Genomic DNA, 72,089 nt, shown 5'->3' on the forward strand with positions numbered 1-72,089 from the left:
TCCCTAGGCCGTATGTGGCCCACGATGCGAAATGAGTTTGACACCCCTGCTCTAGAGCATCCCCGAAGGCAAAAGTTGCCTCCAAAACAGTTTCCCAAACGATGGTGGAAGGTTAATCCTTGATCGTGGCAGTAGATTGGGTCGGGACTACAGATATTGGCATTCTTGATTCGGTCGGTGGCAGGAAGATTCCAGAAGCTTTTGATGGGTCAGAGCACAAAGCATTTTGCGAACCACGGTGTGACAAATGTCACCACAATAAAAATAGACAGGGCCACCATCATGGATGGAATGACAAACTCGCAACAGAGGAAGTCAAACCCCGTGTGTGGATATACTTGACAAAAAAAAGGGGCGAAGCATAACAGGGATGGCACAAAACTGGGAGATAGATATGCTGAAGAAAGACAAGTCTGAAAGACTGTAGACTGATACAGGCAGACACAGTACCGTCTCTTATAAGCAAGAATCACACCCCATAGTAGGGAGACCTACTTCACACAGGAGACAGACAGACAGTTAGACACACACTATCAATACCCTGATAACACCCTTACACAAGACAAATCTCCAGGCATTGTTTTCCAAGTACAGCTAGTGTTTCTTCCCCATTAGCTCAGGGAGCCATGGTTCATCTCAAGGTTTTGCCCAACAACACGCCGCTGCTCGCTCCAATGGAGCTCCACATTGACGGATGGGTGTCTTCCTGAGGAAGGTCGTCTTATGTCTTCACGAAGCGTGTCCCTGAGCGCATAAAATACATACTTTTTTTAGAGCAGGAGAGACAGGAGAGTGTGATTTTGATATCCTTGTAAAAATACCAAGTTGATGATTTTTTCCCCCACTACAGAATCGGAAGACTGCTTTGGTGTTTTTTTTGTGGTACTTTCTACTGTACCTTTTTATTGACATTCTAGTACATGATCCTGACTGGCGCAGTGGTCTAAGGCACTGCCTCTCAGTGCTAGAGGCATCACTACCGACCCTGGTTCAATCCCGGGCTCTATCACAACCGGCTGTGATCATGAGTCCTATAGGGTGGCGCACAATTGGCTCAGCGCTGTTAGGGGTGGGATTGCCCGGGGTAGGCCGTCATTGTAAAATAAGAATTTATTCTGAATAAAGGTTACATTTTAAAAAATAATGTATTTGTTATTTCATGGTATTGCATCTTTCAGATACCCTGAAAGGGCTTATAAATGGGCTTATAAGACACTAGATATTCAAAACGTACAGTATAGTTCTAGCTCTATTATACAGTGAGAACACTATCTCCTGGTGTCTCTGTCACTCCCCATGGTGAGTGTTATGCAACATTGTCATGGAGGCAGGGGAGGCTTTCAAGAGAGTGGAAGATAATGGAGAGGGGGGGTATGGATCGAGGAGAGAGGGAGTGGCAGGGGGAGACCATAGCTGTTAGCTGTCACACTTTCCAGCTGCATCCCACTTGTCCTTTCTTATCTATATTTATCTCTCTCTCCTTCCTAATCTCTCTCTCTCTTTCTAACTCCATCATTCATCACTGGCTCCCTGGTCTCTCTCATTCTCACACATCCTGCCTTTCTCCTCTCCATCAAGGTAGTTGGCAAGGATGACCCTCATCACAGGAGACCCTCGGCGATTGGCTGATGCTGCCAACTGGGCCTTAAAGAGACAGTGATGCTCTTTTATTAGATGGCAGACATTTTTAAATCAACTAAAGCAGGCAGGACAGGCAGACTGTGGAATTGTGTTGGGATCCTCAGATTCAGGGTTCTCAATGGCTACAAGGTTGGGGGGCAGCTCCTCACTGTCAGAACCTGATTCCTGACTTTCATACTCAGACTCATAGTCAGAATTTTAAAAAATCTCTTGAATTTCCACATCTGTGAGTTGTCTCCTTTTGAAAGACATTGCTAATGCTACAGCTTAGCTCACTAGCTACATACATGAACAACAACACTGAATGGCTCAGAGTGGGAGTGAGAGGTTACGTGATTGACTGCCGGCACTCACCACTTGTATCAATAAATCACTGTCAGAAAGTGTTTTGTGTGGTAATTATTTATATATTTACTGTTTTATTCACGTTTTCAATTAGGATGACAAATCATGCGTTCCGATTCTTGCATAGATTGTAATGGGCACATATTATGTGTTTAAAATACTTTTTTGAAGGTTGTACTGATTATGAGCTAAGCTAATTCCAGCTGTGGAATTGTTTGTTGCCATACAATGCATTTGGGGTTTCACGTAATCATCTGTTGGACCAAAGATGCTATAACAAAATGAGGTGAGTAAGGGTTCACTCATTTTTTAGGTCTTGCGGAAATGAATGGTGGGATGTGAACGATGGTAGATGACACCCTACTTTGAACATGCTATAAACAGATCAAGCTCATCTTGTCTCCTCTTATTATCTTTGGTTTCTGTGAGAGAAGAAATCCTGGCAGCGCGAAGAAACTACCCATCATTGGATTACTTTTGATTTCTAGAGAGTGTTTTACTCAATTATTTCGATCAATGGTGAGCACACCCGTGATATTATAAATAGTAATTTCTATTAGCTAATTCATATTGTAGTTGGCAGCGATACCTCAATCTTTCCTCAGTTAGCACTAGGACAAATGTAGGCTACATTTTTCCGGTTTGGATGATTGTGTTATGCTGTAGATACTTCTGTCTAGAATGGTCATGGACAGCTAAAAGGGTCAAGAGCAGTTCAGAGTCCAAAAGGTACCGAAGGGCAGGCAGAATCAAGGTCAGGGCAGGCGGGATGATAGGGATGATAAGGCAGGTGGGAAAGTAGTCCAGAGTCAGGCAGGGGTCAAAACCGGGATGACTACCAAAAGGAGTATGGGAGAAACATGCTGGTTGACTTGACTAACATACAAGATGAACTGGCACAGAGAGACAGGAAACACAGGGATAAATACACTGGGGAAAATATACGACACCTGAAGAGGGTGGAGACAATCACAGGAACAGGTGAAACAGATCAGGGTGTGACAACCAGAGCTGTTGACAGAGAATGTAATGTTGTTTTCACAAACAGTGTAGCTATTCCCTCCGCAAGGCAATCAAACAAGCTTAGCGTCAGTATAGAGACAAAGTAAAGTCGCAATTCAACGGCTCAGACACAAGAGGTATGTGGCAGGGTCTACAGTCAATCACGGATTACAAAAAGAAAACCAGCCCTGTCGCGGACCAGGATGTCTTGCTCCCAGACAGACTGCACAACTTCTTTGCTCTCTTTGAGGACAATTCAATGTCACTGACACGGCCCGCTACCAAAACCTGCTGCAGGCCCAGACGGCATCCCCAGCCGTGTCCTCAGAGCATGCGCAGACCAGCTGGCTGGTGTTTTTACGGACATATTCAATCAATCCTTATCCCAGTCTGCTGTTCCCACATGCTTCAAGAGGGCCACCATTGTTCCTGTTCCCAAGAAAGCTAAGGTAACTGAGCTAAACGACTACCGCCCCGTAGTGCACTGAACGACAGACACCATTTCACATCAACATTGTAGACCTCGAAAAAGCTTTCGATAATCTAGACAGAAATAGTCTATGGAACTATGACACTATGGCGTCCCTCAAAAATATGTGAATCTGTGAATCTGATCAGGAGTATGTATGAAGGGCTCACTGGCCAGGTCATCTCCAACAGAAAACGTTTAGACTCACTTCACATCAAAACTAGAGTACGCCAAAGCTGCTTACTATCCCTTCTGCTTTTATTTTTAACCCCTTTTTTCTCCCCCAGTTTCGATCTTGTCTCATCACTGCAACTCCCCAACTGTCATGGTTTCGCCTGGCACCAGAGGGCGGCAGAGACCGTCCTAGAGACTATTATTGGACTCGGGTGTGTCTTATTATTTCACGATTGTGTCCCTGTTAATTAAAAGAGGTGTGTTTTCTGTCGCTCTTTGCAGAAGCTGGAGTTGTTTACGGCGTGCATTCCGTTCCTGGCTGAGTTTTCGAGACTTTTTTTTTTTTTAAGTGTACTGTGATCCTGCGGCTACCGTATCTCAGTAAAGTATTATGTTTATCCTTAACCACTGATTCCTCGTCTGGTCTCTTCTCTGCACCTGAGTCCAACCTTACCACGTCACACCAACTGGCTTTGGAGAGGCGAAGGTCGAGTTATGTGCCCTCGGAAACATGACCTGCCAAACCACGCTTATTAACCCGTGTGTTGGAGGAAACACTGTTCAACTGACGACCGAAGTCAGCCTGCAGGCATCCAGCCCGTCAAAAGCAGTGCGATAAGCCAAGTAAAGCCCCCCCAGCCAATCCCACCCCTAACCCAGACGATGCTGAGTCAATTGTGTGCCGCCCTATGGAACTCCCGGTCAGAGCTGGATGGAACCCCAGGCTGTAGTGACACCACAACACTGCGATGCAGTGCCTTAGATAGCTGAGCCCCTCGGGAGGCCTCCCTTCTGCTGTTTCTAATAGCCATCAACTGGACCATGGAGAGAACCACAGCCCACCAAAAAAAAGGGATCCATTGGAGCCCATTCACTCAACTGGAGGACCTGGTTTTGCAGAAGACCAGAAGTTGTGGCACTCGTCTCCAAAACTGAGCATCATTCTACTGCACTGTCAGTCTCATGTGGGTGAGCTGGCCAGAGCATATTTCTCTTCCTCCTCATCCCCTCATCTTCTGTGTGATCTTCCCATACTGATCAGCCACTTCACCCTGAACAGTACCATATGCAGCCCTTATTCTCACATTTCAAAGCGCGTATGCAACACAACACGTGTGTGTGTGTCTGCGTTCTCCCTTGCCTTCCCTGGAGGATATGTCAGTACTCTGTGGACAAACGATAATGATATTCAGAGGATGCATGATGTCTCTCCTAACCTTAACCTTAACCCCAAACCCCTAACCCTAACCCTACTGTAACTCCTAGCCCTAAACCTCTAATCTTAATTGTAACCCTAATTGTAACCCTAACCCCTAATCCTAAAATATCTTATTTCGTTGTGGGGATCAGCTAAATGTCCTTTTGGTCCCCACAAGGATAGTAAAAACACACACACCTTATCCTCAGTCAGACACCTGCAATTGCCTGCAAAAATAAATGCATTCCCTGTCTTCCTCCAAATCCCTCGCTTCTCATCCTCTCCTCCCTCATTCCTATCACCTTCTGTCACAGTTTTCACATTCACTCCAATCCCCCCTCGTTCCCACTTGTCTTTTTTCTCCCTATCTCTCTGTTCTCCGAGTCATCCTTAATGTGGCTTTCCTGCTCCATTCACAGCCTCCCTTCTCCCTGTCCTCCCTTGTTTTTCTCTCTTCCGTCCCCGTTTTTTGTTTGATGACAGCATATGTGATCTCATCTGAGATTGTGTCAGGCATGCAGCACCCTGGACTACAGTGTTCATATTAAAGCCCCCACCCCCCAGAGCCACATACAATTAAAGATAACCCACAGCTATGTCCTAGTAGAGTTACATGTATCGACACAGTCACGTACATTGTCTTAGACATAACATGTCAATCCCCACTGACAAGTCATGAAACATGTGTGCACATACTTTGCTTACTCAAAAATGTCTGTGGTTATGCTTACTATACTGTACTATATTCTACTGTCCTACTATTGTTTGACACTCTCGTGCTATGTACAATGCATGGTATGGTTGTCTACTAGAGGTCGACCGATTATGATTTTTCAATGCCGATACCGATACCGATTATTGGAGGACCCAAAAAAAACTGCTGCTACCGATTAATCGGGCCATTTTTATTTATTTATTTGTAATAATGACAATTACAACAATACTGAATGAACACTTATTTTAACTTAATATAATACATCAATAAAAATCTATTTAGCCTCAAATAAATAATGAAACATGTTCAATTTGGTTTAGATAATGCAAAAACAAAGTGTTGGAGAAGTAAAAGTGCTATGTGCCATGTAAAAAAGCTAACGTTTCAGTTCCTTGCTCAGAACATGAGAACATATGTAAGTTGGTGGTTCCTTTTAACATGAGACTTCAATATTCCAAGGTATGAGGTTTCATTTTGTTGTTAATCTAGTATTTAGAGGAATATTTCTCTCTATACCATTTGTATTTCATATACCTTTGACTATTGGATGTTCTTATAGGTACTATAGTATTGCCACTGTAACAGTATAGCTTCCGTCCCTCTCCTCGCCCCTACCTGGGCTCGAACCAGGAACACAACGACAACAGCCACCCTCGAAGCAGCGTTACCCATGCAGAGCAAGGGGAACAACTACTCCAAGTCTCAGAGCGAGTGACGTTTGAAACGCTATTAGCGCGCACCCCGCTAACTAGCTAGCCATTTCACATAGGCTTGAAGTCATAAACAGCGCTGTGCTTGCGAAGAGCTGCTGGCAAAACGCACTAAAGTGCTGTTTGAATGAATGCTTACGAGCCTGCTGCTGCCTACCATCGCTCAGTCAGACTTAATTATAACATAACACACAGAAATACGAGCCTTTGGTCATTAATATGGTCGAAAACAAAACTTTTATTATTTCTGTGAAATACGGAACCTTTCGGTATTTTATCTAACAGGTGGCATCCCTAAGTCTAAATATTCTTGTTACATTGCACAACCTTCAATGGTATGTCATAATTACGTAAAATTCTGGCAAATTAGTTCGCAATGAGCCAGGCTGCCCAAACTGTTGCATATACCCTGACTCTGCGTGCAATGAACCCAAGAGAAGTGACATAATTTCACCTGGTTAATAGTGCCTGCAAACCTGGATTTCTTTTAGCTAAATATGCAGGTTTAAAAATATATACTTCTGTGTATTGATTTTAAGAAAGGCATTGGTGTTTATGGTTAGGTACAGTCGTCCAACGATTGTGCTTTTTTCGCAAATGCGCTTTTGTTAAATCATCCCCCAGTGTTGCATCGATTATATGCAACGCAGGACACGCTAGATAAACTAGTAACCATGTGTAGTTTTAACTAGTGATTATGATTGATTGATTGTTTTTGAAAAGATAAGTTTAATGCTAGCTAGCAACTTACCTTGGCATTCGTGTATCAGGCAGGCTCCTCGTGGAGTGCAATGAGAGGCAGGTGGTTAGAGCGTTGGACTAGTTAACTGAAAGGTTGCAAGATTGGATCCCCCGAGCTGACAAGGTGAAAATCTGTCGTTCTGCCCCTGAAGAAGGCAGTCAACCCACCGTTCCTAGGCCGTCATTGAAAATAAGAATGTGTTCTTAACTGACATGCCTAGTTAAATAAAGGTATAAAATTATTATGATTTGTTTTTAAATGTTAATAAAATATCGGCAAAATCGGCACCCAAAAATACCAATTTCCGATTGTTATGAAAACTTGAAATCGGCCGCAATTAATCGGCCATTCCGATGAATCGGTCGACGTCTATTGTCTACCATCATGTATGTGAATGGTTAGGGTTGTGGTTGAGGATCTGGACATGAAGCTAGGGTTAGGGGGGTTAGGGTTGAACCAGGATCTGGACATAAAGCTAGGGTTAGGGTTACGGGTTAGGGTTGAACCAGGATCTGGACATGATGCTAGGGTTAGGGTTAAGGGTTAGGGTTGAACCAGGATGGAGACATGCAGCTAGGGTTAGGGTTAATGTTTAGGGTTAAACCAGGATGTAGACATGAAGCTAGGGTTAGGGTTAGGGTTGAACCAGGATCTGGACATGAAGCTAGGGTTAGGGTTAAGGGTTAGGGTTGAACTAGGATCTGGACATGATGCTAGGGTTAGGGTTAAACTAGGATGTAGACATGAAGCTAGGGTTAGGGTTAAGGGTTAGGGTTGAACCAGGATCTAGACATGAAGCTAGGGTTAGGGTTAAGGATTGAACCAGGATGTAGACATGAAGCTAGGGTTAGTGTTAAGGGTTAAACCAGGATGTAGACATGAAGCTAGGGTTAGGGTTAAGGGTTAGGGTTGATCCAGGATCTGGACATGAAGCTAGGGTTAGGGTTAAGGTTTAAGGTTGAACCAGGATCTGGACATGAAGCTAGGGTTAGGGTTAAGGGTTAGGGTTGAACCAGGATGTGGACATGAAGCTAGGGTTAGGGTTAAGGGTTACGGTTGAACCAGGATATAGACATGAAGCTAGGGTTAGGGTTAAGGGTTGAACCAGGGTGTAGACATGAAGCTAGGGTTAGGGTTAAGGCTTGAACCAGGATCTAGACATGAAGCTAGGGGTAGGGTTAAGGATTGAACCAGGGTGTGGACATCAATCTAGGGTTAGGGTTAAGGGTTAGGGTTGAACCAGGATCTGGACATGAAGCTAGGGTCAGGGTTAAGGGTTAGGGTTGAACCAGGATCTGGACATGAAGCTAGGGTTAGGGTTAAGGGTTAGGGTTGAACCAGGATCTGGACATGAAGCTAGGGTTTGGGTTAAGTGTTAGGGTTGAACCAGGATCTGGACATGAAGCTAGGGTTAGGGTTAAGGGTTAGGGTTGAACCAGAATGTAGACATGAAATTAGGGTTAGGGTTGAACCAGGATGTGGACATGAAGTTAGGGTTAGGGTTGATCCAGGATGTAGACATGAAGCTAGGGTTAGGGTTAAGGGTTAGGGTTGAACCAGGATCTGGACATGATGCTAGGGTTAGGGTTAAGGGTTAGGGTTGAACCAGGATGGAGACATGAAGCTAGGGTTAGGGTTAATGGTTAGGGTTAAACCAGGATGTAGACATGAAGCTAGGGTTAGTGTTAGGGTTAAACCAGGATCTGGACATGAAGCTAGGGTTAGGGTTAAGGGTTAGGGTTGAACCAGGATCTGGACATGAAGCTAGGGTTAGGGTTAAGGGTTAGGGTTGAACCAGGATCTGGACATGAAGCTAGGGTTAGGGTTAAGGGTTAGGGTTGAACCAGGATCTAGACATGAAGCTAGGGTTAGGGTTAAGGGTTGAACCAGGATGTAGACATGAAGCTAGGGTTTGGGTTAAGTGTTAGGGTTGAACCAGGATCTGGACATGAAGCTAGGGTTAGGGTTAAGGGTTGAACCAGGATGTAGACATGAAGCTAGGGTTAGGGTTAAGGGTTAGGGTTGAACCAGGATCTAGACATGAAGCTAGGGTTAGGGTTAAGGGTTGAACCAGGATCTGGACATGAAGCTAGGGTTTGGGTTAAGTGTTAGGGTTGAACCAGGATCTGGACATGAAGCTAGGGTTAGGGTTAAGGGTTAGGGTTGAACCAGGATCTGGACATGAAGCTAGGGTTAGGGTTAAGGTTAAGGTTTAAGGTTGAACCAGGATCTGGACATGAAGCTAGAGTTAGGGTTAAGGGTAACAGTTGAACCAGGATGTGGTCCTGAAGCTAGGGTTAGGGTTAAGGTTAAGGGTTAGGGTTGAACCATGATGTAGACATGAAGCTAGGGTTAGGGTTAGGGTTAAGGGTTAGGGTTGAACCAGGATCTGGACATGAAGCTAGGGTTAGGGTTAAGGGTTAGGGTTGAACCAGGATGGAGACATGATGCTAGGGTTAAGGTTAAGTGTTAGGGTTGAACCAGGATGTGGACATGAAGCTAGGGTTAGGGTTAAGGGTTACGGTTGAACCAGGATATAGACATGAAGCTAGGGTTAGGGTTAAGGGTTGAACCAGGGTGTAGACATGAAGCTAGGGTTAGGGTTAAGGGTTAGGTTTGAACCAGGATGTAGACATGAAGCTCGGGTTAGGGTTAAGGGTTGAACCAGGATGTGGACATGAATCTAGGGTTAGGGTTAAGGGTTAGGGTTGAACCAGGATCTGGACATGATGCTAGGGTTAGGGTTGAACCGTGATGTAGATATGAAGCTAGGGTTAGGGTTAAGGGTTAGGGTTGAACCAGGATGTAGAAATGAAGTTAGGGTTAGGGTTCAACCAGGATGTAGACATGAAGCTAGGGTTAGGGTTAGGGTTCAACCAGGATGTAGACATGAAGCTAGGGTTAGGGTTAGGGTTGAACCAGGATGTAGACATGAAGCTAGGGTTAGGGTTAGGGTTGAACCAGGATGTAGACATGAAGCGTCATGTAGATCCTTTGAGATGGGGATCATGACTGAACATGTTTTCCACCAGATGAGTTCTATTCATATCTCCCTGTCTTCCTACTGGGACTGATTATAAAACATAATCTTGTGGATGGAGGTTTAATTGCCTTTGTTGCATAAAGAAGACGCCTTTCAAAAAACAGTGCAGCGGAGGATAGGAGATAATTACACTTTCAATGAATCTCTCCTTCACTCTCGGGCTCACTCACTCCATTTCATTCTCTCCCTCCCAACACCTCTCAAGACCCCTCCTTTTCCCCTCCTTCCACTGTCTCATCTGTTCCATTTCCTTTCATTTAGTCAGCAGTCTGATTAGGAGGCAAAGTCACCTGACAGTCATTGCCATAGCGACCAGGTTCAGTTTTTCCTCTCCTCTCATACTTTCACTACAGATCAAGTCAAATGAGGAGATGAAGAGAGATGATAAGGATCATGTGGTCTGGGATTTGTTTTGCTTCTACACAATCTAATATGACTCCTGGAACCTCTAGCATGGTATTTCACAATTTCCCTAGTGGAAATTACGCACATGGAAATGTCAATAAATGTAAGAAATGTGGGGGCCTTGTGTGTTGGGAAGATGGCCGTTATAGCAGCCCTCTATCACTCTACTACCTTTTGAATCCGTATTTACGTGGGTTATTGCTTTGTAGTTACCATAGTGTCTCTGAGGGTTCAGGAGAAGGTAGGGTCAATTAATCAGAGGTCGTTGACCCTCTCACATGGTGCAACGACAAAAGATGTCTCAACCTAGGACTCAACCTGACGATTTCACTGGTCTTGAAAACTGGCGGACGACCAGCAAATCCTATCAAAATCATTACACCAGCTTAGCCAACACGGTATGCCCATTATAAGACATTAGTTCATGTTAGTTCTCCACAAATGTCTGAGACGTTTTCCTATTTTCACCATCATAAAACGAAGAACTGTCCAGTCTGATTCATACTGTCCTCTCTGTTATATAAGGTAGAGTTCTCCCTCCCTTTCCTTACCTCCCCTCTCATACTTTCACTATAAATCAAGTCAAAGAAAGAGATGAAGAGAGATGCAGAGGAGCATGAGGTCTCGGATTTGTTTTGCTTTACACAATCTAACATGACTCGTGGAACCTCTCGCATGGTATTTCACAATTTCCCTAGTGGAACTTCCGCACATGCTGAAAGCCTTGTGTCCACCAGGAACATAGAAACAGTCTGAACCATACTGTCCTCTCTGTTATATAAGGTAGAGTTCTATGTGGTCTGTCTGATCATGTTGACCCCTTGACTTTTCCCACATTTTCTTACGTTACAGCCTTATTCTAAAATGCATTACATTGTTTTTCCCCCTCATCAATCTACACACAATACCCCATAGTGTCAAAGCAAAAACCAGGATTTTAGAATGTTTGCAATTGTATTGAAAATGAAAAACCGAAATATCACATTTATCCAGACCTTTTGCTCAGTACTTTGTTGAAGCACCTTTAGCAGCGATTACAGCCTTGAGTCTTCTTGGGTATGATGCTATAAGCTTAGCACACCTGTATTTGGGGAGTTTCTCTTTTGAGAATTCTTCTCTGCAGATCCTCTCAAGCTCTGTCAGGTTGGATGGGGAGCGTCGCTGCACAGCTATTTTCATGTCTCTCCAGAGATGTTCGATCTGGTTCAAGTCCGGACTCTGGCTGGGCCACTCAAGGACATTCAGAGACTTGTCCTGAAGCCACTCCTGCGTTGCCTTGGCTGTGTGCTTCCTGTTGGAAGGTGAACATTTGCCCCATGCTGAGGTCCTGAGCACTCTGGAGCAGGTTTTCATCAAGGATCTCTCTATACTTTGCTCTGTTCACCTTTCCCTCGATGCTGACTAGTCTCTAAGTTCCTGCCGCTGAAAAACATTCACACAGCATGATGCTGCCACCACCATGCTTCGCCGTAGGTATAGTGCCAGGTTTCCTCCAGACGTGACACTTGGCATTCAGGCCAAATAGTTCAATCTTGGCTTCATCAGAACCGAGGATCTTATTACTCATGGTCTGAGAGTCCTTTAGGTGCCTTTTGGTAAACTCCAAGCGGGCTGTCATGTGCTTTTTACTGAGGAGTGTCTTCCGTCTGGCCACTCTGCCATAAAGGCTTGATTGCTGGAGTGCTGCAGATGGTTGTCCTTCTGGAAGGTTCTCGCATATCCACAGAGGAACTCTGGAGCTCTGTCAGACTGACCCTCTGGTTCTTGGTCACCTCCCGGACTAAGGCCCTTCTCCCCTGATTGCCAGCTATAGGAAGAGTCTTGGTGGTTCCAAGCATCTTCCATTTAGGAATGATGGAGGCCACTGTGTTCTTGAGGACTGCCCCTCTGATTCTTGTTCACCTCCTTGATCAAGGCCCTTTTCACCATATTGCACAGTTTGGCCGGACGGCCAGCTCTGCCATTTTTTGGTACCCTTCCCCAGATCTGTGCCTCGACACAATCCTGTCTCCGAGCTCCACAGACAATTCTTTTGACCTTGTGACTTGGTTTTTACTCTGACATGCACTGACCTTATATAGACAGGTGTGTACATTTCCAAATCATGTCCAATCAGTTGAATTTACCACAAGTGGACTCCAATCAAGTTGTAGAAACATCCCAAGGGTGATCAATGGAACCAGGATGCACCTTAGCTCAATGTCAAGCCTCATAGTAAAGGGTCTGAATACTTATGTAAATAAGGTATTTATGTTTTCATTTTTAATTGCATTTGCAAACATTTCTAAAAACCTGTTTTCGCTTTGTCATTATGGGGTATTGTGTGTAGATTGATGAGAGAAAATCGAATTTAATCAATTTTAGAATAAGGCTGTAACGTGACAATGTGGAAAAAGGGAAAGGGTCTGAATACTTTCTGAATGCACTGTAGAAACAAACAGAGACAGAGAGATATAGAGAGAGGGTCAGTGAAAATCCAGACCTAGTCTGTTCAGTCTGTGTGTGTGGACCTGCTTAACTATACTTGTGGGGACCAGTGGTCCCCACAAGAATAGTAAACAAACAAAAATGTGACCAACTGGTGACCCCAAGGTTTGTGTGTGTGTGTGTGTGTGTGTGTGTGTGTGTGTGTGTGTGTGTGTGTGTGTGTGTGTGTGTGTGTGTGTGTGTGTGTGTGTGTGTGTGTGTGTGTGTGTGTGTGTGTGTGTGTCCTCCTCTCACCTCCCGTAGCTCTGATGGAATTCACTGATTGTGAGTTGCTCTGGAAAAGAGCATCTAAATGACTAAAATGTCAAATGTAACTGTCAACTTGCAAGGTATGGTTCTGGGTGGTGAGATAAGATTGCATAAAATAAATTTGAGCCAAATAAATAGGAATGTTCTAAAAGAACCCCCCCAAAAAAAAAAAAACCATTGAATTTGGTGCCCAGGCTACTCAACAGCAGGTGTTGGATTCAAAATTACACGTGTAAAGCCAGAGACGTATGCATTCAAGTGCGTTGAACAATACAATGATATCAGATGATTGAGTGTGTGTTCTCTCTGGAATGCTCGCATGGCATTTACATGCAAGGCGCAACCACTAACTTTGGTGTGGAGTGATAAGAGATGCTTATCAAATCTCCATGGAGACCACACTTGACAGTGTGAGTTTTGGGCCGAGGGGACTCAGAGGAACACTACAGTGTTGAGACAGATTGGTCATTGGGGAGGAACATTGAATAGCCTATTCATATGTTCCAGAAATACGGATGACAGACTTGAGCGGAGCCTTTGTATTTATAGCTGCAGAAGAGATTCACAACATCATTGATGCATTGTTAAATCCGTCATCTCTCAAGAGATTGCAGTTTCATGCGCGAGGGAGGCGAACTGTCAAGCAAACTACAACTTGAGAACGTTTTCATGGTTGTTAGACAGCTTTCTTTTAAGCGTGTCAAGTCTTCTCTCACCTCTATTGGCCCTTTGTCCGAACATCCTGAAACAGAATTGGACTGGTGATCTCTCAATTGTCTGTTTGTAATGCGACCTATTGGGGCAAAGCATGGTCTGTGGGTGGATTATAGTTACGAGTGAGAATGATTACATAGCACACTTGCAATAGGTCTATCCTGTTTTGTGGGTCCAGGGCAGTGCATATTGAGGAGTATTGGGGAGCGTGGAAAGGGTGTGGCACGGCAGCTGAGCAGCGGAGGGAGACAGAATCGAATACCGTAAACAAGCGGCTCGGCTCTTCAATTTTACTGGGTATAATTTTCGCATGATACAGAGCAACGCTTATTGCTAAACTGCCTTTAATTTGATAATTTTACACCTAAAACGGCCCCTTTTAAAAAAAGGTATTCAATGAAACGTTGCCTTCTCATGTATTTCTGTGCCGTTCCTCTTATGAATGAGATCTGATCATGTATTATTAGAACAGCGTCTGGAAGAAGAGCATTTTTTCTTCTTAAATTGTACAGTTACAGTTCTCGCTTCTGTTTCTACACTATACTATCAGCTACTCTGGTGGAATCCAGCCTCAACCCTTTTCATCTGCTGTGGATACCCGACTGACTGCGCCGAGATGGGGGTAAGAGTTATTTCTATTGTGTGTAAAAATGCGTTTATGAATGGATAGCTGTAGTAGCATATGAGACATGTGTAACTCACCTCAAAGGGTTCAAATGTGGAGGAAACATCATATTGGAATGACATGAACCACTATTGGATTTCGATGGCTTGTGAAACTATTGCAAATTGCTGTGACTTTACTTGCATGACAGTTAAACGCATGAAGGGTATCTATTTCTATGTTGATTCAATGCAATTGGACGAATTACAGTTCAATACATTTCATCGCTGTCTATTATTCTGTTAAATCACATTTTCCATGTCTGTGTTAAATAGAAACATTACTGACATTGTTCTAATCTGCTATCTGCACCGTTTTCCGATTCGCTGCGCACATCCACTCTTCTCCTCTCCAGCGGTCAGCGGGTGCGTCATAATTGAGTTATCCGGAGAGGAGAATCTGGTCCCAAATTTTGATTATAAACTGAGTGGTTCGAGCTGATTGGCTGACAGCCGTGGTATTCCACGGGTATGACAAAACACGTATTTTTACTACTCTAATTATGTTGGTAACCGATTTATATTAGCTACGCGGAGTGCCTGGACACAGCCATTAGCAGTGGTATATTGGCCTTATTGCTTAATTATATCACTAAACATATGTAGGCTACCGAGGGATGAACTCTGTTGGGCGATTAAGGAATGTGTCGCCGGTGTGGCAAAGGCGCGCAATCTGTTCCTTGTGACAAATTGAAAACAAGCTGTTCGCCAAACCTAAATCCCACATTACATGTTTTTTTGGCCATTCTATATTTAGGAATATTTAGGTTAGGCTACAGAAGAAAGACAATGTGCAGGAAGGATGCCTTATCCATCCTCTAACTCGGATGATCTATTAATAGGCCTAATTTCATTACATTATTAGCCTAGTTGCCATAATATTGTTTCACGTTTTGACCCCTTGCTTTTATGTCACAGTGATGGCCTCCATGACTGACATTTGTAATTGATAAGGAGGCCACAGGGACACGTTCAGAGGGTGGGATACCAGATGTCGGAATTGGAATATTGGAATTGTTGTCCACCACTTGTTTTATACCCATCCTACAGAGTCATATATTAAGTCACTGAAACTGTGAGAGTCATTGGTTATGGATATACAGACAGGGAATTATTGGAGAGGTTCGGTTGGGGTGCCAATCACTGCAGACAGTTGCGCCAAAATGGATGCCCAGTTCAGTTCCCCCATGTTGATATGGGTTAGGGAGGTTGTCATAGCCTAATAATCAAGCATGCCAGTGACGGGTTGTAACAGAAAATCTTGCTTATTTCTATCTTCCATTTTGACTCGGTGTAGTGATGACCCTGTTGATTAGTCATGGCAAAAAGGATCAAATGTTCCTATTCATCGTTGTATATCTTCTGTAGCCTGTCAACTATGTGTCTGTCTATCCCTGTTATCTCCTCTCTGCACAGACCATACAAACGCTCCACACCACGTGGCCGCGGCCACCCTAATCTGGTGGTCCCAGCGCGCACGACCCACGTGGAGTTCCAGGTCTCCGGTAGCCTCTGGAACTGCCGATCTGCGGCCAACAAGGCAGAGTTCATCTCAGCCTATGCCTCCCTCCAGTCCCTCGACTTCTTGGCACTGACGGAAACATGGATCACCACAGATAACACTGCTACTCCTACTGCTCTCTCTTCGTCCGCCCACGTGTTCTCGCACACCCCGAGAGCTTCTGGTCAGCGGGGTGGTGGCACCGGGATCCTCATCTCTCCCAAGTGGTCATTCTCTCTTTCTCCCCTTACCCATCTGTCTATCGCCTCCTTTGAATTTCATGCTGTCACAGTTACCAGCCCTTTCAAGCTTAACATCCTTATCATTTATCGCCCTCCAGGTCCCCTCGGAGAGTTCATCAATGAACTTGATGTCTTGATAAGCTCCTTTCCTGAGGACGGCTCACCTCTCACAGTTCTGGGCGACTTTAACCTCCCCACGTCTACCTTTGACTCATTCCTCTCTGCCTCCTTCTTTCCACTCCTTTCCTCTTTTGACCTCACCCTCTCACCTTCCCCCTACTCACAAGGCAGGCAATACGCTCGACCTCATCTTTACTAGATGCTGTTCTTCCACTAACCTCATTGCAACTCCCTCCAAGTCTCCGACCACTACCTTGTATCCTTTTCCCTCTCGCTCTCATCCAACACTTCCCACACTGCCCCTACTCGGATGGTATCGCGCCGTCCCAACCTTTGCTCTCTCTCCCCCGCTACTCTCTCCTCTTCCATCCTATCATCTCTTCCCTCTGCTCAAACCTTCTCCAACCTATCTCCTGATTCTGCCTCCCCAACCCTCCTCTCCTCCCTTTCTGCATCCTTTGACTCTCTATGTCCCCTATCTTCCAGGCCGGCTCGGTCCTCCCCTCCCGCTCCGTGGCTCGACGACTCATTGCGAGCTCACAGAACAGGGCTCCGGGCAGCCGAGCGGAAATGGAGGAAAACTCGCCTCCCTGCGGACCTGGCATCCTTTCGCTCCCTCCTCTCTACATTTTCCTCCTCTGTCTCTGCTGCTAAAGCCACTTTCTACCACTCTAAATTCCAAGCATCTGCCTCTAACCCTAGGAAGCTCTTTGCCACCTTCTCCTCCCTCCTGAATCCTCCTCCCCCTCCCCCCTCCTCCCTCTCTGCAGATGACTTCGTCAACCATTTTGAAAAGAAGGTCGACGACATCCGATCCTCGTTTGCTAAGTCAAACGACACCGCTGGTTCTGCTCACACTGCCCTACCCTGTGCTCTGACCTCTTTCTCCCCTCTCTCCAGATGAAATCTCGCGTCTTGTGACGGCCGGCCGCCCAACAACCTGCCCGCTCGACCCTATCCCCTCCTCTCTTCTCCAGACCATTTCCGGAGACCTTCTCCCTTACCTCACCTCGCTCATCAACTCATCCCTGACCGCTGGCTACGTCCCTTCCGTCTTCAAGAGAGCGAGAGTTGCACCCCTTCTGAAAAAACCTACACTCGATCCCTCCGATGTCAACAACTACAGACCAGTATCCCTTCTTTCTTTTCTCTCCAAAACTCTTGAACGTGCCGTCCTTGGCCAGCTCTCCCGCTATCTCTCTCAGAATGACCTTCTTGATCCAAATCAGTCAGGTTTCAAGACTAGTCATTCAACTGAGACTGCTCTTCTCTGTATCACGGAGGCGCTCCGCACTGCTAAAGCTAACTCTCTCTCCTCTGCTCTCATCCTTCTAGACCTATCGGCTGCCTTCGATACTGTGAACCATCAGATCCTCCTCTCCACCCTCTCCGAGTTGGGCATCTCCGGCGCGGCCCACGCTTGATTGCGTCCTACCTGACAGGTCGCTCCTACCAGGTGGCGTGGCGAGAATCTGTCTCCTCACCATGCGCTCTCACCACTGGTGTCCCCCAGGGCTCTGTTCTAGGCCCTCTCCTATTCTCGCTATACACCAAGTCACTTGGCTCTGTCATAACCTCACATGGTCTCTCCTATCATTGCTATGCAGACGACACACAATTAATCTTCTCCTTTCCCCCTTCTGATGACCAGGTGGCGAATCGCATCTCTGCATGTCTGGCAGACATATCAGTGTGGATGACGGATCACCACCTCAAGCTGAACCTCGGCAAGACGGAGCTGCTCTTCCTCCCGGGAAGGACTGCCCGTTCCATGATCTCGCCATCACGGTTGACAATTCCATTGTGTCCTCCTCCCAGAGCGCTAAGAACCTTGGCGTGATCCTGGACAACACCCTGTCGTTCTCAACTAACATCAAGGCGGTGGCCCGTTCCTGTAGGTTCATGCTCTACAACATCCGCAGAGTACGACCCTGCCTCACACAGGAAGCGGCGCAGGTCCTAATCCAGGCACTTGTCATCTCCCGTCTGGATTACTGCAACTCGCTGTTGGCTGGGCTCCCTGCCTGTGCCATTAAACCCCTACAACTCATCCAGAACGCCGCAGCCCGTCTGGTGTTCAACCTTCCCAAGTTCTCTCACGTCACCCCGCTCCTCCGCTCTCTCCACTGGCTTCCAGTTGAAGCTCGCATCCGCTACAAGACCATGGTGCTTGCCTACGGAGCTGTGAGGGGAACGGCACCTCAGTACCTCCAGGCTCTGATCAGGCCCTACACCAAAATAAGGGCACTGCGTTCATCCACCTCTGGCCTGCTCGCCTCCCTACCACTGAGGAAGTACAGTTCCCGCTCAGCCCAGTTAAAACTGTTCGCTGCTCTGGCTCCCCAATGGTGGAACACACTCCCTCACGACGCCAGGACAGCGGAGTCAATCACCACCTTCCGGAGACACCTGAAACCCCACCTCTTTAAGGAATACCTAGGATAGGATAAAGTAATCCTTCTCACCCCCCTTAAAAGATTTAGATGCACTATTGTAAAGTGGCTGTTCCACTGGATGTCATAAGGTGAATGCACCAATTTGTAAGTCGCTCTGGATAAGAGCGTCTGCTAAATGACTTAAATGTAAATGTATACAGTGCGTTCGGAAAGTATCCAGACCCCTTGATTTTTCACTATTTTGTTCCATTTTAGAATAAGGCTGTAATGTATTTAAAAAACAAACAAAAAAAAGTTAGCAATCTACACACAATACCCCATAATGACTAAGCAAAAACCGATTTTTAGACCATTTTGGAAAAGAAACTGAAAGTTAACAAGTATTCAGACCCTTTACTGTACTTTATTGAAGCACCTTTGGCTGCGATTACAGCCTCAAGTCTTCCTGGGTATGACGTTACATGCGTGGCACACCTGTATTTTGGTAGTATCTCACATTCTTCTCTGCAGATCCTCTCAAGCCATGTCAGGTTGGATGGGGAGTGTCGCTGCACAGCTTATTTCAGGTCTCTCCAAAGATGTTCGATCTGGTTCAAATCCAGGCTCTGGCTGGGCCACTCAAGGACATCCAGAGATTTGTCCCGAAGCCATTCCTGCGTTGTCTTAGCTGTGTGCTTAGGGTCGTTGTCCTGTTGGAAAGTGAACCTTTGCCCCAGTCTGAGGTCCTGAGCGCTCTGGAGCAGGCTTTCCCTCAATCTCCCTCATCTTTCCCTCAATCCTGACTAGTCTCCTAGTCCTGCCGCTGAAAAATATCCCCTAAGCATGATGTTGCCACCATCTTGCTTCACCTTATGGATGGTGCCAGGTTTTCTCCAGAAGTGACTCTTGGCATTCAGGCCAAAGAGTTCAGTCTTGGTTTCATCAAACCAGAGAATCATATTTCTCATAATCTGTGAGACTTTAGGTGCCTTTTGGCCAACTCTAAGCATGCTGAGGAGCCCCCCCCTGCCTTCACTACTCCGAGAATAACAAACTCAGTCGCCAGTGTATTTGTCTATCAGGAAGTGTATATGGGTTGGTGTACCCACTGTGACTATTAAAACCTACCCTAACCATAGAGCGGCGCACGATCGGCCCAGTGTTGTACGGCTCTGGCCGGGGTAGGCCGTCATTGTAAATAATAATTTGTTCTTAACTGTCTTGCCTAGTTAAATAAAGGTTACATTTAAACTTTTTATTAAAATGAACCAGAAACTGTAGATAGATGGCAGCATTTGCGCAAAACTGAAAGCTCGCACCACCGCATTTAACCATGGCAAGTTGACTGGGAATATGGCCGATTACCAACAGTGTAGTTATCAAAAAGGCACAACGTCAGTATAGAGACAAAGTGGAGTCGCAATTCAACGGCTCAGACACAAGACGTATGTGTCAGGGTCTACAGACAATCATGGACTACAAAGGGACTATTTCTATTACAGTGTATTGGATTACTGTCATTCATATTCCAGGTGAATAAACCTTTCCAAACCAAACCTTCGTATCATAACCTCTAACCGCTACACACAGCCTACATCAGTGTCACCATATTAGCTTACGCCATAGCTAGTCAACATAGATACGGGAACTAAAGCGTTTGTAAACCTACTACAATATGCAGTACAGTGTACAGTCAGCAAGCAGTTTAGCAGCGGGCCCCGGTGGCAAGAAATGTATAAAACCCAAATCTTACCTTGACTTGGAAGAGTTCCAGTGTTAATATAGCATCCCTCTCTGTTTGAGCAAATATAGATAGTGCTCTCTTCCTCTTGCTTCTCCTTAATTTTTTAAAGGAATGACTTTGTTCAAAATTGTTCAACTATTGTCTTTCTCTTTGAGTCAACTACTCACCATATTTTATGCACTACAGTGCTAAATAGCTGTAGCTTATGCTTTCAGTATTATATTCATTATCTGATCCTTTGATTGGGTGGACCACATGTCTGTTCATGCTGCAAGAGTTCTGATAGGTTGGAGGACGTCCTCCGGAAGTAGTCATAATTACTGTGTAAGTCTATGTAAGGAGGTAAGAACCATGAGCCTCCTAGGTTTTGTATTGAAATCAATGTACCCAGAGGAGGTTGGAAACTAGCTGTCCTCCAGCTACACCAGGCCTGGGAAATTCCTCAGGGGCCTGATTGCTAGGGATGGGGGAAAAGTGTGACACCAAACAAATCTGATTTAAACTAATTGCATTTTTAACTGAAGATCGTGATTAGTTGATTATTGGAGTCAGGTGTGTTAGCTGGGGCTGGGGCAAAAGTGTGACACCAATCAGGCCCCTGAGGACTGGAGTTGCCCAGGCCTGGGCTACACTATGGTGCTACCCTGCAGAGTGCTGTTGAGGCTGCTGTATTTCAAAACAGTGTGTTTTAATCAATTATTTGGTGACTTGAATATATTTAGTATTGTTTTATCCAAAAAGGATAAATATATTTAATGTTTTACTATGGTCCTCCCCTTCCTCCTCTGAGGAGCCTCCCCTGGTCTACAGTAATACCAGGTAAGAGCACCCCCAAATGTCCCCTCCCGACCGCCTTCCCTATGGCTTTTTTGTAATTAATTTGAGAGCAAGTGGACTTAAGGGGATTATTATCATAGCCAACCAGTGGTGGGCTAGGCGACTTCGGTGTTTAGTGGACGACATTTTGGCTCTCCTGTGGATGACTCAGAGGTACTTCCTGGTTTGTGTGTGTTACATGATGGGAAACAGAAGGAGATGCAGTAGGAAAATGAACCACCAAAGGCTCCTGTGATGCATATCTTGTAAAGTCTCCGCTAAAGCTCTGATACAATGATTTGGAGTTGTCTGATAGGACAGGTTCTATATCTCTATCTTTTGAATCTCTCCCAATATCTCGTAGAGTCTCTCCCAATGTATCTTTGAATCTCTTTTATTGTCTCTTTGAATCTCTCCCAGTGTCTCTTTGAATCTCTCCCAGTGTATCTTTGAATCTCTCTCAATGTATCTTTGAATCTCTCTCAATGTATCTTTGAATCTCTCCCAGTGTCTCTTTGAATCTCTCCCAGTGTATCTTTGAATCTCTCTCAATGTATCTTTGAATCTCTCTCAATGTATCTTTGAATCTCTCTCAATGTATCTTTGAATCCCTCCCAGTGTGTCTTTGAATCTCTCTCAATGTATCTTTGAATTTCTCTCAATGTATCTTTGAATCCCTCCCAGTGTCTCTTTGAATCTCTCCCAGTGTATCTTTGAATCTCTCTCAATGTATCTTTGAATCTCTCTCAATGTATCTTTGAATCTCTCTCAATGTATCTTTGAATCTCTCCCAGTGTATCTTTGAATCTCTCTCAATGTATCTTTGAATCTTCCCCAGTGTTCCTTTGAATCTCCCCCAGTGGCAATAAACACAGGCACATACAAAACATGAAGAACACCTTCCTAATATTGAGTTGCACTCCCACTTTTGCCCTCAGAACAGCTTCAATTCGTCGGGTCATGGACTCTACAAGGTGTCGAAAGGATTCCACAAGGATGCGGCCAATGTTGACTCCAATGCTTCCCACAGTTGTGTCAAATTGGCTGGATGTCCTTTGGGCGGTGGACCATTCTTGATACACATGGGAAACGGTTGAGCGTGAAAAACCCAGCAGCGTTGCTGTTCTTGACACAAACCGGTGCGCCTGGCACCTACTACCATACCCAGTTCAAAGGCACTCAAATTTGCCCATTGACCCTCTGAATGGCACACATACCAGTGGAGGCTGCTGAGGGGAGGACGGTTCATAATAATGCCTGGAACGGAGCGAATGGAATGGCATTGATGTATTTGATACCATTCCACTTATTACGCTCCAGCTATTAACACGAGCCCGTTCGCCACAATTTAGGTGACCCATACACAATCCATGTCTCTATTGTCTCAAGGCTTAAAAAATCCTTCTTGCCTTCATCTACACTGATTGTTGTTGTTTAAAAAAAAATGTTCTCCCCAATTTTGTGGTATCCAACTGTTTTAGTAGCTACTATCTTGTCTCATCGCTACAACTCCCGTACGGGCTCGGGAGAGACGAAGGTTAAAAGTCATGCATCCTCCGATACACAACCCAACCAAGCCGCACTGCTTCTTAACACAGTGCGCATCCAACCCGGAAGCCAGCCGCACCAATGTGTCGGAGGAAACACCGTGCACCTGGCAACCTTGGTTAGCTTGCACTGCGCCCGGCCCGCCACAGGAGTCGCTGGTGCGCGATGAGACAAGGACATCCCTACCGGCCAAGCCCTCCCTAACCCGGACGATGCTAGGCCAATTGTGCATTGCCCCACGGACCTCCCGGTCGCGGCCGGTTACGACAGAGCCTGGGCGCAAACCCAGAGTCTCTGGGTACCCAGAGTCTCTGGGTACCCAGAGTCTCTTAACCACTGCGCCACCCGGGAGGCCCCATCTACACTGATTGAAGTAGATTTAACAGCTTTCATCTAGATTCCCCTGGTTAGTCTGTCATGGAAAGAGCAGGTGTTCTTAATGTTTTGTATACTCATTGTACAGTATTTAGACATACATTACAAGAGGCATATAAACACATACAGGCGCATATAAGGCACATAGTATAACACATTTAGTATCATGGACCATTTCTCCTCTAAGGACGTTTTCAGGACTTGCTGTGGTCTGTGGTCTCTCTGACCATCACGGCACCTGGGGCCACAGGGCCACCGTCATGTGCTTTTCCTAGAAACGACCATGTGAGGTCCCTCTCACTGTGGCACTGTACTCTCACAAGGCTTGTATTGTCCATAACGAGAGAAAGAGGGAGACATTTAAAGAGAGTGTGGGAGAGAGAGAGATGAAAGGAGAGACAGAAAGAGTGAAAGAGAGGTTGGGTGTGGAAGGAGTAATTGAGAGAGGGAAGGGTAGAGGAAGGAACCATGTTTGGGTAGTTTTTGCATTATGTAGGCAATCACTGACATACCGCTGACTGTAAAATAGGGACCTTGTAGGAGTCTTAAGGGTAAGCAGCAGGAGGCAGGCGGGTAGAGGGGGTTCGATTTATTTACAAAATTGAGCTAATGTTCCAAAGCGATGTTTATCACTGTACATATTTACAAAGTTCAGACTTCAACCTTCAATATTTAAAATAAAAAGCCTTCAATCAGGTCCAAATAAACTGTCTATACCACAAAAGACAGGTGGGATATACCTGACTCGAATGCAGACTTCCTGTTGCGATACCAAAACCGATCTGACAAGAAAATCCCCAAATGGGCGTTTACTGTCAATACTGTACACTTGGTCACTCCTTGGACCATACCGTGTCAAAATGAAACACATTTGAATGTTGGGAGACATTAAATTGGGGAAATAAAACACTTTCAAATTGTGGGAATTTGGAGAGCTCACTACCTATAGGAGACACCTAGTGAAGTAAAGTAGCCTAGTTATAAACCATAACCAATAGATCTTGATTAGAAAAACCTTCCATTCTGGACCATGTTAAACATTTCCTGGCTGCTATAATTTTCAGCATTTTCATGTGGAATATACAAAGCTAGAGTGGCAAATATTTAGGGAGCTTTTCCCAACCATATAGTTACGGCAGCCGTGCACTTAATTCTCTGTTTGCTTGTTTGATGTGGCCTCCACTCAAGTAGCTAACATTGATATTATCTGAGTGCATGAATTCCTATCTAGTTGTGGCTTAGTAAAACACAAAGTTACTAGGGAAGCATTGACATGTTCAAAGCCTAAAATTGTGGATTTAGGATTAGCTGACCCACAGCTAATTAACCCAACCTTTTTCTATGTAAAATATGTAAAATATGGACTGGTCAGGGATCTGTTTTCTCTCTGTGTTTGTCTTTCAGTATGGACGGTCAGACAGCTACCGTGTGGCCACCACGACGGAGAAGGAAGAGAAGGAGTCCCCCAAAAAGGCGGACTCCAAGGCGGACAAGAAGACCAAGGACATGGATGAACTGAAGAAGGAGGTTCCCTTGGTATGTAGTGCATAATTCCTACTTCCTGTTTCCTGTCCATGCACAGTGCCCCAGAGCAGTGTGTCCTGGAATGTTGCTAATTGGAGACCAATTTTAGTCCAAAGTGCTAATCTAAGGAGGAAGGACCCTGGTATAATAAAAGGTTGAGAAACAATATTCTAAAGAGCACCCACTGGGCGGTGGGTAGCCTAGTGGTTAGAGTGTTGGGCCAGTAACCGAAAGGTTGCGAGATTGAATCCCCGAGATTGAATCCCCGAGCTGCTAAGGTAAAAAAAAAAAATCTGTCATTCTGCCCCTGAACAAGGCAGTTAACCCACTGTTCCTAGGCTGTCATTGTAAATAAGAATTTGTTCTTAACTGACTTGCCTCGTTAAATTATTATTTTTTTTAATTATTCAACCAGTGTTCCCAGTGGGCAGTCTTTGTGTATTCTGTTAGCGACAACAAAAAGATAACTTCTCAAATGATTGGACTAAGGATTTTGGTAGCATGTATTCCTGAAAATCTTTTTTATTGGTGGCAGTAAGTGATTCTCATGGGTGTCAAACAAAGGATTTTTTTTTGTGTGAATAGTTTGTGGTTAGAGGCAATGCCAATGTAAACTAATCGTGTTTGAAGAGAATTTACTCTGTTATGAGGTATAACGTGTACGCTGGAAGTCGGGAAGCAAGTACAGGGAGTGCAAATGTAATAATATATCGAACATAGCACAAAACAAGAAACACGAAATGCGTACAGACATGAAACAGAGTCAATAATGCCTGAGGAAAGAACCAAGGGGAGTGACAGATATAGGGGAGGGAATCAGGAAGGTGATGGAGTCCAGGTGAGTGTCATGAGGCGCATGTCACGGTCGTGAGGAGAAACGGACCAAGGCGTGATTGGAGTTCCACATCTTTATTTTAGTGAAACTTAAACAAACCAAGAAACAAACAATGAGCGTGAGGTACCGTAGTGCTACATGCACTCACTCAAAACAATATCCCACAAAGCAGGTGGGAGAAAGGGCTTCCTAAATATGATCCCCAATTAGAGGCAACGATTACCAGCTGCCTCTAATTGGGAACCATGCCAATCAGCAACATAGAAAATAACTGACGGGACTGGACGCCGTGCCTGGACTGGGCATCGGCACAGAGGAAGGCTCCTGCCCTGGAGCGGGACTGGACGCCGTGCCTGGACTGGGCACCGGCACAGAGGAAGGTTCCTGCCCTGGAGCGGGACTGGACGCTGTGCCTGGACTGGGCACCGGCGCCGAGGAAGGCTATGGCCTAGGAGCGGGACTGGTGAGGCACACTGGACACCTGGTGCGTGGAGCTGGCACAGGACATACCGGGTTGGGGAGACGCACTGGCAGCCTGGTGCGTGGAGCCAGCACAGGTGGCACCGGACTGGTGACACGCACTTCAGGGACACGCACTTCAGGGGTCGAGTGCGGGGAGCTGGCACACGACGTACCGGACTGGGAAGGCGCACTGGAGGCCAGATGCATGAAGCCGGCACAGACTTCACCAGACTGCTGACAGGCTCTTCAGGTCGAATGTTGAGCAGAACACACTTGATCAACATCTCTCTCTCTCCCAACTTCTCCATCGTCTCCCTGATGGTCTCTGGCTCTTCAGGGGGAGTACGGGGAGCTGGCACAGATGGCACCGGACTGATGACCCGCTCTTCCACTCTCCACTGCTCTGCCGACCACCCCTTGTGGCCCCCCCAAAAATACATTCCAATCAGCAACATAGAAAATTACTGACTAGAACACCCCCCCCTTACTGACACTACCCCCTCCTCCTTACTGACGCCCGTCTCTAGCCGCCAGACGACGCCGACCAGGAGCCGGCCGGTCGTTTCTACTGAGGCACGGGAGCCTGACGAGCTGGCTGAGGCATGGGGAGCCTGCCGAACCAACTGAGGCTTGAGAACCTGTCGAGCCAGCTGAGGCATGGAAGCCTGATGATCCAGCTGAGGCATCTCCGGTTGCTTCGGCAGCGGCACTTGGATCCGACATCACCAGTTAAACCAAAAATCCCTGTTGCTTTCTCTTAGTTAAGTGTTATTCTATAACGTGTACGTTGGGAGTTGGGAAGCACGTATAACGTGTACGTTGGGAGTTGGGAAGCACGTATAACGTGTACGCTGGGAGTTGGGAAGCACGTATAACGTGTACGCTGGGAGTTGGGAAGCACGTATAACGTGTACGCTGGGAGTTGGGAAGCACGTATAACGTGTACGCTGGGAGTTGGGAAGCACGTATAACGTGTACGCTGGGAGTTGGGAAGCACGTACAGGGAGTGCAACTTTAATAATAAATCGAACATAGTACAAAACAAGAAACACAAGAAGTGTACAGACATGAAACAGAAACAGAGTCAATAACACCTGAGGAAAGAACCAAGGGGAGTGACAGATATAGGGGAGGTAATCAGGAAGGTGATGGAGTCCAGGTGAGTGTCATGAGGTGCAGGTGCACGTAACCATGGTGGCAGGTGTGCGTAATGATGAGACAACTGGCGACGTCGAGCGCCGGAGAGGGGGAGCGGGAGTAAACGTGACATGAGGCATATGGCCGAACCATGAGAATATGAATATCCCTCTGAAAAACAGCCGTAAAATGTCCCCAAGCTCCATTCACTATGTATTTGCAAATATTTCGTTAAAACTAGAGTTTTATTCAATGTTTTTAACTTTTTGCTTTTAGACGGAACACAAGATGTCCATCGAGGAGGTATGCCAGAAGTACGCTACTGATATAGTCCAGGTAAGTTCATCACCTCAAGAGTTTTCTCAAAACCTGTGTTGGGGCTTTTAAAATGAAATATATTGTAACCTCAATGGTAATATCAGTTATCACACAAAATATTTAGCTAGCCAACAACCACATCATAAGGTAGTAAGTACCCTTTTAACAGCAATCCCTCTCCTTCCTCTCTCCCTCTCCCTCCTTTCTCGCCCCCCTCCTCAGGGTCTGACCAACGCTAAGGCCGCTGAGTACCTGGCTCGAGACGGTCCCAACGCCCTCACACCTCCCCCCACCACCCCCGAGTGGGTCAAGTTCTGTCGTCAGCTGTTCGGTGGCTTCTCCATCCTGCTGTGGACTGGCGCTATCCTCTGTTTCTTGGCCTACGCCATCCAAGCCGCCACCGAGGATGAGCCCGCCGGAGACAATGTGAGTGACAGACACACACAAAATGGCCACCATCATCACTTGGCAGGGGATAAAGGGATGCAAGGGTATACATGACCTTTTTGGTTCAGCTTAATGTAGTGTTTCCCAAATGTAGCATTAAGATTCAACTTGTGGGGTTGTGGCTCATTCCTACTTGACACTAAAATATTTGCCAAACTCAATTAAGTGTCTAGTGGTCTACTGTTGATATGAGTCAATGTCCAATGTGTTTCTTAGATCCAGCTATATGCCTCAACCAACCCCAAATGAATGGGAAATATAGGCACTGTCTGAAATGATAAATGGTTAAACAATATTTATGTCTCTCTCTCCTTGCTCTCTCTCTCCAGTTGTACCTGGGTAATACTAAATGAGGCATTTGAATTTCAATGAATTTCAATGAATGTATCAATGATTTATTTCCTATCCTATATATTTCCCTTAATTCAAATAATCCTGCATCCCGTTTACTATTTCAATTCAAGAACTGAATTGGAGTTCATCAGCCATTCTCAATTCAATTCTGAATTGACCTCAACCCTGCATGGCATGTGGTATTTTAGATCCAGCTATATGCTTCAACCAATCCTAAATGAATTTTAAAAAACAATTAAGTTCGATTTTTTTTCCCCCCAGCAAAAAGCAGTGAGAGTTCCTACAATGTTAAATAATGTTCCAATTGAGCCCCAATTTGGTTTTCAGATAACATAGCATGACAACACCTCATGAATGCTGGTCAAATGTTATTTGATAAACATTAGTAGAAGGACATAATGGTTGTAAGAATGTTTGTTAAAATGTTCCAATACTGTTTGTTTTTTACATTGTTTGCTGGGTTCTCTCTCTTCAGTTGTACCTGGGTATCGTTCTCTCGGCTGTGGTCATCATCACCGGCTGTTTCTCCTACTTCCAGGAGGCCAAGAGCTCCAAAATCATGGAGTCCTTCAAGAACATGGTTCCCCAGGTAAACAAACCTCTTCTTTAGTGCATGGCTTGGACTGAAATAAAATACAGTTCTCATTTTGGTTGCTGGTACTGATTATAATTATGTATAGGAGCTCCACAATACTTTTGAGCTAATATTCTATAAAGGGAACAGGCTCTCAAGCAGTAGAACATTTGAGGTGCCAGTACTCAGCTCCGGTGAGCTCCTGCCCAAGTCAAGCACTGCTCTTCGTACGTCCGCGAGCGTTTCAAAATAAATGTACACATACATGTTATTCAATCATTGCACCCACAATGCTCGCACGCCTCAGCGAGCGTCTGCGTGGCCAGGTGCTAAATTAGAAATAGGTTCTATTTGTGACGCTCAACGAGCTGCAAGTCCGGCCTCTCCCATCTCTTCGTTGGTGTTTAGGAGCATATACCCACGTGAGTGATTTGAAAGATAAACTGACATCCACGCTCCAGTCGGTTGTAGTAATGCACCGTAAAGTTGGTTGCCAACCTCCATATAAAGTTCAAAGAAGTAAATAAGAAGCCTGAGGAAGGAGGAGAGATGACAAAACGGTAAACCAAATTCCTTTCTCATCTGTGGATTAATTGTCGGAGGACCTTGTGCATTTCAGGTAAAATAACAACCCAATGATTATATCCCAGGACAAATGAGCTAGCAGCAGCAAGGCTAAATCACTCTAAATGTTTAACGCTTTTCAACCTGTCCCCAAATGAATATAATTGGTTCAGAGTTTGTTTTGATATTTCAACCTGCGTGTCCTGATCGTGTTTGGTGTAGGTGGTACAAAATCAACATGCGGGCGATGACGACACACAGGTGACCTGTTTGGTCAACATGTTAGATCTCCTTACCACCACATATCCTACAATACCACCACCAATACCAATTTGGCCCTCTGGTGATTTGCCGAGTTTTCTGAATCAAAAACAAATAAATCATTTTTTGTTTGTTTTTTGTTGAACATAAAAGAGTGTAAAAACACCAGCAAATCAGCTCTAAGTGATTTAGATGATGGAAATCTGTTCCAAAGTATTCCCACACGTAATATAGAGATATATATGTTATCGTATATACAAATGTAAGCAAGGTTTGACATTTTTACGTTTTAGTCATCTCTTTGGGCTTCTTGCGGTCTACAAATGATTTGTAATTATGCTCCTGACCCTCTGCTCAAGAAGAAAATTGGCCCGCGGCCCTGACCATAGGGCTCAGTGTCTACAATCCTAATTCCAATCCTATTAGTCCCATCATAAGTGTTTTACAAATCTTAACCCCAACTTGTTTTTCCTAGATGACTATGGGTGGGGTAGTTGTGGCAGTGACTCAAAATAACCTGTGACCCTAATCCAGATGTTCCCCCCCCCTCTCAAAACACACATAGCCAACATTGTTGTGGCCATTGTATCCACGGTCAGTTAGGGATTAGTCTGTTCTACATCTTCGCGAGTGAATAGGATGCATGTTGTCATTCAGTGGTGAGTTAGTAGCCACACAGACATTGTCTCATATGATCAGTCTGTATGCAGTTCATTCGTCTTGTCTATCCGCAGTCCGTCTATGGTCATTGTCAATGGTTAGTCGGTTACTTTAGTCTATTATTCATCTGCCAAACACTATGCAATTGCATAGTTATAACATAATACCCATCATTACTGGTTAGTTTATGGTCAGTGATAGTGTGTAGTTTGTCTGCGATCAGTCTGTGGTTGCTAGTGAGTTTTACTGTTGCCCCAGTGTTACACCTGTATTTATAGCCAGCTAATGGTTGGCTTATGGTTCCTGCTTCACCATTGGGGTTCCTCTGTCTGCAGCAAGCGCTGGTGATCCGTGAGGGTGAGAAAATGCAGATCAACGCTGAGGAGGTGGTGGCTGGAGATCTGGTAGAGGTGAAGGGAGGAGACAGGATCCCCGCTGACCTCAGGATCGTCTCTGCTCACGGCTGCAAGGTAAACGCACACACACACACACACACACACACACACACACACACACACACACACACACACACACACACACACACACACACACACACACACACACACACACACACACACACACACACACACACACACACACACACACACACACACCATATGTTTTACTATTGTTGTGGGGACCTAAAATGTATTTACATTTAAAGCCCTATCTCATAACTCTAACTCCTAACCCTAATTCTAACCATGACCCTAATTGTAAACCTAACCCCTAAGCCTAAAATACCCTTTGACCTCGGGGGAGCCCCCCTCCCCCCACACACACACACACACAGCTCACATTAAAATATAGCACACACTCACACAACTACACATTTGACATATAAGCTTTTTAAATTTGTAAACAAGTTCCCTAGATTTTGTCCTTTTCCTATAGGTGGATAACTCCTCCCTGACAGGCGAATCAGAACCCCAGAGCAGGTCACCTGACTGTACCCATGACAACCCCCTGGAGACCCGCAACGTCGCCTTCTTCTCCACCAACTGTGTCGAAGGTACAATCGTGTTGGCAACTGCATCCTCCTCTTCCTCTTGACCCCTTCCCCTTTTCTCGTTGCCATCGCCATAATCCTCATCCTCGCTGTCGTCGTCATAACCGGCATTCCCCCCATCGCTCTACTGTTTTCTCTCTTTCCTTCCCTCCCTTTCTCTTTATCCCCTGAACAGGTAGGAGGGGAACATTGTGGCTGCCATAGCAACAAGGCACCCACCATTTTAACAAGCACCCTACCCAGCGCCCACACACACACTCTGTCTCTCTCTCTCCTGCTCTCTTTACACCCTCTCTTTTCCTCTCGCTTCTTTCAATCCCCAGGTGCCTTTTCCTTCCCATCTGTCCACATCTTTTCATCTTTGCGAACACTTCATCTGGTGTCAATATTACCTCATCCTTTCCCTACGGCTCAGCCGGTCTAGTGGTAGTGTCAATACAGGACGACATACATAAACGGCTACGGTCTAGATTCAATCAGATCCGCGTTAACCCGCGGCAGCCTGCAACGGCATAGCCTATCTCTTTGTTTTTTGTTTAGGCGGCGTCGGAGTTGTAACTGTGTTGGAGCTGTCGAATCCACAAGCGGCCCCATCGTCATACCTGCTGCGGACATTGCCATTGGGCGCTCCGAGGGTCATTAGTAGAAATCCCATGCAGCCGTCTTACATTGTGATCTACACCTGGATTAGTCTGATATAAATCCTTATTATTTTGTTTCATGATTTTTCAATGTGAGTGTCATTATTTCTGTATAGTCTACACTTTCTCCTTGTAAACTTCTGACACGGGTGGGAAGGGTGTGGCTTCGTGACAATGACCACAAGAGCAGCTGCTCACCGATTTTGACAGTTCCAACGCAGTTACACCTCTGACATCATCGCCAAAACAAAAAAACAATAATATGCTATGTTTTTGGTTCCGGCAGGTTAACGCTAATCTGATTGAATCTAGGCCATCGTTGTCTGATGAAGCTAAGGCCTCTGGTTACCTGTAGGCCCCAAATATATTTGACCTAATAGAAAGGTATATGCTGCCCCCATGTGGTCTGGATGGTGTATTGCATAAAAATAAAAACGTCAGTGGTATTTGAGTAAAGAACACTTTAGCAATTCACTATTAGAATTTTCTTTTTGAATGATTACTTCAGGACTATTCATTATAAAGGAGTGTTAAGACAAATTATTCTTAAAAACGTATGATTTAATGGCATCCCGAGTGGCGCAGCGGTCTAAGGCACTGCCGTGACCGGGAGTCCCATAGGGTGGCGCACAATTGCCCCAGCTTCGCCCGGGTTAGGGGAGGGTTTGGCCGGGGGGATTTACTTGGCTCATTGCGCTCTAGCGACTCCTTGTAGCGGGTTGGGCGCCTGCAGGCCTACTCCGGTTGGCGGTTGAACAATGTTTCCTCCGACACATTGGTGGGTCTGGCTTTCGGGTTAAGCGGGCGGGTGTTAAGAAGTGCGGTTTGGCGGGTCATGTTTCGGGGGATGCAGGACTGGACCTTCGCCTGTTGGGGAGTTGCAGGAATGAGACAAGAATGTAAATCATGAAATTGGGGAAGATATGACGGCAACGAAAAAAATGATTACAAAAAAATGTATGATTTGCACTCAAACTCAGTTCTTTACACTGAATGGGGGTAACGCACCATCATTTTACTCGCCATGATACCACAAATGGTATTACAAATATAATATACTGTAACATGTAAGTCAAGTCATCCAACTTCCTTCTCTCGTCCTCACCGTCACCAGGCACGGCGCGTGGCATCGTGGTGTGCACCGGTGACCGTACCGTCATGGGTCGTATCGCCACCCTCACCTCCGGCCTGGTGTCGGGCAAGACCCCCATCGCCAAGGAGATCGAGCACTTCATTCACCTGATCACAGGCGTGGCCGTGTTCCTGGGCATCACCTTCTTCATCCTGGCCGTCTGCCTGGGCTACACCTGGCTGGAGGCCGTCATCTTCCTCATCGGCATCATCGTGGCCAACGTGCCCGAGGGCCTGCTGGCTACGGTCACTGTGAGGGGATATTTTGGTGGATTTTTATGTTGTGTGGTCTCGTGTGATGTGGGTTTGGAAGGGGTAGTTGGGGGTAGTGAGGAGTTGTGTGTGTGTGTGTGTGTGTGTGTGTGTGTGTGTGTGTGTGTGTGTGTGTGTGTGTGTGTGTGTGTGTGTGTGTGTGTGTGTGTACAGACGGACGGACGTGTTTAACTACTCACAAGAATAGTAAACAAACAAACAAACATTTTACCAACTGGGGCTAATGTTATTTCTAGGGGGTTTAGGCTTAAGGGATAGGGTTAGGGTTAGGAGCTAGGGTTCGGTTTTTGGGTTAAGATTAGGGTTAGGTAAAGGGTAAGAGTACGGGTTAGGTTTAGGGTTAGAGGTTAGGGAAAATAGGCTTTTGAATGGGACTGAATTGTGTGTCCCCACAAGGTTAGCTGTACAAAACTGTGTGTGTAGTGAGGAGAGGTGTGTGTGTGAGCAGAGGTGTGTGTGTGTGTGTGTGTGCAGTGAGGAGAGGTCTGTGTGATGTGCGGAGAGGTGTGTTTGTGTGTGTATAGTGAGGAAAGATGTTTATGTGTGTGCAGTGAGGAGCAGTGTGTGTGCAGTGAGGAGAGGTCTGTGTGATGTGCGGAGAGGTGTGTTTGTGTGTGTATAGTGAGGAAAGATGTTTGTGTGTGTGCAGTGAGGAGCAGTGTGTGTGTAGTGAGGAGAGGTGTGTTTGTGTGTGTATAGTGAGGAAAGATGTTTGTGTGTGTGCAGTGAGGAGCAGTGTGTGTGCAGTGAGGAGCAGTGTGTGTGCAGTGAGGAGCAGTGTGTGTGTAGTGAGGAGAGGTGTGTGTGACTGTGTGTCTATTACTCTGTGTTCCATCTCTGTCTGTCTGTCGTTGTCTCTTACTCTGTCTGTCTGTCTGTCTGTCTGTCTGTCTGTCTGTCTGTCTGTCATTGGCTCTTACTCTGTGTGTTCTGTGTTAGTATTTCCCTGTGTCCCGGTATTGTTATGGAATTATGCATCTCTCTATCTGTCTTTTGTGATGGTTGTAGTTGTGTATCGTATCTCTTTTTCTCTTTCTCTCCATAAAAGGCTGCCCATTGTGTTTTGTGTACCTGTATCTTTCTTTTTTCTCTCCTTCCCTCTCTCTCTTTTTCAGGCTGTTTCTTTTTTCTCTCCTTCCCTCTGTGTTTGTCTCTCTTTTTCAGGCTGTCTTTACACCTCGGTCAGTGACACCCCCTGGTTAGTTGTCTTCTATGGCAACTGTTAAGAGAGATTGACATATGCTAGGCTAATGTTAATATCTATGCTAGGCTAATGTTAATATATATGCTAGGCTAATGTTAATATATATGCTAGGCTAATGTTAATATAAATGCTGGGCTAATGTTAATATATATGCTAGGCTAATGTTAATATATATGCTAGGCTAATGTTAATATAAATGCTAGGCTAATGTTAATATAAATGCTAGGCTAAAGTTAATATATATGCTAGGCTAATGTTAATATAAATGCTAGGCTAATGTTAATATAAATGCTGGGCTAATGTTAATATATATGCTGGGCTAATGTTAATATATATGCTAGGCTAATGTTAATATAAATGCTGGGCTAATGTTAATATAAATGCTGGGCTAATGTTAATATATATGCTGCGCTAATGTTAATATATATGCTGCGCTAATGTTAATATATATGCTGGGCTAATGTTAATATATATGCTGGGCTGTTGCCACTCTCACTGCTTGGCTAGTTGCCTGTGTCGGCCATGATATTTTGAAAGTAGCATGATACACCGGCGCCCGCCTTTTTCGCTGCTTTTGCTCTGCTTGGCTTTCCTACGCTTTCTATCTTTCTGCATTGCAGCTCTGGGCTGTGAAATATATTTGAGTATTTTATTTGACTCTAGCGCATTTGAATGTAGTGGAGAGGTGGGGATGTGGACTGACCGGGGTTTACACAACTCCAGGTCTCAAGGGTAGATGTTTAGCTTTCTTGTATTGATTTGTCATGGTTTTACTTATCTGTAGACGCAAGTAAGTTGTTGATTGGTTTGAGGGTCTAGGGCAGGGCTGCCCAATCCTCTTCCTGGAGATCTACTGTCCTGTGGGTTTTCAGTCCAAACCTAATTTAGCGTATCTCATTCAGCTAGTGAAGGTCTTGTTGAGCAGCTAATTAGTAGAATCAGGTGTGTTACATTAGGGTTGGACTGAAAACCCACAGGACGGTAGATCTCCAGGAAGAGGGTTGGACTGAAAATCCACAGGACTGTAGATCTCCAGGAAGAGGGTTGGACTGAAAACCCACAGGACGGTAGATCTCCAGGAAGAGGGGTGATATGAAAACCCACAGGACTGTAGATCTCTAGGAAGAGGGTTGGACTGAAAACCCACAGGAAGTAGATCTTAAAAAAAAAAAAAATCACCTTTATTTAACCAGGTAGGCTAGTTGAGAACAAGTTCTCATTTGCAACTGCGACCTGGCCAAGATAAAGCATAGCAGTGTGAACAGACAACACAGGAAGAGGGTTGGGCAGCCCTGGTATAGGGCATCCACCCCTGGAGTTGTGCACCCCGTGACTTTACTTTTCTGACTTGGTACTAATATTTTATTTTATTCTCTCCAATTCTCTCTCTCCTACTTTGTCACCCTGTCTTCTTTTCCCAATCTCTCTCTCTCTTTGTCTCTCTCTCTCTCTCTCTCCTTTTCCCTTCTTCTTCTTCTTCTTCTTCTTCTTCTTCTTCTTCTTCTTCTTCTTCTTCTCTCTCGCTCTCTCTCTCTCTCAGGTGTGTCTGACCCTGACCGCTAAGCGTATGGCTCGTAAGAACTGCCTGGTGAAGAACCTTGAGGCTGTGGAGACCCTGGGCTCCACCTCCACCATCTGCTCTGATAAGACTGGTACCCTGACCCAGAACAGGATGACCGTGGCCCACATGTGGTTCGACAACCAGATCCACGAGGCCGACACCACAGAGGACCAGTCTGGTAAGAGAGAGGGGTTTAAGTTCACTGAACTCATTTATGTCCTTACTATATAATAGCAAAGTAAATATATCTTGGCTTTGCATATCGTGATCACAGTTATTGAGATGGTTGCAACGATTAAGGTGATTTAGATAGTCTTGTATATTGATTGTTCCCTCCTTGGAACTGACTGGAATTAGATATAATTTTGCAAACCAGCATAATGTTTGGCCTGCTGGCCTGATGAGGCACCCGAGCCAGAAGTTTTAGACCACTGTGTTAGTGAATAACTAGGCCATCAAAGATTGGCCTTATGTTGTTTGTAACGTCTTGTACCAAAGGCTTTGCATTTTTAATGATAGTAAGTTTACTTATGCAGGCCTTGATGAAGGCTTCAAGGCTGCCTGTGGGCACATGAACGCAACAACAATGTGTCTGTCACTAAGAACCCCCCTTCTCCCCAGGCGCCTCCTTCGACAAGAGCTCGGAGACGTGGTTGGCGCTGGCGCGGGTGGCGGCCCTGTGTAACCGGGCGCAGTTCAAGGCAGCTCAAGACCAGCTGCCCATCCTGAAGAGGGACGTGGCGGGTGACGCCTCCGAGTCCGCGCTGCTGAAATGTATCGAGCTGTCCTGCGGCAGCGTCAGACAGATGAGGGAGAAGAACAAGAAGGTGGCCGAGATCCCCTTCAACTCCACCAACAAGTACCAGGTGAGTGAGCAACATGGAGCACGAGCGTACACCCTGGATCCTGTAGGTGTCAAACATCTCATAGTGGAAGTGCTGATCTAGGAACAGATTCCACCTATCTATGTGATCTTATTCATTGTGGTATAAAGGGCTAAACTGATCCTGAATAAGCTTGATACATGCGGCCCCAGTTCTAGAGGTGGGTCTGAATTGGGTCTGGGTTAGGGTTGAGGGTTAGGGTTTAGCCGGGGTGTAGACATTAACCTAGGTTAAGGGAAAACAAGGGTTTGTATAAGAGGCTGAACACAAGTGTGTGATTGTGCCTCCTCCTCCTCCTCCACCCCCCACCACCAACCACCAGCTCTCTGTGCATGAGACGGAGGATGAGAACGACAACCGCTACCTGCTGGTGATGAAGGGAGCGCCAGAGAGGATTCTGGACCGCTGCTCCACCATCTTGATCCAGGGCAAGGAGCAGCCCATGGAGGAGGAGATGAAGGAGGCCTTCCAGAACGCCTACATGGAGCTGGGAGGACTGGGAGAGAGAGTACTCGGTGAGAGAGAGGGTGGGACAGATGAGCAGAGAGTAAGAAATGGGAACCTAAAGAGGCATTTCAGAGCGCATATACGAATAATAATACCAATCTAATACTGTCCCTCCCCAGGTTTCTGCCACCTGTTAATGCCTGAGGACCAGTACCCCAAGGGCTTTGCCTTTGACTGTGACGATGTCAACTTCACCACAGAGAACCTGTGCTTCGTGGGCCTCATGTCCATGATTGACCCTCCTCGTGCCGCCGTGCCTGACGCCGTGGGTAAATGTCGCTCCGCTGGCATCAAAGTCATCATGGTGACCGGCGATCATCCAATCACAGCCAAGGCTATCGCTAAGGGCGTGGGCATCATCTCCGAGGGCAATGAGACAGTGGAGGACATCGCCTCCCGTCTCAATATCCCCGTCAGCCAGGTCAACCCCAGGTAAGAGATATGAGGACGGAGTGTGTATGGGTGTGTACCAACACATACTGTATGGAATATGTCTCTTTCACACAAGTCAGTCACTCTTTCACACAGTCAGTCACTCCGTCAGTCAGTCACTCCGTCAGTCCGACTGTCTGTCTGTCTGTCTGTCTGTCTGTCTGTCTGTCTGTCTGTCTGTCTGTCTGTCTGTCTGTCTGACTAGCAAACATACGCTCACTCACTGTCTTCCTGCGTGTGTGTTTTCCAGGGATGCCAAGGCGTGTGTGATCCACGGAACAGACTTGAAGGATCTGTCTCAGGATCAGATGGATGAGATCCTGAGGAACCACACTGAGATTGTGTTCGCCAGGACCTCCCCCCAGCAGAAACTCATCATCGTGGAGGGTTGCCAGAGACAGGTGAGGCACACACACACACACGCACACGCACATGCACGCACACACACACACACACACACACACGAACACACACGCACGCACACACGCACACACACACACACACACACACACACACACACACACACACACACACACACACACACACACACTTCCTACATATTCTGTTAGACAGTAGTAGATAAAGAGGAGGCTTTTCACAATATTCACTACCCCCCCTCCCCCTCCCTGCCTCTCAGGGTGCCATTGTGGCTGTGACTGGTGATGGTGTGAATGACTCTCCCGCCCTGAAGAAGGCTGACATCGGTGTCGCCATGGGGATCTCCGGCTCAGACGTGTCCAAACAGGCCGCTGACATGATTCTGCTGGACGACAACTTTGCCTCTATCGTCACCGGAGTGGAAGAGGGTGAGAGAGAGGGAGGGAGGGAAGGAGTGAGGGAAGAAGAAAGGGAGGGAGGGTAAAAAGTGGATATTAGCAGGGAGGAAAAAGGGTAGGGGCGGATAGAGGTATACATATGTTGAATCTTAATTAGATCACCCTGTGGCAGGAGAACTTTCATGCAATACAGGAAATGTAAAACTTGTAATGTATTTGAGGTTTTCAAAAGGCTTTCAAAAGAGGTTTTACATTTCAGACTTGATTTTCCCTTACGAAAAATGTATCATCCAATACAAAATGTTTTATGTTTTCCTGTTACTGCAGGATTATTTTCCTGCCGTATCAAACTGGCTCAAATTAAGATCATACATCTGTAGGGAGGAAGAAAACGAAGGAGAGAAAGAGGGTGGTATGAATGACAGGTAGGATGGAGAGAGTTTTAAAAGGTCAGCGAGAGGAGAGGAAGGAGGGGTAATGGAATATTGGGAGACAAACGAAAAGGTGCTGGTTAGAAAGATAACTTATCTGTAATATGAGCCCGTTGTTTGAAAATAAAATACATAATGATGTCGTCCTGGGGTAGCCTATACAAGCCCTTTCTCTTGTGTCCCTCCAGGCCGTCTGATCTTTGACAACCTGAAGAAGTCCATTGCCTACACCCTGACCAGTAACATCCCTGAGATCACCCCCTTCCTCTTCTTCATCCTGGTCAACATCCCACTCCCCTTAGGGACCATCACCATCCTCTGTATCGACCTGGGAACCGACATGGTGAGACACACACACACACACACACATACACACACACGCAGACATGCATGGCTCACGAACACACAGGCAAATTGTAGTTTGTTCAATTCATACACTATGAAGATTAAAAATACAATTTGAAATTAAGGTCGTCTTATCCAAGTGTGTGGTTTGTGTGGTTTGGTCTGTTGTCCTTTGCACCACAATGTGAGGCAGTGTATTGATATCCACTGTCTTCTCCGAACCCTAATTTATGTCTACAGGTGCCAGCGATCTCTCTGGCCTACGAGGCAGCAGAGAGTGACATCATGAAGAGACAGCCCAGGAACCCAGCCCGGGACAAACTGGTTAACGAGAGGCTGATCAGTATCGCCTACGGACAGATTGGTGGGTCTTTAAAAGTCTATCTCTGTGTTCAGGTCGTCAGTCTGTGTTAGATTGATTCCCGGCCTAATTCTAATTCTATGGGCATAGTAGATAAAGCTAACACATCTTCCTCTCCTCCCTCTGTCTCTGTAGGGATGATCCAGGCTCTGGGAGGGTTCTTCTCCTATTTTGTGATCCTGGCGGAGAACGGTTTCCTTCCCTCTTTATTGGTGGGCATCAGGCTAAACTGGGACGACCGTTCGAACAACGACCTAGAGGACAGCTACGGACAGCAATGGGTATGCTAGATTGCCTCTTTTTCCTCCGTTTTCATGTTTTTTTCCCTTCCAGTTTCTTTCTTTTTCTCTTTTTTCTTTGCTCGCTCGTCTTTACTCACTCACTTTTACCACTCTTTCATCTTATTTTCTTTCATCCAGTCCTTATTAGTCTTATAAAATGAATTGCTTTCTTAGTCATCGCCACCACTTTCCACTTAGTCATCACCACCACTTTCCACTTAGTCATCACCACCACTTTCCACTTAGTCATCACCGCCACTTTCCACTTAGTCATCACCACCACTTTCCACTTAGTCATCACCACCACTTTCCACTTAGTCATCACCACCACTTTCCACTTAGTCATCACCACCACTTTCCACTTAGTCATCACCACCACTTTCCACTTAGTCATCACCACCACTTTCCACTTAGTCATCACCACCACTTTCCACTTAGTCATCACCACCACTTTCCACTTAGTCATCGCCACCACTTTCCACTTAGTCATCGCCACCACTTTCCACTTAGTCATCGCCACCACTTTCCACTTTGTCATCTCTACCTCTGCTCTCGTTCACTCTTTAACTCTCCTCCGTTGTGATTTTCTCTCCCTCCCATGCCAGACCTATGAACAGAGGAAGATAGTGGAGTACACCTGTCACACAGCCTTCTTCGTCAGTATTGTGGTGGTGCAGTGGGCTGATGTCATCATCTGCAAGACCAGGCGCAACTCTGTCTTCCAGCAGGGCATGAGGTCAGAACCCTTTATCTTTGCGCCCGTCATCTAATGACACATACTTTAGCATGACTAAATAACAGACCTCTTCTTTTCTCCATTTAGGTAAACCATGTGTTTTGTAGGGTTATGAAGCCCCTCTATGTTATGTCTCTCATAGCTAGGATAAATGTTGAGATTAATTGTTTGTTTGTTTACAGGAATAAGATCCTGATATTTGGGCTGTTTGAGGAGACAGCTCTGGCTGCTTTCCTGTCCTACACCCCAGGCATGGACGTGGCTCTCAGGATGTACCCCCTCAAGTCAGTATTGTACACCAGCCTCTCTGCCCTCATTCCCACACAGCAACAGCGCCCTCTACTGAGTGATGTTTATATAGCAGTTACTTAACAGTAATGTACCAATGTGTGGACTGGAGATTATTTCAATCCATGAATGGGGGGGTCCTCTTTAACATTTAAGGACAATTATTAATTCAACTGAATGAAACTCTGTCTGTAACTAAAACGTGTATTTTTCTTCTATGTTCTCTCCACCCGTCTCTTTCTCTCTCAGGCCCAGCTGGTGGTTCTGTGCGTTCCCGTACAGTTTCCTCATCTTCGTTTACGATGAGATCCGAAAACTCATCCTGCGTCGGAACCCCGGAGGTACTACTCTCTCACAAACACACTTAGTGTACTCACACAAATCGATAGCACAATGTACTACAGTACCCATAATATAATTTACTAAGATAGAACCAGATATATTTTACAGAGCATTGTGGGTACTGTTGTACATCATGCTACAAAATCCTACATGCACAAACCCATGCAAACTCACATACAAACATGTAGAAAAGACATGCACGTTTGCATACACTAAACCAGGGTTCTCCAACCCTGTTCCGGGAGAGCTACCCTCCTGTAGGTTTTCGCTCCAACCCCAGTTGTAACTACACTGATTCAGTTTATCAACCAGCTAATTATTGGAATCGGGTGTGCTAGATTAGGTTTGGAGCAAAAACCTATTGGACGGTGCTCTCCAAGAACAGGATTGTAGAGCCCTGCACTAAAACCATCTTAGGGGAATTCAAGTTTCCTTTGATACAAATGTTTTCTATTTCAATTTTTAAAATAATTTCTTTCTTTCTCTCTGTTCCCTTTCTCTCCAGGCTGGGTGGAAAAAGAGACATACTATTAAATGATCAAACCATTCTTCTCTCCCCCTTCCTCCCCTAAAATGCATTCCCCTCTTCCTCTCCTCCCTACCCATCCCTCTAATCACCTACCAACCACACGAGAAACCACATCTGAAAACTCCTCCGTTCCCCATATCCTGTATGTTCCTCCAACATCGCCTTGAGGAACAAAGAACCAACTACAGTGAAGGAGAGGAACGGGATGATCACGCCAAATCCCTGCGCCCCTCTCTGTCTCGCTGACTTTTTTTTCTACCCGAAGACCACAGCATAGTCAATACTGTTTACTATACTGTTATAATAACACTGTTCATAAATGTGCTAATACACTGTAATGTACAAAATGCCGGTGTCACTCGTCTCTATCAATAACAAAATGGCGGCTGCATCTAGATCCCCCGGTGAGCGCTGTGGCGTCGTTGTCACCCGTTCTACCCTGACGTCCCCTCTTGACACACTCCTTCCACCAATCTTCGACTTAACGTTCCCCTGCCGCCACTCCCGTAAACACGGAACACTCCCTCCCTCTATAGGGGGGAAAAATGTCCCTCCTCCTTCCTGTTCCCCTCCCCTCCCTCTTCCTCCTGTTTTGCCAATGTTGTTGTTTTATATTAGAAGACTGCGTGTTTTTTTTAAACAATAGTTTGTAACATTTCTGTGTTTCTTTTTTTTAATGCTAGCAGCGGCTCTGAGAGCTACTTGTCTGTGAGAACTGTGCGACCTCCCCTGTCCTTGTAAACTTCCCCCCCCCTCACTCCCACCCAACTCACCCCTGTTGAAAAAAATATAACATTCTTTCTGTGTCCTAGGAGAAAGAGATTTCTCTCCAATTTCATTATTTAAATAAGTGAAAAATGGAATTAAGCATTGTACCGTACATGCAAAACAGCAGCAAAACAATTTATAAAAAACAAGGATCCCCCCTTGTTTTCCAGTTTGGTCTCAGTTAGTTTTTTAGTATGTGGGGTTTGGCAGAGAAAGATATGACTGTAAATACATCTTTCATACTGTCAATGCTCCTGATACCACTTTAAGGCAGACAGAATGTCTCGACTTACATACCAGGGGGATTGAAGGCTTGTCTGCAATGAGGTGCGTTGGGAGCGCCGATAGTGAGTGAGCAACACTTCTTACTACACTTATTTTCACACAGCACACAATTATGCTGCTCTACCCACTCACTCATCGTGGTTGGGCAAATCAAATGAAAAAGAATACAAAAAGGCCATAAAGAAAAATAAAATCATGGAAATATGCTAATGAATAATATAGGTATCCAGTCACCACCTCTGCAGAATTCATCTGGGCATAAATGATGATGCTCACATCCTCTGATACACTGCTAGTGCAATGAAAGCCATATAAGTCCCGAGGAAAATATACACAAGTCCTGAAAACACACACACACACATATATATATATTTGTGAATATTAAGTCCTTCGATATATCGATATATGAAAGTCCTGAAAACACAAAGTGAACACTTTTGAAAAATAAATTTAAATTCTAACAACATACTTTGCAATATACTACGCGAGATGAATACTTAATGAACCATGGAAGGTCAAGAGGTTGATTCTAGCATGTTCAATAATGAGTTCCTCACACAACTCCGTCATACTTCCCTTTACCTGAATGGGTATCGGAAGGTCCCATGATATCGTAGACCCAACACATCATTTGAAACAGACATTTATTTGTATTCATAAACCAGTAATCATAATCACCTATTGTGGTTGAGATTTATTACCTTAATGTTTATTTAAAAATTATATTTGAACATGTATGTCTTATAATGTAAGCCTTAGGGCAGTGTTGGGGGCCTGCATTTCTGAAGGTTTTAACTGTTTATCTCATAGGTTTACGGCGAATGGTGTGTGCGTGTTTGTTTGCTCTAGTAATGGGCCTCTGACCATGTGTGTGTGTGTGTGTGTGTGTGTGTGTGTGTGTGTGTGTGTGAGAGAGAGGAGGAGAGTTTGTGTTTCATGAATACTATTACAGGGCTGAGGGAGCCAATGATGGCTTGCCCATTTGTCGCACACAAATACACACACACACACACACACACACACACACACACACACACACACACACACACACACACACACACACACACACACACACACACACACACACACACACACCTATATCCTGGGGATATAGGTCACCCCATTTGCACTGGATCCAGCTTTCTAGACCTTCTCTCTCATGAGACAGTCTTCTGATCTCTCTTCATTGTCTGTCAATTACTAGAAACCAGTTTCACCTAAATGGGGCACATATAACCCTTCATTGTTGCAGCACATAAATGACTAAAGCAGCTCCTGGAGCCTTTGTGAGCCTCTGAAATGCACAACACATCTTTAAATGTCGAGCTCATACTATTTCTTCATATTAAACACAAGTCACAAACACAAACAGTAGCATCTGCTTCTTAGCATAGAAAAACATACCTTGAAGCTAGCTACTGTACCTCTAGCACAGCACAAATATGTCTGCTCATTATGATGCGCGCACACACACACACGAACACACACACACACACACACACACACACACACACACACACACACACACACACACACACACACACACACACACACACACACACACACACACACACACACACACACACACTCTCTTTGTCAGCCGTCCTCTCCCCTCCACTCTGTAATCTCCCCGCACCGTGCCCCCCTCTCTCGCGCTCCACTGTTCTGTGTGATAGAATATCGATCGCTCGTCTCAGCGCGTCATTGAGGGGGGAGAAGGGAGGGTATGGTCAGACATGCTCCAAGGTTGTTTCCTTGGCAACAGGAGGATGGGTCAGAGGGTTGCCATGGCTCCTAGGTCGTCGGGGTCAGGTGGTGGGGGAGGGGTCAGTGGGTTGGCCAAATCTGTTTGGGTGTCGCTTAATGGGTAAGGGGGTTGGGGGTGGGGAGAGCTCCTGCAATAATGGAGTGTCAGTAATGAATGTGTGGATACAGGGTGTGACATCGTCATATACATTTTACAGGCCTTTCTTTCACACAAACACAAACACAAAAACACACACAAACACACACACAGGAAAATATAAACAGGACATGTGAGCCAGTTTGCTCCAGCAGGAAAATAATCCTGCATCCACAGAATATGTGAATTACTATGTGGATTATAATGAATGGCCCTTTTTGTAGGGGTTGATTCATTTTTTTGTCAGGGAAAATCAAATCCGAAATTTACAAGTGAAAATTACAAACTTCAGAAGCTTTTTTAAACCTCAAATACACAATCATTTGTAATTTCCCTGCATTGCAGGAAAGTTGTCCTGCAACAGGTTGATCAAATTTAGATCCTACATCTGTATATAGTCAGCATATTTTACAGGTGTAAACCATATAACGAGAAAAGACAATAGCCACATGATTTACAGTAAATGCGTCTAGAGCAAGCACCTGAACAGTGTACAAATATATATATATTTTAATTCACAGTGTAGTAATATAACTTTATTTACGTGCACCGACTGAAAAAAAAAATACAACTTTAGATATATATAAAAAAAAATGTTTTAAGCACAAGCTTCTGGGAAAGGACCATTTTCAGTGACATAAAGAAAATGTATCCTCGGGTAAGGAGCTGGCTAATGAATTATAATCTATATAAATGAAAAATGAAGTCACACATACCTCTCCTTGCTGTGGATTTTGGCTAAAGAGCCTTCACCAGGGTGTTAGGACCGTTTTTAGACATAAAGGTCCAAGTTCACGGTCTTCACTGTGACTTCTTCCATTTATGAGGGATGATCCTGCTTTGTTCTATAGTGAGCACAGCACACTGCAAAATGGGATCCAAGTAAGGGTAAAAGCACAGTTTGGGGATGGGAAAGAGACATGAGTCAACAGGAGAGAGATCAAATGTGGATACTCAAAGTGGTTCAATCCTGACGTGAGATAAGGGTGTGCAACACTTTTAGTTTTATGTAGGTTTACAAAATCAGGATCGTAGGTGGTCTGATGAGTAAGACAGGAACCCATCATTTGGACAGTAGGTATAAAAGGAATTGGGGCTGCTGTGGGATCATGTTTTAAAAAAAATATTTGTAAATATTTTTTATTTAACCTTTATTTAACTAGGCAAGTCAGTTAAGAACAAATTCTTATTTACAATGATGGCCTACCCCGGCCAAACCCGGACGACGCTGGGTCATTTGTGCGCCGCCCTATGAGACTCCCAATCACGGCCGGATGTGACACAGCCTGTATTCGAAGCAGGGACTGTAGTGACGCCTCTTGCACTGAGATGCAGTGCCCTAGACCTCTAACATGGTGAAACACATGATTACCTATCCATAGCTGCACAGTTAGTGTCCAAATCAGAATAATGACCCCGAGGATGTACAATAATTATTTCAACTTGTTGTCTCTCTAAAGCTCAGACCATAGACTAACATAACATATAATAGACACAGCAGACACAGCAGAGTTTAGGTTTTAGCATTGTTCTCTGAAAAGCTCTCTGAAAATGTATTCAAATCATGTAAACTGCAACAGGCAGAAAGAACCCTGGACAGCTATATTTTCTTGGATGACATTTAAGATTGAAGAGCACTTTTTGTAGACTTTTGACGGACAGGATAAATAAAAGCACTCACTATTGCTGGCAGCCGTGTTGGGTAACTGAACCTATGAGATAGGAAGATAGAGAGAGATAATCCAATCCATGCATGAGGAAATGACAATGAATCTATTGTCATACAAATAAACCCCAAACCCATTGCAATTCATGACTAGGAACTTATTCATTAAAAAAAATAAGAATAAGAACAGGTAATAAGTCATGAAAAGTGTCAAGTTTCTCCAGCATCCTAATGATCACGATGCCAAGCATCTACTAAACTCTTGGATTCATCCAGTCAGATTGCAGAGTGGGTCTGCAGCCAGAAGATGGCACTGGCAGTATGACTCCCATGACTCCTCTTGTTTTGAGACGCCTAGTAAGAAGTCTGTCTGAACATCACCTGTACATTCTCAGTCCCCCCCCCCCAAAGAAAAGGACAGCACTTCACATTATTCATTGTTCCAGGGTAATAACAGAGAAGTCCTTGACACAACTACATCGTAACAGGGGAAAATACAGGGAGTTATATAGTAGGAAACGAATGACTGGTAACTATGTTTTTCCCCAGAAAATAGACTAATGTTGGCTATAAGCGCAGCATAATTGCTCTGCAATCATTGTACAAATATTGACTTATTACAGAGAAATTATACAAGGTATTCCTCTGAGTGACTTATTATAAGGCCCTACATTTTGATATACAAACTTGAATCCGGTAAGAAATACATTCTAATAGCTTCTCCGCAAATCAGGCAACCAAGACAGAAACGTAATAAGATGAACAGGTCTAAAGTAAGGTTATTTGAGCTGTGAAAGCAACAAAGAAAGTATATATATATTTTTATAAATAAACATATTAACGTGGCATAGCCTACCCAACAAAAGCCATCATTAATTCATTGGTTGTGTTCCCCTGCTCAGATGTTGCATGCATCAACCAATGGTTGCGTGCCAAGTCATCGATTGACAGATTATTAAAGCATACGCGTCAGCAACGCCTGGGCAGAGGATCGTGCCCAATATCTGCATTGAAAACAATGGGCGCGTTTCCTTTGCCCAGGCGTTGCTGACGCCTGCCAGATCTTACAACGCCTGGATAGGTATTTTGCGTGTCAGCTAACCACATCATGTTATGGCAATCTGGTCGCCCGATGGCACAATCGATGACCTGGCACGTAACCATAGGTTGATGCATGCGAAGTCTGAGCAGGGGAACGTGGCCAATACCAGGCTGGTTGCTCCAGATATAACATATATTTAAATGTCTTGAGCATGCAGAGATTCTCTTAACTTTTGCAAGGTGAACGACTGCTACTAGTTCGTTCGTCGTGGGCCAAAATGTCTTCATTTTACAAAATGCGAAGAAAGAATGTTGCCACACGTTTAGCGTTCTTTGTGTTCTGGTCATGACAGTTATCGTGTTTGCCAAATGAACCACCAGATATTTAAAAAGATTTCCCCCCCGAGGCTATCGCAGGCAATCTGCTCTAACAAAGGCTTGGTTTCCCCCTCAATTTACACAACTGACCTTAGGGATACATTTCAACTTCTCTCTCATTTGTGATGGTAGTCCGATTTCCTATGTCTCCATTTTAAATTGTGTGCCGTATTTCTGTCTCCAGGTAAGCTCCTAATCAGGCAATCACAGGTGTAGTCTTCTTCTTCTGCTGGTTTTCCAGCAGACTAGACACTTTATGTATTGCTGCCTTCACTGTTTGGAAAGTGAATTACAAATTGGTTGACAAAAAAGGGAAATTATACCACCATCTAACCCTATATACAGTGGGGCAAAAAAAGTATTTAGTCAGCCACCAATTGTGCAAGTTCTCCCACTTAAAAAGATGAGAGAGGCCTGTAATTTTCATCATAGGTACACTTCAACTATGAAAGACAAAATGAGAAAAAGAAATCCAGAAAATCACATTGTAGGATTTTTAATGAATGTATTTGCAAATTATGGTGGAAAATAAGTATTTGGTCAATAACAAAAGTTTATCTCAATACTTTGTTATATACCTTTTGTTGGCAATGACAGAGGTCAAACGTTTTCTGTAAGTCTTCATAAGGTTTTCACACACCGTTGCTGGTATTTTGGCCCATTCCTCCATTCAGATCTCCTGTAGAGCAGTAGGGTGCTTGTTTTGGGGCTGTTGCTGGGCAACACAGACTTTCAACTCCGTCCAAAGATTTTCTATGGGGTTGAGATCTGGTGACTGGCTAGGCCACTCCAGGACCTTGAAATGCTTCTTACGAAGCCACTCCTTCGTTGCCCGGGCGGTCTGTTTGGGATCATTGTCATGCTGAAAGACCCAGCCACGTTTCATCTTCAATGCCCTTGCTGATAGAAGGTTTTCACTCAAAATCTCACGATACATAGCCCCATTCATTCTTTCCTTTACACGAATCAGTCGTCCTGGTCCCTTTGCAGAGAAACAGCCCCCAAGCATGATATTTCCACCCCCCATGCTTCACAGTAGGTATGGTGTTCTTTGGATGCAACTCAGCATTCTTTGTCCTCCAAACACGACGAATTGAGTTTTTACCAAAAAGTTATATTTTGGTTTCATCTGACCATATGACATTCTCCCAATCTTCTTCTGGATCATCCAAATGCTCTCTAGCAAACTTCAGACGGGCCTGGACATGTACTGGCTTAAGCGGGGGGACACGTCTGGCACTGCAGGATTTGAGTCCCTGGCGGCGTAGTGTGTTACTGATGGTAGGTTTTGTTACTTTGGTCCCAGCTCTCTGCAGGTCATTCACTAGGTCCCCCCGTGTGGTTCTGGGATTTTTGCTCACCGTTCTTGTGATCATTTTAACCCCACGGAGTGAGATCTTGCGTGGAGCCCCAGATTGAGGGAGATTATCAGTGGTCTTGTATGTCTTCCATTTCCTAATAATTGCTCCCACAGTTGATTTCTTCAAACCAAGCTGCTTACCTATTGCAGATTCAGTCTTCCCAGCCTGGTGCAGGTCTACAATTTCGTTTCTGGTGTCCTTTGACAGCTCTTTGGTCTTGGCCATAGTGGAGTTTGGAGTGTGACTGTTTGAGGTTGTGGACAGGTGTCTTTTATACTGATAACAAGTTCAAACAGGTGCCATTAATACAGGTAACGAGTGGAGGACAGAGGAGCCTCTTAAAGAAGACGTTACAGGTCTGTGAGAGCCAGAAACCTTGCTTGTTTGTAGGTGACCAAATACTTATTTTCCACCATAATTTGCAAAAAAATTCATTAAAAATCCTAGTTGAAGTGTACCTATGATGAAAATTACAGGCCTCTCTCATATTTTTAAGTGGGAGAACTTGCACAATTCGTGGCTGACTAAATACTTTTTTCCCCCACTGTATATAGGTTAGATGGTGGTATATATATATAGGGTTAGATGGTGGTATATATATATATATATTACAAACTGTAATATCTTATGTTTCACTGAGTCATGGCTGAACGATAACATTAAGAACATACAGCTGGCGGGATATACTCTCTATCGGCTGGATAGAACAGCAGCCTCTGGTAAGACACGGTGCGGGGGTCTATGCATATTTGTAAACAATAGCTGGTGCACGATATCTAAGGAAGTCTCAAGGTTTTGCTTGCCTGAGGTAGAGTATATCATGATAAGCTGTAGACCACACTATCTACCTAGAGAGTTTTCATCTGTATTTTTCGTAGATGTCTACATACCACCACAGACCGAGGCTGGCACTTAAACCTCCAAAAACAAACAGGAAAACACTCATCCAGAGGTGGCACTCCTAGTGGCCGGAGACTTTAATGCGGGGAAACTTAAATCAGTTTTAGCTCATTTCTATGAGCCTGTTAAATGTGCAACCAGAGGGGAGAAAATTATAGACCGCCTTTACTCCACACACAGAGAGGCGTACAAAGCTCTCCCTCGCCCTCAATTTGGCAATCTGACCATAATTCTATTCTCCTGATTCCTGCTTACAAGCAAAAAATGAATGCAGGAAGCACCAGTGACTCGGTCTATAATAAAGTGGTCAGATGAAACAGATGCTAAACTACAGGACTGTTTTGCTAGCACAGACTGGAATATGTTCCGGGATTCTTCCAAAGGCATTGAGGAGTACACCACATCAGTCACTGGCTTTATCAATAAGTGCATCGAGGACATCGTCCCCACAGTGACTGTATGTACAGTACATACCAAGACCAGAAGCAATGGATTACAGGCAACATTCGCACTGAGCTCAAGGGTAGAGCTGCCGCATTCAAGGAGCCGGAAGCTTATAAGAAATCCCGCTATGCCCTCTGACAAACCATCAAACAGACAAAGCGTCAATACAGGACTTAGATCGAATCGTACTACACCGGGTCCGACGATTGTCGGATGTGGCAGGGCTTGCAAACTATTACAGACTAGAAAAATAAAAACACGGCCGATAGCTGCCCAGTGACATGAGCCTACCAGATGAGCTAAGTAACTTCTATGCTCACTTCGAGGCAAGTAACACTGAAACATGCATGAGCGCATCAGTTGTTCCAGACGACTGTGTGATCATGCTCTCCGCAGCCGATGTGAGTAAGACCTTTAAACAGGTTAACATTTACAAGGCCGCAGGGCCAGGCAGATTACCAGGACGTGTACTCCGATCATGTGCTGACCAACTGGCAGGTGTCTTTACTGACATTTTCTACTTCCTGTCTGAGTCTGTAATACCAATATGTTTCAAGCAGACTACCATAGTCCCTGTGCCCAAGAACACGAAGGTAACCTGCCTAAATGACTACCAGACTCACGTATGTAGCCATGAAATGCTTTGAAAGGCTGGTCATGGCTCACATCAACACCATTATACCAGAAACCCTAGACCCATTGCAATTTGCATATCTCCACAACAGATCCACAGATGATGCAATCTCTATTGCATTCCACCCTGCCCTTTCCCACTTGGACAAAAGGAACACCTATTTTTTCTTAAAACTGCATTGTTGGTTGAGAGCTTGTAAGTAAGCATTTCACTGTTGTATTCGGTGCGTGTGACAAATAAAATTTGATTTGATTTAATCTAACCCTATGTACTGTAAATATACCACCATCTAACCCTATTTACTGTATATATATATACCACCACCTAACCCTATGTACTGTAAATATACCACCATCTAACCCTATTTACTGTATATATATACCACCATCTAACCCTATTTACTGTATATATACCACCATCTAACCCTATGTACTGTAAATATACCACCATCTAACCCTATTTACTGTATATATATATACCACCATCTAACCCTATTTACTGTATATATACCACCATCTAACCCTATGTACTGTAAATATACCACCATCTAACCCTATTTACTGTAAATATACCACCATCTAACCCTATTTACTGTATATATACCACCATCTAACCCTATGTACTGTAAATATACCACCATCTAACCCTATTTACTGTAAATATACCACCATCTAACCCTATGTACTGTATATATACCACGATCTAACCCTATTTACTGTATATATACCACGATCTAACCCTATTTACTGTATATATACCACCATCTAACCCTATTTACTGTATATATACCACCATCTAACCCTATTTACTGTATATATACCACCATCTAACCCTATTTACTGTGTATATATACCACCATCTAACCCTATTTACTGGTCCTTCTGTAGCACAGTTGGTAGAGCATGGCGCTTGTAACGCCAGGGTAGTGGGTTCGATTCCTGGGACCACCCATACGTAGAATGTATGCACACATGACTGTAAGTCGCTTTGGATAAAAGCGTCTGCTAAAATGGCATATATATCTAACCCTATTTACTGTATATATACCACCATCTAACCCTATTTACTGTGTATATACCACCATCTAACCCTATTTACTGTATATATACCACCATCTAACCCTATTTACTGTGTATATACCACCATCTAACCCTATTTACTGTATATATACCACAATCTAACCCTATTTACTGTGTATATACCACCATCTAACCCTATTTACTGTATATATACCACCATCTAACCCTATTTACTGTATATATACCACCATCTAACCCTCTATACTGTATATATACCACCATCTAACCCTATTTACTGTATATATACCACCATCTAACCCTATTTACTGTATATATACCACCATCTAACCCTATTTACTGTATATATACCACCATCTAACCCTCTATACTGTGTATATACCACCATCTAACCCTATTTACTGTGTATATATACCACCATCTAACCCTATTTACTGTGTATATATACCACCATCTAACCCTATTTACTGTATATATACCACCATCTAACCCTATTTACTGTGTATATATACCACCATCTAACCCTATTTACTGTATATATACCACCATCTAACCCTATTTACTGTGTATATACCACCATCTAACCCTATTTACTGTATATATACCACCATCTAACCCTATTTACTGTATATATACCACCATCTAACCCTATTTACTGTATATATACCACCATCTAACCCTATTTACTGTATATATACCACCATCTAACCCTATTTACTGTATATATACCACCATCTAACCCTATATATACTGTATATATACCACCATCTAACCCTATTTACTGTATATATACCACCATCTAACCCTATATCAAAGCAAGGGCTGATTTCAAGGTTTTACTGCTAACCTACAAAGCATTACATGGGCTTGCTCCTACCTATCTCTCTGATTTGGTCCTGCCGTACATACCTACACGTACGCTACTGTCACAAGACGCAGGCCTCCTAATTGTCCCTAGAATTTCTAAGCAAACAGCTGGAGGCAGGGCTTTCTCCTATAGAGCTCCATTTTTATGGAACGGTCTGCCTACCCATGTAAGAGACGCAAACTCGGTCTCAACCTTTAAGTCTTTACTGAAGACTCATCTCTTCAGTGGGTCATATGATTGAGTGTAGTCTGGCCCAGGAGTGGGAAGGTGAATGGAAAGGCTCTGGAGCAACGAACCGCCCTTGCCGTCTCTGCCTGGCCGGTTCCCCTCTTTCCACTGGGATTCTCTGCCTCTAACCCTATTACAGGGGCTGAGTCACTGGCTTACTGGGGCTCTCTCATGCCGTCCCTGGAAGGGGTGTGTCACCTGAGTGGGTTGATTCACTGATGTGGTCATCCTGTCTGGGTTGGCACCCCCCCCTTGGGTTGTGCCATGGCGGAGATCTTTGTGGGCTATACTCAGCCTTGTCTCAGGATGGTAAGTTGGTGGTTGAAGATGTCCCTCTAGTGGTGTGGGGGCTGTGCTTTGGCAAAGTGGGTGGGGTTATATCCTTCCTGTTTGGCCCTGTCTGGGGGTGTCCTCGGATGGGGCCACAGTGTCTCCTGACCCCTCCTGTCTCAGCCTCCAGTATTTATGCTGCAGTAGTTTATGTGTCGGGGGGCTAGGGTCAGTTTGTTATATCTGGAGTACTTCTCCTGTCCTATTCGGTGTCCTGTGTGAATCTAAGTGTGCGTTCTCTAATTTTCTCCTTCTCTCTTTCTTTCTCTCTCTCGGAGGACCTGAGCCCAATGACCATGCCCCTCTCTAGGTTTCTTCCTAGGTTTTGGCCTTTCTAGGGAGTTTTTCCTAGCCACCGTGCTTCTACACCTACATTGCTTGCTGTTTGGGGTTTTAGGCTGGGTTTCTGTACAGCACTTTGAGATATCAGCTGATGTACGAAGGGCTAGATAAATACATTTGATTTGATGTACTGTAAATATACCACCATTTAACCCTATATACTGTATATATACCACCATCTAACCCTATGTACTGTAAATATACCACCACCTAACCCTATATACTGTATATATACCACCATCTAACCCTATATGATACTGTATATATACCACCATCAAACCCTATATACTGTATATATACCACCACCTAACCCTATATATACTGTAAATATACCACCATCTAACCCTATATGATACTGTATATATATACCACCATCAAACCCTATATACTGTATATATACCACCACCTAACCCTATATATACTGTAAATATACCACCATCTAACCCTATATATATACTGTACATATACCACCATCTAACCCTATATATATACTGTACATATACCACCACCTAACCCTATATATACTGTATATATACCACAATCTAACCCTATATACTGTATATATACCACCATCTAACCCTATATATATTGTGTATATATACCACCATCTAACCCTATATATATACTGTATATATACCACCATCTAACCCTATATATACTGTATATATACCACCATCTAACCCTATATATTGTATATATACCACCATCTAACCCTATTTATATACTGTATATATACCACCATCTAACCATATATATACACCACAATCTAATCCTATATGCTGTATATATACCACCATCTAACCCTATTTATATACTGTATATATACCACCATCTAAACCAATGCATATACTGTATATATACCACCATCTAACCCTATATATACTATATATATATATATATATACCACCATCTAACCCTATATACTGTATATATACCACCATCTGACCCTATTTATATACTGAATATATACCACCATCTAACCCTATATACTGTATATATACCACCATCTAACCCTATATATATACTGTATATACCACCATCTAACCCTATATACTGTATATATACCACCATCTAACCCTATATATACTGTATATATACTACCATATAACCCTTATACTGTGTATATACTACCATCTATCCCTATATATATACACTGTATATATCATCATCTAACCCTATATATATACTGTATATATACCACCATCTAACCCTATATATATATACTGTATGTATGCCACCATATAACCCTATATCCTGTATATATATCACCATCTAACCATATATATACTGTATATATTCCACCATCTAACCCTATATATACTGTATATATACCACCATCTAACTCTATATATATTGTATATATACCACCATCTAACCCTATATATACTGTATATATACCACCATCTAACCCTATTTATATACTGTATATATACAACCATCTAACCCTGCATACTGTATATATACCATCATCTAACCCTATATGTACTGTAAATATACCACCATCTAACCCTATTTACTGTACAGTGCCTTGCGAAAGTATTCGGCCCCCTTGAACTTTGCGACCTATTGCTACATTTCAGGCTTCAAACATAAAGATATAAAACTGTATTTTTTTGTGAAGAATCAACAACAAGTGGGACACAATCATGAAGTGGAACGACATTTATTGGATATTTCAAACTTTTTTAACAAATCAAAAACTGAAAAATTGGGCATGCAAAATTATTCAGCCCCTTTACTTTCAGTGCAGCAAACTCTCTCCAGAAGTTCAGTGAGGATCTCTGAATGATCCAATGTTGACCTAAATGACTAAAGATGATAAATACAATCCACCTGTGTGTAATCAAGTCTCCGTATAAATGCACCTGCACTGTGATAGTCTCAGAGGTCCGTTAAAAGCGAAGAGAGTATCATGAAGAACAAGGAACACACCAGGCAGGTCCGAGATACTGTTGTGAAGAAGTTTAAAGCCGGATTTGGATACAAAAAGATTTCCCAAGCTTTAAACATCCCAAGGAGCACTGTGCAAGCGATAATATTGAAATGGAAGGAGAATCAGACCACTGCAAATCTACCAAGACCTGGCCGTCCCTCTAAACTTTCAGCTCATTCAAGGAGAAGACTGATCAGAGATGCAGCCAAGAGGCCCATGATCACTCTGGATGAACTGCAGGAGATCTACAGCTGAGGTGGGAGACTCTGTCCATAGGACAACAATCAGTCGTATATTGCACAAATCTGGCCTTTATGGAAGAGTGGCAAGAAGAAAGCCATTTCTTAACGAAATCCATAAAAAGTGTTGTTTAAAGTTTGCCACAAGCCACCTGGGAGACACACCAAACATGTGGAAGAAGGTGCTCTGGTCAGATGAAACCAAAATTGAACTTTTTGGCAACAATGCAAAACGTTATGTTTGGCGTAAAAGCAACACAGCTCATCACCCTGAACACACCATCCCCACTGTCAAACATGGTGGTGGCAGCATCATGGTTTGGGCCTGCTTTTCTTCAGCAGGGACAGGGAAGATGGTTAAAATTGATGGGAAGATGGATGGAGCCAAATACAGGACCATTCTGGAAGAAAACCTGATGGAGTCTGCAAAAGACCTGAGACTGGGACGGAGATTTGTCTTCCAACAAGACAATGATCCAAAACATAAAGCAAAATCTACAATGGAATGGTTCAAAAATAAACATATCCAGGTGTTAGAATGGCCAAGTCAAAGTCCAGACCTGAATCCAATTGAGAATCTGTGGAAAGAACTGAAAACTGCTGTTCACAAATGCTCTCCATCCAACCTCACTGAGCTCGAACTGTTTTGCAAGGAGGAATGGGAAAAAATGTCTCTCGATGTGCAAAACTGATAGAGACATACACCAAGCGACTTACAGCTGTAATCGCAGCTTGATTCGTCACAAAAAAATACAGTTTTATATCTTTATGTTTGAAGCCTGAAATGTGGCAAAAGGTCACAAAGTTCAAGGGGGCCGAATACTTCCGCAAGGCACTGTATACCACCACCTAACCCTCTATACTGTATATATACCACCATCTAACCCTATATGATACTGTATATATACCACCATCTAACCCTATATACTGTATATATACCACCACCTAACCCTATATATACTGTAAATATACCACCATCTAACCCTATATATATACTGTACATATACCACCACCTAAGCCTATATATACCACCATCTAACCTTATGTTCTTAACTGACTTGCCTGGTTAAATAAAGGTAAAAAATTGTTTTAAATATACTGTATATATATCACCATCTAACCCTATATATACTGTATATATTCCACCATCTAACCCTATATATATACTGTATATATACCACCATATAACCCTATATACTGTATATATACCACCATCTAACCCAATATATATATACTGTATATATACCACCATATAACCCTATATACTGTATATATACCACAATCTAACCCTATATATATATATATACTGTATATAAATCACCATCTAACCCTATTTATATACTGTATATATGCCACCATATAACCCTATATACTGTATATATACCACCATCTAAGCCTATATATATACTGTATATATGCCACCATATAACCCTATATACTGTATATATACCACCCTATATACTGTATATATACCACCATATATACCACCATCTAACCCAATATATATATACTGTATAACCCTATATACTGTATATATACCACGATCTAACCCTATATATATATACTGTATATAAATCACCATCTAACCCTATTTATATACTGTATATATACCCCCATCTAAGCCTATATATATACTGTATATATGCCACCATATAACCCTATATACTGTATATATTCCACCATCTAACCCTATATATATACTGTATATATACCACCATATAACCCTATATACTGTATATATACCACCATCTAACCCAATATATATATACTGTATATATACCACCATATAACCCTATATACTGTATATATACCACGATCTAACCCTATATATATATATATATATATATATATATACTGTATATAAATCACCATCTAACCCTATTTATATACTGTATATATACCACCATCTAAGCCTATATATATACTGTATATATGCCACCATATAACCCTATATACTGTATATATATCACCATCTAACCCTATATATATACTGTATATATACCACCATATAACCCTATATACTGTATATATTCCACCATCTAACCCAATATATATATACTGTATATATATCACCATCTAACCCTATATATACCACCATCTAACCTTATATATATACTGTATATATACCACCATCTAACCTTATATATATATACTGCATATATTCCACCATCTAACCCTATAAATATACTGTATATATACCACCAAATAACCCTATATATATACTGTATATATACCACCATCTAACCCTATATACTGTATATATACCACCATCTACTACACTGCATACCACTGCTTGCTTGCTTTTGAAGCTAAGCAGGGTTGGTACTGGTCAGTTCCTGGATGGGAGACCAGATGCTGCTGGAAGTGGTGTTGGAGGGCCAGTAGGAGGCACTCTTTCCTCTGGTCTAAAAAAAATATCCCAATGCCCCAGGGCAGTGATTGGGGACACTGCCCTGTGTAGGGTGCCGTCTTTCAGAAGGGATGTTAAACGGGTGTCCTGACTCTCTGAGGTCATTAAAGATCCCATGGCACTTATCGTAAGAGTAGGGGTGTTAACCCCGGTGTCCTGGCTAAATTCCCAATCTGGCCCTCAAACCATCACGGTCACCTAATAATCCCCAGTTTACAATTGGCTCATTCATCCCCCTCCTCTCCCCTGTAACTGTTCCCCAGGTTGTTGCTGCAAATGAGAACATGTTCTCAGTCAACTTACCTGGTAAAATAATTAATTAATAAATAAATCTAACCCTATATATATATATATATATATATATATATATACCACCCTATATACTGTATGTATACCACCATCTAACCCTATATATACACACACACATATATATATATATATATATATATACTGTATGTATATATATACCATCATCTAACCTGTATATATACCACCATCTAACCCTATGTACTGTGTATATACCACCATCCCCAACAAAACCCACCACTACTTGGGCGCCAACAGATTCTACACCAGGCCATGGGCCTGGGAGGCTAGAGCCCCCCCCTCTAGTTCCTCTGCATTAAAATCTCTGAGACCCCATAAATGCTCTATTGCTCCTACCACCAATGCAATCTTCTGGGATTTCCTTTCCATCTGTGTGGGACACTTAATGACCATGGCAATAAACTCCAAGAATCCAACCTTTCTAAAGCACAAACTGTTGGGGTCACTCTGTACTGGATCCTCTCAGGCTCCCTCACCCTTAGCCCCCAATCCTCTACTTTCCCCATTGCCTCAGCATATGACACTTTCTGCACTGCTCTCACCCCAGAAACTTGTCTCACTCGCACAGGACATTTCTGATCCCCAGCAACATGACCACCCCCACAATTGAAACACCTATTTTTTTCACAGAAATGACACATTCTTTTGCCCCATGCCCTCCTGCGCAATCCTCACACCTCGGAATCTCCCTTCTACATACTGCTGCAACATGACCATAAACTTGGCACCTGAAACACCGTATTGGGTTCGAAACAAAAGCTCTCACAGGATAACTTATATACCCTAGTGTGACTTTATCCAGCAAACACTCTGCATCAAAACTCAGAAGGACAGACAGGGTCTCCTCAGTCTCGTACTCGCCATCGGGTCTGCCGCACCAAACCGCGTGCATTAACAGACAATGGGGATGCTCAACTTCAGTCAATCCACCTCAATACTCAACGCCACCTCAGTTAACACTCCTTTCAGCGGCGCTCTGTTCCGGAGAGTTCCGGAGAGCAAAGCAGGACACAGCTCTCAGGACACAGAAACACTTTCGCCCTGTCCCTCTGGGCAGCAGACACAGACAATCCTACACCAGTCCACCTTTGGATACCTTGACTGAATTGACAGAACCCATCTCCTTCCTCACCCAGCCTGACACCACAAACCGATCCACTTTCAACTGGGCCAGAGTCATCGATTTTTGAGATTTCACTATCCGTCGACTGCTCAGGGTTTTTAGGAGAGGAACATGTCATTACCTCCCCTGCTGTAATTGACTCAAATGAGAAAGTACTAGGCTTGTATTTCACAGACGTCGGTTTGTAAAGGCTCGTACCTCGTGCCTTTCTTTCTGCCTTGTGTCATCTCGCCATCTGCCATCTTTCCTCAATGTTTTCTGCCCACAGATGTAGTCTGTCTACTAACATCCATAAACCCATTAGCAGGCCAGAGGCCAGCCTTCACGCGAGAATTGGGTTCTGGGGTTCGAGAAGATCACAGGTGTGGCCTAGGGCAGGTTATCTGCTGAGTTGAAACTACTATCTTTTTCATATTAATGGAATGTACAATTGTATCTCTCATGAACCTGCACAAGGCAGCAACTAACAAGGCTATTTCCTATATCAGGTTTCCTACTCCATGTTCAGGAGGCCTTCCCAATCTTTTTGATATTGAGTTTATGGTCCACTGAAATGAAACAAGAAACATAATGTGTGAATGCCATAGATTCAGTTGTCACTGTCTCATACTCTTTTGGCTGTAATAATTTGCTTATCTGATTCAATGAATTCAAAATAAATAAATAGGAAAGTACTGTATTGACATTGACATTATATTCCCCTCTTGAATATAATTATGAAAGGACAACGGTTACTGTTGAATAACTTCTTCCTTTAAAAGCTTAGGCACACATGGTGGTTGGGCCATGAGCTGATGGCCATCACCTGCTGCCCCGGCTTTAATCTCCCTCTGTACACACACACACGCACACACACACACACACACACACACACACACACACGTGCCCCATTTCCCCCTTTCTCTCTGTAGAGCCGGCAATTCAGTTGTCATGGAAACAGCCAAGATGCGGAGTAGGAGAGAGAGGGAGGATGAGGGAGAGATGGAGCACAAGAGGTATAGAAAATGTGGCTGAAGGACATGTACAGATTAAAGGTGAGTGTTTTTTAACGCTACTTGTGTATGTGACGGGCCTCTTTTAACCCACCAGGTCTTAAACTGTGGCTGTTCAGTGAAACTACCTCAGTGGTTGCGCCCCCACACTCAATTTTCCCTCAAGGCTGCCTCTCTCTCTCTCTCTCTCTCTCTCTCTCTCTCTCTCTCTCTCTCTCTCTCTCTCTCTCTCTCTCTCTCTCTCTCTCTCTCTCTCTCTCTCTCTCTACCCCTTACACACCTTTGCACTGCTGCCTTAACTATTAGTTTCACCACTTTCCTCTCTCACCTGCTTTCTCTCCTCTGTTCATCTCTCTCTCTCTAACCCCTTACACACCTTTGCACTGCTGCCTTAACTATTAGTTTCACCACTTTCCTCTCTCACCTGCTTTCTCTCCCTCTGTTCATCGTTCTCTCTCTGAAAAAGCCAGATGGACAGAGGCCCTTTTATTCACAAGGGGCCTTATGCGCGTGCCTCAGACAGAATACCTTAAAGCGTTAAATTCATGAGACAGACCCCCCCTCCCTTCCTTACAAGGGAGGCCCCAACAATCCTCTCTCTCTCTTACTCTCTTACAGACACACACACACACACACGCACACACACTATTGCATTCTTGCTCTCTCTATCTCACCCCTTTGGCAGTGCAAAAGGCTCTAACAATCACTGATTCACCATGCTGTTAGCTGAGGGAGGAGGGTGATTGTGAGGGGGGTTCTAGATGTATCCCTCCCTACCAACATTGGATTGCAATCTGGCAACCCAAAACTAAAAGTAAAGTTACTAGCTACCTATCTATACTCCCTCCCAAAGTGAAGCTTTTATTTTATTGCTGTTGTAATGGAATAACTTCTTAATAAGATCTATTTTTAAACCTATTTGTAAGATTGTGCATTTACAATTTTGGTGCTCTATTTTTGTCAACGCGTGTCGTGGTTCGATCAATTAACCTATGGCATACAGCTCCGTTTATGTATGCAGGTTATATATTTTAAGATGAGGGTTTAGCTGCTACACAGCAAACTACGTGAATGAAAAACGACAGAATGTTTTCCCGTATTTGTTATGGACTCGATTTGATCGACATTCAGCGGTTTCCAGCTGAATCCACGGCATCCAGAGACCTCTGAGAATTGTGATATGTCAATAGGAGCATTTAATTAGAGTTGAAAAACATATTTTTTACCATATGAAATAGGCTGCACTACACATACAAGTTCCAGTTACACGTGTAAAGTCCAGTTACTTGGAAATGACATTCCTATAAAACAGAACATGCTTGATGTTTCAGCAATTTCATCAACATTTCCATCTACTGCTATTCATCAATTTTGCAAACAAGATTAACAATACAACATATACAAATTAATTACTGTAGTTTATCACAGTTTGTGGGCCTTTATAACTATATGTTTATCCTCATGTTACAATTCTGCCACTTTGAGCAGACTTGTGACCCATGACAACGCACACAAGATGGTCGGTCAGCCATAATGTTGGGGGTAAACTGCCGCTGTAGGCCACTCATTTGGACACTGCCCGCGCCATTGGCTTTGACCTTCAGGTGCTCCACGCCACCGGGGGAGAGAGCACACTCCTCCCTCACAACAACATTTTTGTTGTGAAGCTTGATATTTCACGAGGGACTTAGTTGTAGGCTACCTACATGATCAAAATGTGATTTAAATTGATGCGGTTTTTACAGGGAGATTCTAGTGATAAGCTATAACTACGACCTCATAGTCGCACTGCCGGTCGAGGTGCCTTTGTTCCTGAACTTTGATTATTTACTGCTGTTGAACCATAATTATTATCGAATGTGGTCAATATTTATTCCGGGGCACTCCAGATGACTTCGGTAAACAGGAAAAGAATAAGGCTCTATGAGCAGACCAGTGTGTTAGCGTATATCCGAGGCCGATACGCTGTCATGGGAAAATCGATGAACAGACTGAGTTAATTATGAGAAATCAATTAAGAGGAGGGAATTGTCCCTTTAAAGAGCGCACTGCCATTTATAAATTGTCAGAGATTAAGGAGAGGAAGCGACTCACTTGGCTCGGCTGTCGGCGTGCAGTTCTAAACTCCTGTATCTTTCTCACCCGAGCACCTGATACATTTGATTTCGGGCAAGCGAGGCACAATGAGAGGCCAATGGGAATCCTGTGTTTCTGTTGTATGACAGGGGCACTTGGCAGTTGATTGAAACCTAATTAAACTTGTTCATGGTATTTTTTGTTCTTGTTGCTTTGTTGCATGCCAATCGCTTCGTGTTAATTTGCTGGCAATGTGAACGTAATTATAATCTCTCTTCTCTCTCTCTCTCTCTCTCTCTCTCTCTCTCTCTCTCTCTCTCTCTCTCTCTCTCTCTCTCTCTCTCTCTCTCTCTCTCTCTCTCTCTCTCTCTCTCTCTCACACACACACACACACACAGAGAGAGAGACACACACAACACATAAACACAAACACACACACATACGCACAGTCATTACAGACTTAAATACAGTCTCTTTGACATCAAAGCGTTCATGATAATAACACATATCAGGTAGAACACATGGCAGTGGTTTGTGGTCACTACACATTTCAGAATCATTTCCTTTCAAGCAGAAGCTATAGGCTGATAAATAAATAGAAAATCCTATCGGTCAAGGGTGTGCCCCACAACGTCAATGTGATTTCACCCCTAGTTAGAGACTGGGTTAACGATGAGCCAGGAACACATTTGCACTTTACATTTTGTCTCCCTCTCGCTCACGACTTCACAAATTCCTCAGGCTGTTTTTGTTTCTATTGTTATTATTATTAATAGTATTATTACACCCCCTCCCCCCCCCCAAAAAAAATAATTGTCAGTTGAAATGTTGAAGACGTAACATATTTTAGCCTTTTAACTCATGTTACATTGGTGTAGATGAATCAACTGTGGACCTAATTTACATAATGTAAAGAATTGACTCATATTAGGGTTGATTGTACTCACATGATATGAAACCAAGTGCACTTACGTCAGCTTTTTCTCATTTCTATAGAATAGCCTTACAAACTGGCTGTAAATCCCACTGTGTTGGTAGGCTATGGATGAAAACGGATACATCAGAGAGAAAAGCAAAGTATGTCAATTAGGTCCAAAGTCGATGAATCTACAACCATGTAACATGAGCTAAAAGTGAGTACTACTAATGGTAACTCTTTAATTTATTAATAAAGCGTGAAGGTATAATGGTTTATGCTTTATATGGGCCTTTTATAATGTCTTATTATAAGTGTTAAGATCATATGTGTTATGTGTACACTCTGTTTGATATCATGTATACAATCAAACTAATGTGAGCGTTTTATTTTTTATTTTTTTTACCAAACCTTATTGGAAGTTAGCCTACTTCATGTATTTGGGCTGCTAAACCAATATTGGATATATACATTTACATGTTTTGGCATTTAAAATGCCTCTCAAGTAGGCTAGATATGCCAAATTATGTTAATATAAAATATTCATATTCATATTGTACGCTACTGAAATGTACATATGTTCATATGCAATTCATCTATGCCCAATGAAATAATTATTACCGTTCTCTACCAAAGTATAAAGACGATAGGATTTTATTTAAATAATGATTAACTGTATGAAGTGGGCTTTCCTCAAGCAATATGAATTATTATTCTTTTTTTATTCCTGTAAATTGTAGATTAATTCCGAATCCTATTTTATTAAAATGCAGTACAGTGGAGATGGAGGCAATCCGTTATTTGGCATCATGTATTCATTCTAATCGACGTATTGATCAAGTAAGCGATTTCAATGATCTTGACAAATGCGGCTTCATTTGGGCAGAGTTTGGGTAATGCCTATAACGAGAAGGTCCTTGACGACTCAGTTAGATGGACATGGAAAGCGAATGAGCATGTTCCTCTTTTTATAAAGCAACAAGTATAGTTGCTCCATGTTTTGACATTCATTTGACGAGGTTTTACGTGGGAAAATGTCAAACATCATTGGATTTAGTAGGAAATTACCGTCAAAGGATTTTCGAATTTTATTTACATAGCTAGGCCTAATTATTTGCATATGAATATTATTATTCCCTCTGAACATTGCATTTTAATATAATGTATTTGTATGGTCGCTACTTCCGTCGTCTTCTTTCGTGTTGTAAAGGTCGGAATGAATTGACAAATGGTTCATTATTATCCACTTTCCCAATAAACAACTGTGTCAAATGCATATGAACCGATGAGTAATAATAAAAACAATCAACATCCTAATAATCCTAATAATATAAATATGATTCAATAATAATATAATTATGTTATTTAAATTAACATAATAAATGCGTTATGGACATTTCATTTCTAGTTTTAACATGCATGAAAATAACGTGCCAGCCCTTTATACAACATAGTAGCCAACACCTCTACTGAATGTAGGCCAACCTATTGTTCCAGAAGTCAAGGTTTCACGAGTCCGACTGTGCCGCAGAATAACTTAGACCAGGGCTCTCCAACCCTGTTCCTGGAGAGCTGCCTTTCAACCCAAATTGTAACTAACCTGATTCAGTTTATCAACCAGCTAATTATTCGAATCAGGTGTGCTAGATTAGGGTTGGAGCGAAAACCTACAGGACGGTAGCTCTCCAGGAACTGAGTTGGAGAGCACCTGATTTAGACAGATCCTAAAAACCTAATACACGTATCGAGATAAAAGCCTATCCATTGCAATATAACCGCATAAATAGTGGTCCTACAATAACACTAGCAAACATCAAAACCAAACCTGTAAACAATTACTGAAACCATTTCTCTAATTTTACAAAAGTCTTAACGCTTGCAGGAACACACTAAATATCTAACTTGTCACGGTAGATATGTATTATTATTACCGAAAGAGGGTGGTTTTATTATTGCCTTTTTCATCAATTTTTGGAGAGCTTCTGTCACCCACCGCCGCCAGACCCAGCCCATTAGAACGACCCGGTGTCAAAGGGCAGGTGGTCACTCTGGCGAATGACGACAGACCTCAACTGCAAAGTAGGCAGCCTATATCCTGCATCGCATCAGCTCCTCCTTGTGCTATAACGACGTCGTTACGGTGGACACTATCAACACCACAAACGAATATAAATATTGACCTTTGTTCACACGTGAATTTTTTGAGGAAAACTTTTGCTCTTCTGTGAAGAGGAATATGCAGCAAACCGGCATCCAAAATATGTTGGTCTACAAAGCTAATTATCAATCAATTCTGCTGAATTTGCATCGTTATTTATTTTATGCAATTTCAGCATTTAGCATTTTATCTCTCATATGCAATGTGAGATTATGTATTTTCTTGAGTTTCATGTGTTTAAGCTCCCTAAACATCTACATATAGCCTTAATTCCCGGAAGTATCCATATTTAATTTGACCTTTATTTATCTAGGCAAGTCAGTTATGAACAAATTCTTATTTTCAATGACTGCCTAGGAAACTGCCTGGTTAACTGCCTGTTCAGGGGCAGATTTGTACCTTGTCAACTCCAGGATTTGAACATGAAACCTTTCGGTTACTAGTCCAACGCTCTAACCACTAGGCTACCCTGCCGCCCCATATACTCAATGGTTCTGAATTTGGCTAACATTACTCAATGAATTGTGGAAACACTCAAGAGCAAAGTCAGAGAAAGGTTTAACCTGATGGATAGATTTACGCAGGCATGGGCATCGGTAGTCAGACCACGAATGGACTGGAAATGCGATAGCATGCCACAGGGAGTAATCAATGTCCCTATGTACTGATTATTAGTATTAGTAGCCAGAGGGTAATAGTGATGAACAAGATATTACTTCTGATCAAACAAAATGGCTGCCGCTGACAATCCGCAGTGAGGAAATAATTCCGAACAAGAAACGGAAAGTACATTTTGTGTTAAACATGATTTTAACCAGTAGCCCCATCTATACAAAGTGGTGAATAAATATTGTAGCATCTTGTACACACATACACACACAGTCGCACAATCTCAAACCCATAACCACTACTGTCTGCGGGTTCATTGTCCAGGTGATTGGGATGCAAGCAGGCATCAAGCAGAGGGGGCCAAGGGTCAATTTAATCCCAGACGGCTGACCTCATTCGACTGAGGCTGACCCCTGTGGTCAAGCCGCTGCTGGTGGGGGATGTGGAGTAAGAGAGGGAGAGAGGTAGACAGAGGAGGGAGGGGGTGAACATCGAACTTGCTCCCCCTGGAATGTCCTGCTCCTGTCCCTCAGCCACTGGTGTGGTGGTGGTCACCCCAACCTCTCCCCCCTCGTTCAGTCCACTCTCCCTACATCTCTCCTCCCCTCGCCGTGTGGCGAATTAACACTTGACCTTGACTGGTGTACCCCGGCCTACCCCCTCGACCCCTGAACCTCCTCACACTCCACACCCCTCATCCCTCAGCCACTGACCCTCCTCACGCTCCACACCCCTCAGCGCCTGACCCTCCTCACACTCCACACCCCTCATCCCTCATCCCCTGACCCTCCTCACACTCCACATCCCTCATCCCTCACCCCCTGATCCTCCTCACACTCCACACTCCTCATCCCTCAGCCCCTAACCCTCCTCACACTCCACCCCTCAGCCCCTGACCTGCCTCACACTCCACCCCTCAGCCCCTAACCCTCCTCCCGCTCCACACCCCTCATCCCTCATCCCCTAACCCTCCTCACACTCCACACCCCTCAGCCCCTGACCCTCCTCACACTCCACATCCCTCATCCCTCAGCCCCTGACCCTCCTCACCCCTCATCCCCCAGCCCCTGACCCTCCTCACACTCCACATCCCTCATCCCTCAGCCCCTGACACACCTCACACTCCACACCCCTCAGCCCCTGACACTCCACACCCCTCATCCCTCAGCCCCTGACCCTCCTCACACTCCACACCCCTCAGCCCCTGACCCTCCTCACACTCCACACCCCTCATCCCTCAGCCCCTGACCCTCCTCACACTCCACACTCCTCATCCCTCAGCCCCTGACCCTCCTCACACTCCACACCCCTCAGCCCCTGACCCTCCTCACGCTCCACACCCCTCATCCCTCAGCCCCTGACCCTCCTCACACTCCACACCCCTCAGCCCCTGACCCTCCTCACGCTCCACACCCCTCATCCCTCAGCCACCACTGCTTTAATACATGCACTCTGTCTTGATGACACACGTTCACTCTGCAGTAAACACACTCACAGAAACACACAGATCCTCTTCAGACTTCTACATTTGTTGGTCATCAGCTAAGGACTTTTGATTCTATGACAATAATTGAATAGTGTAAAAACACACAATTTGCAAACTGTTGTTAAATTCTCCTTTTGACACACAAAAAATAAATAAAACACTTTAATTTAAGTTCGCAATTACTCCTTTTACTGAAAAACTGTAAAATTTAATCAAATGTACATTGAGTTTAGTCAAACGGGTTCACTCTAATTTGTTAATTAATCCCTCTGGCACGCCCACATCTCTGTAGTATAATACTAGAGGTTCCTCCCTCTGGCACGCCCACATCCCTGTCGTATAACACTAGAGGTTCCTCCCTCTGGCACGCCCACATCTCTGTAGTATAATACTAGGGGTTCCTTTCCCTCCTAATCACAAGAATTAGTTGTTGCTATATATCAATATACTTGTGGAGCTCATTATCTTGGCACTGGGATTTCAGTGCAGTGAGAGACCACAGTCAACGGATGGCGCCAGCGAGTGGCTGCCTCTCCTTCTTAACTTCCTCACCAATCTCACCAGCCCAGGGGTTCAAAGAGAAAGGTGAGGGGGGTGATTTGGGGGGAGCCAGCCAAAGATGAAAGGAGGGTGGAAATACGCCTCACCAAGCACTTGTATCTCGATACCTCCCCTCTCCCTCCCAAAACATCCCTCTCTCTCTTTTCTACCTCCCTTTTGCCCCTAATCCCTCTTTACTCCCCTGCATATGTTCCCTAATCCCGAATATGTGGGGGCCCCCAGTCTCCCATCTTTGTGCCTGTAATGCCGTAACCTCCATTGATTCCTCTCTGGGCTGGACTCTGGCTCTCTCTCTTATCACTGCCCAACACTCTCAGCATGCCCTCTCCACGCCTCTCCCCATACCTCACCAGCACCTCTTCATCTCTCTCTTTCTATTTTTTGTTATCTCTCTTTCTCTGACATATTTCGGTCTCCTTCCAATTCTCTCGCGCAGTTGTCGTTCTCTTTCTCACCATTTTTGTTGTTGTTGCGGTTCCTAGAGCACGTACGTACACACTGGTTCGCGGTTCACACACGCACACACTGCACACGCACTTTATCCCCTCCTCTGTACTTTCCCTTTGTTGAACAGAATTCCCATATCTTTTGTCAAACGTTGTTCGAACACATCAAGTCATGTTCATTTTAAAGCCCTCGTCAATGGACTTACTTGGAAAGGATCTCTCCCTATCGAAGGAGAACAGAAAAGACCAGAATACATAATACCGCGATTCACTCTTTCATTGCACAATAAGTCTGCCCGTTTTTAACGTACACCGTGTCCCTATACCCGGATGGTGCACTGCCTCTCGCCCAACACTCATAAAATACCCGCTTGCTTTCGAATTATCGCCCTCGTTCCAATAGTAAATGATGATGCTACGGCGGCTCAGCAGGGCCATTACGTCATGTTGAGTGGATGTCTCTTAATGCGATGTCCAGTGGTAATGGCCTGAGACGACCATTCGGAGGTAGAGGGGTGTTCATCTATGCAATTGCACCCCATTTTCTCGCTGAACAAGGGAGAGAGTGTTCGATGCTGAGTGCATTTATTTCTACAGTGGGATGCTGACAGTGTGGAGAAACTGGACTGTGGTCCTTTCCCCTTTTAAGGCCTCGAATGATGTTCACCTATGTTTGTCTGTTATACATGAATGTACCTACGTATAACAAGAAATATACATTCTGGTAACGTTTTATTGAGAGCCTATATAATATGTTACAATGTTGTTATTGTAAGACTTAATTAGCCCCTATAATGTTTTGTTCATCACATAACGGTGACATAGACAGACATAACATATTATAAACAATATAAAGGGGGTTCATGCCACTTTATTGAACTGGCTGGATACATTTTGGACATTGTCAGTTAGTTGTCAGTATCAGGATTCCATAGAAAATGTGACATCTAAAGAATAAAATGTTTAACCAAATGAATACATCCTTAACAGGCTAAACTCAACTTATATACATTTGTATTATACCTACAAATAGTTTTTTTTTCAATTGTAAATAGAATGTATAGTCTGCCCAAGGTGCAGTGTTTTTATACAATGATTTCTATAGTTCTTATTGATCCTGTTGCTCAAGTGTTTGTGTTTGTATCTTTATTCTCTCTCCCTCTCTTTCTCTCTCTCTCTCGTTCTGTGTGTGTGTGTGTGTGTGTGTGTGTGTGTGTGTGTGTGTGTGTGTGTGTGTGTGTGTGTGTGTGTGTGTGTGTGTGTGTGTGTGTGTGTGTGTGTGTGTGTGTGTGTGTGTGTGTGTGTGTGTGTGTGTGTGTGTGTGTGTGTGTGTGTGTGTGTGTGTGGATATGACGTAGGAAAATACCTTTGGGTTTGGCTGGGTATGAGGGTATGTACGTGAGCGTCTGTGTGAGTATGCAAGTGTGTGTATGGGTGCAAGTGTCATATCGATAGGTTAATAGCCCCGGTGTCAGATTCAGTAACTCCCTGATTAGTTGCTAGTTCACTAATCCACACACAAGTGAGGAGTTATTGGCCTCACCATTGATTTTTGCACCACAAGTAATGCCAGGAAAAGCTGGGGGTCGGGGTGGCTGTGCAACTATTGATCGACCTCAAATAAACCCTGCACGCCCCTCTCACCTATCCCGCAGCACCTCTCTCTTCTTTCCTGATTGGATACTATTAGATACCATGGTGGAAAGCCAGAACACAATTGGTCAGCCATAGGATTTGGGATGTAATAATTGTATTGTATTAGTTGGATGAATTGATTGACAGGTGGACTTACATAATCACACGTGAACGAGTGACCCTTCATTTGTCTGTCTGATGGACCGTTGCGCCAACTGGCCATGCTGACCAACCAACACGCAGACAGAAGTGCATTATTCACACAGTGACCATAAATGAAAGGAGTGAATGACCACCATTTTGGTTATTTTTCTCTGAAAATCACCTTGAGCAGCAGTATAGTGTTTCTTTGTTTTCCTGTTCGTTTGAAAGCCAAACAACTGCCATATATTGTGAAATATTTAGAGTAAATTCCTACTTTTACGTCTAAAAGATGTGTCTCTTATTGACAGTTTCCTCGTTTCTCTCACATGGATCTTTCTCTTCTTCTCTGCATCACTCTATTCCCCGCTCCTTCGTTCCTCGCTCAACACGTCCTTCCTCTCTCCTTTCACTCTCACCGATTCCCCACAGTACTCTCCTCTTATCTCTCCCCCTCCGTCTCTCTCTCTATCTTTGTCTCCCCCCCTCTCTCTCTCCCTCCGTCGTGTAAGCAAGAGAGAGGTTGTTAAACATTTTTCTTCTCTCTTAATTGTTTTGACTTGTGCCATTGGCATCCTGATTAGGGTGCATTGATTTCCCCGTGCTAAGTGCATTGATTTCTACATTTCTTATTGATCCCGGTTCTAAATCTACCCACACACACAGTCTCAGTGCACGTGGCCACAGCACAGAGTGAATGAGAGATG

At 44.0% G+C, this 72,089-nt stretch overlaps 1 protein-coding gene across 1 annotated transcript; it reads left to right on the forward strand.

Moving 5' to 3' along the window:
* The first annotated feature begins 14,085 nt into the window (after positions 1-14,085).
* LOC118398202 (sodium/potassium-transporting ATPase subunit alpha-3) lies at positions 14,086-42,967 on the forward strand. Its single transcript, XM_052470444.1, has 22 exons — positions 14,086-14,191; positions 14,445-14,516; positions 24,683-24,814; positions 27,513-27,572; positions 27,777-27,980; positions 28,831-28,944; positions 30,750-30,884; positions 31,309-31,426; positions 33,179-33,447; positions 36,213-36,411; positions 36,855-37,099; positions 37,440-37,632; positions 37,744-38,056; positions 38,307-38,457; positions 38,694-38,862; positions 39,452-39,606; positions 39,849-39,972; positions 40,105-40,250; positions 40,856-40,986; positions 41,169-41,270; positions 41,524-41,615; positions 42,122-42,967. Exons 2-22 carry the CDS (start codon positions 14,511-14,513, stop codon positions 42,148-42,150), a joined length of 3,087 nt encoding a protein of 1,028 aa, XP_052326404.1. The 5' UTR covers positions 14,086-14,191; positions 14,445-14,510; the 3' UTR covers positions 42,151-42,967.
* The last annotated feature ends 29,122 nt before the right edge of the window (positions 42,968-72,089 follow it).

The sequence above is a fragment of the Oncorhynchus keta genome, chromosome 19 (assembly GCF_023373465.1).
Source record: "Oncorhynchus keta strain PuntledgeMale-10-30-2019 chromosome 19, Oket_V2, whole genome shotgun sequence".
NCBI classification, from domain to species: Eukaryota; Metazoa; Chordata; class Actinopteri; order Salmoniformes; family Salmonidae; genus Oncorhynchus; species Oncorhynchus keta.

Bases quoted from the DNA above. Each gene is read 5' to 3' on its own strand.
- LOC118398202 (XM_052470444.1), top strand. The intron at 37,633-37,743 runs GTGAGAGAGAGG...GTCCCTCCCCAG, and splicing joins ACTGGGAGAGAGAGTACTCG to GTTTCTGCCACCTGTTAATG. The intron at 41,616-42,121 runs GTACTACTCTCT...CTTTCTCTCCAG, and splicing joins CCTGCGTCGGAACCCCGGAG to GCTGGGTGGAAAAAGAGACA.